This window comes from Bicyclus anynana, chromosome 11 (assembly GCF_947172395.1).
Source record: "Bicyclus anynana chromosome 11, ilBicAnyn1.1, whole genome shotgun sequence".
NCBI lineage: Eukaryota > Metazoa > Arthropoda > Insecta > Lepidoptera > Nymphalidae > Bicyclus > Bicyclus anynana.
This window is the reverse complement of record NC_069093.1, coordinates 6,022,689-6,093,562: the sequence shown is the minus strand read 5'-3', so window position 1 is coordinate 6,093,562 and position 70,874 is coordinate 6,022,689. Positions and strand designations below refer to the sequence as shown.

The 70,874-nt window shown below is 37.4% G+C and overlaps 2 protein-coding genes across 2 annotated transcripts; both read right to left on the bottom strand.

Annotated features, from left to right (window-relative positions):
* Positions 1 to 10,129: 10,129 nt before the first annotated feature.
* Positions 10,130 to 13,118, bottom strand: LOC128198488 (kunitz-type serine protease inhibitor 2-like). The gene is made up of 4 exons (XM_052884237.1): positions 12,983 to 13,118; positions 12,569 to 12,619; positions 11,523 to 11,595; positions 10,130 to 10,494 (listed from the first exon to the last, which is right to left on the bottom strand). The coding sequence occupies exons 1-4, from the start codon at positions 13,077 to 13,079 to the stop codon at positions 10,383 to 10,385; spliced, it is 333 nt and encodes a 110-aa protein (XP_052740197.1). The 5' UTR covers positions 13,080 to 13,118; the 3' UTR covers positions 10,130 to 10,382.
* Positions 13,119 to 14,057: 939 nt separating this feature from the next.
* LOC112056499 (pancreatic trypsin inhibitor-like) lies at positions 14,058 to 15,925 on the bottom strand. Its single transcript, XM_052884357.1, has 4 exons — positions 15,782 to 15,925; positions 15,186 to 15,224; positions 14,472 to 14,550; positions 14,058 to 14,244 (listed from the first exon to the last, which is right to left on the bottom strand). The coding sequence occupies exons 1-4, from the start codon at positions 15,891 to 15,893 to the stop codon at positions 14,121 to 14,123; spliced, it is 354 nt and encodes a 117-aa protein (XP_052740317.1). The 5' UTR covers positions 15,894 to 15,925; the 3' UTR covers positions 14,058 to 14,120.
* Between the last annotated feature and the right edge of the window lie 54,949 nt (positions 15,926 to 70,874).

The following is a 70,874-nucleotide window of genomic DNA, read 5'->3' as shown; positions in this document are numbered from 1 at the left end:
AGGAAAAAGTATCAAAATACTTGGACCATGTCACAGACCTTGCTCACGAGATTACTACTATGTGGAATGTTGAATCAACTGTTATTATTCCGATAGTTGTTTCAGTAAAAGCTTCGATCAACATCTTAAGAAGCTTTCACTTGTTAGACAACAAGTTAGCACGTTTCCATCTTAGATTGCATCATCATTAGGTGAGATTGTAGTCAAGGGCTAACTTGTAAAAGAATAATAAAAACTCACCTACCCTAGTTAAAAACTTTGTGCGCACCATACTACTGTCGCTAAGAATATTTGCTGAATAAACTTACCTTGACTATAATATTACGCTCCTAAATTATACTAGCGGAAGCCCCGAGGTTCCCGTTGTCGTAGGAATATGGGGATAATATTTATAGCCTATAGCCTTCTTCGATAAGTGGGCTATCTAACACTGAAAAAAATTTTCTAATCGGACCAGTAGTTCCTGAGATTAGCGCGTTGAAGCGTGAACAAACTCTTCAGTTTTATAATATTAGTATAGATTATAACTTCTTTTAAGATGAGAAAATTAAGGGTCAATTTGACAGTTAAATAGGATAAAAGAAAAGTATGAAACTGTAAATAAAAAGTATTTAAGAATAAAATAATAGTACTACTTACTTAGTAAACTAAAAGCTAACTAAGAATTAGATGAGTGTACTCACTTTAGTTAGCATTATAACGAGTTTTCGTGAGTAATCAAATTTCCCATTTAATTACGGCCCTTGTGTCCTGAAGCAGTTCAAAGATCCAAAATAAACATGTTTACGGACCGTTTCTGAAAACACTTTGAAACTTTAAGTCTCCCGGGAGAGATTGAATAGCGCAGTAATTAGCTGGCGATTACGTCACTTTAAGCAAATTTTGTTTAGTTTTTAAAGTGCATAAGGAATGTTTTAATATTTTGTATATGTTACCGGCCAGACCCAATTTCAGGACAAACTAGTTTTGCTTAAGCTGAATTAGTTCTTATTATACACTATAGGATAGTATTACTATAGCCTAGTCCAAACTAATCTGTCTCCGATAGGATAAATCAGTTTAGGCTAGTCCAAACTATTTTTTCCTAATATTCATACGCATACTCTAGGATTAACTGGTATGGCCTAGTCTAAACATTATAATATTCTAGAAAGTCAAAATCTATATATCTATATATCTGTAATAAAACTGGACTAATTCTATACATTTATTAGCAATTTGAGATTTTACTTGAACCGTTTGTAACAACATACATCACCGTGGCATAGAGTACTACTAGCGCCATCTAGAATCTATACTTATAATACGAATTCTGTACAATTTGTACATTCTGTACATTGAAGATATTTTGAAATTATTTGTTGGGGGTATTATTTAATCGATACTGAAGCCAAAAATATTTTTTTTTTGTTTTTTTGCCTGCCTGTTTTTAAGACCATAATACGGAGAAGGCTATAGGATACTTTTTATTGCGAAAATTAAATAAGAAGGGCTTGAAATAAGGGTTGAAAGTTTGTATGGAAAATCATTTTTAGAGTTACAGTATTAATTTCTTTTTTGCATAAATCATAAAAAAAATCCGAAATATAATGGGATTCAAAAATTTTTTAAATTCTAACTCTAAAGTGGTGAAATAGGGCTTGAGAATTTACATTGATTTCCGAGCGGACGAAGTCGCGGGCGTCCGCTAGTAAATAGATAAACTGAAATGAAATACTCGATATGTAGCCATGGCAGACGTCAGTTCTCTTTTTACAAACGCTGACGCTTCCAAAACTAAAAAAAATGTACGGGATCACTTAACCTGTCAATAACGAATCCCATGCCATGGGTACAGGGCCTGACTCTCTAGTGAGCCGTTAGATTGATACTCGTAATGATGATGGAATAATGTCCATGTTATGGACATTATTCCATCATCTATGTATATTATTATGTGTTGTACGTTATTGTTAGTTCCGATTCTAAAAGAATAGTAGTCTCTGTACATCCACTGCATGTACTTAAACAACGAATTACGACCACGTCCGAAAGCTTTATGTATAAGCTCCCAGGAATTGGCCGGAAATGTTCAGAATTTAGAAAGGGATATCTGGCTATTTTACATATCTAAGCGAGTTGCTGCTTACAACCGCACTATATTTTGGAATCGAGCGGAGGAGTCCTAATGTATAGCTCTCGGGGGAGGACGATAAATTGGACACATGAACACATTCGTTTGTTGCACTATATCTTATGTTTTGTTGTTTATCGCGCAAACAGACGTTTGCAAAATACAGCTGTAACTTTGTTCTATGTACTGACTGGCTGACACTTACTTTTGTAGCGATAACTTCCTGTATGAGTATTTAGTTGTATTCTTGTTTGATCCTTGACCTTTGCAGAACTGCATAAATCGTGGTTCGTTCGTATCGTTATCAACCCATATTTGACTCACTGCTGAGCTCAAGTCTCCACCACGCTGGCCCAATGCGGATTAGCAGACTTCACACACGCAGAGAATCAAGAAAACTCTCTGGTATGCAGGTTTCCTCACGGTGTTTTCCTTCACCGTGATATTTAATTTCTTAAAATGCACACTACTGAAAAGTTGGAGGTGCACGCCCCAGACCAGATTCGAACCCACATTCCCCGGAATCGGAGGCAGAGGATCCACTGAGCTATCACGGCTCAAAGTTAAATCATGGTTACAGTACATCAAATAATTATTTTTGACCTGGTGGCCAATCCTGGTACTTACGTCGCGGCGGTCGCCATTTTAAAAAAGATGCCATCCAAAACAACACTTGTGAAATATAGAAATTCTCGCAACTTTTATTTCCAAATCGGTACATCATTGCCTGTGTTACCCTCACCCATATAGGGATCGCTATTCGTTTCCAGTGACCTTGTGTATAAAAGAAAGTCGCACTTTACATAACTCAATAACGGCTGGACCGATTTGGCTGAAAATTGATGGAGTGGTAGCTTAGAACCAGGAGACGAACAAAAGATACTTAGGGAATGGGTAGGATAGGGTAGGGGTTAGGTTTCACGACGATGAAGTCGCGGGCGTCCGCTAGTAAATAATATAATTGGCAATATTAGTCATCCATTGTGTAAGCCACCAAATTAGTTTGGGCATATTATAGCGACATACTAAACGTATTCACGCATGAAAAGCCTTTGCGTATAGTCATTGTTCCATTCTAATGTAATAATTAAACATACATGATAACGCTACATACGTTTAATTATACAATATATTCGTACCTATGGATATAAAGTAGCCGGTAAACGATCAAATTTGTCAAACTCTGGACGTATGGCCTTATGACTTTCATCATTACAGCTTTATTTTTAATGGCATGACAGAGTCCTCTCTCTATAGAAGATAAGAAGAATAGGGAATATGAGATTCATAGAGACCTATCATTATCATCATCATCATCATCATCATCATATTAGCCGATGGACGTCCACTTCAGGACATAGGCCTTTTGTAGGGACTTCCAAACATCACGATACTAAGCCACCTACGTCATCAACCAATATTCGGCTCACTGCTGAGCTCGAGTCTCCTCTCAAAATGAGAGGGGTAAGGCCATTAGTCCACCACGCAGGCCCAATGCGGATTGGCAGACTTCACACACACAGAGAATTAAGATAATTCTCTGGTATGCAGGTTTCCTCACGATGTTTTCCTTCACCGATTGAGACACGTGATATTTAATTTCTTAAAATGCACACTACTGAAATGTTGGAGGAACCCGGACCGGATTCGAACCCACACTGACACACACACAGACACTGAGCCACCTGCATCCAGCGAATCCCTGCAACTCGCTTGATGTCGTCGGTCCACCTGGTGGGGGGTCGGCCAACACTGCCGGCATAGTACCTAATAATAAATATAATTTAAATTTATTATACTTCCTATTTTATATTTTTAATACGTAGTTTAAAATAGCTGTAAGTAGTTAATATAGATAGGTACGTAGTTTTAATATTATTGTATAACTACTGTATATATTATAAAAACCTCATTTAATTCATAATATATAATTATGAATTAAATGAGGTTTTTATTGTAAGTTTTGTTCCATAAATGATAAACTGTGAATCGTGATCGTGTACAGCGCTCATAAGAATTAATAATACAAATATGTGAGACCGGGCGAAAAGCTCCATCAAAGGCAAGTGATTTAATCAATCGTGATTGGACTTTAGTTTGATGTTTGGATATTGAATTCTACTAATGTTGCGAATCATTGGATGTTTAAATGACGAGATTTGACATACAACTGGTTAATTTTCTCTCATTTGTTTATTAAATATGTATTATTAGTTTAATAAGTCAAATGGATCAGTCAGTTTTAAAAGTAAAACTTAAATTTAAAATATAGGTGCAATACACTTTTCAAGTTCAAACAAAATTTTATTTTTATACTATTGAAGTGCCTTGGAAAAACGCTCTTTTTTAAACATTATATGAAATCTATAGTAATATATAAAACTGAAGAGTTTGCTTGTTTGTTTGAAAGCGCTAATCTCAGGAACTACTGGTCCGATTTGAAAAATTCTTTCAGTGATAGATAGCCCATTTATCGAGGAAGGCTATATTATCCCCGTATTCCTACGGGAACGGGAACCACTCGGGCGAAACGGCGTCTGCTAGTATTTTTGATAAAAGCTCAAAATATTAATTTGCTTGGTTTTCCACATAATTTTGTTATAAAACACAAATAGTTTAAAACTTAAAGGAAGCCTTACTTTTATAATTAAAAGCGTAAAATAATATGGTAAAACCATCATCGTAAGGCAGGTATTTCGAAATAAAAAATGATTTTATTCCCTCCAAGATATTTTCCTCTCCTTATACGCTTTTATATTCGTAAATACCAAGTGACTGTTATTAAATTGTCTGTCGACATTTCTGGAACGTTTATGTAATGTTGCGTAAATATACGCGACCAAATTAAAAATACTTCCTGACGTTTCATATTTTTGTTAGGGATGAGGCTGAGGTGATGAGGTCTCACTTGATGTTGAGTGTGGTTGCAGTTTACCTTTTAATTAATATTTTACTGTTGGTGTATTTTATAAAGACAGTTTCTATGCAGAATGTTACCAGAATATTACAGCTTTTTTCTCTCGGGAAGGAAAAGTTCCTAAACAAAAAACGCATCTAATTTTATCTTTTTCGCATTATAATATTAGTATAGATTTAGACAGGAATGGAAAGGCAGTGTAATAGAAGAACTATAAATTTAAATGCAGTTGAAAATGGATTTTAAGACAACCGATTTATACAACCAACATAGTGTTACAACTTATAATTTGTCGGATACAGTGATCCTAAACATAACACTTACTAGCAGGTACCAGACACAATACAAAACTGCAGAGGTGTTGCACTGTCCCAATGCAATGATTTTTTATAAAAACGCAATCTCAACGCCATTCAATTGTATTTATAGCCCATTCAAGGATCTAGTCTATATATACGCAAATTCTGTTTAAAATCGGTCCAGCCGTTTAGCAGAAGACGATAAACTCACGTACAGAAGACACGTAGGTACAGAATTATATTAAAGAAATTAATAGAAAAGATGATAACTAATTATATAATTTGTAACTTGATTTACTATTGGATAGAAGCAGGCGTTACTTTGCGGAAGTTCATCATGATTATATAATGATTTATTTATTTTGCTATCATCCGCGAAAATTCGGCGAACCCATGCGACAACGTCACCCAGGTCCGACAAAATACTCTCTACGTACGTTTCACCCCGAAACCGGAGCATCCTCAGGAGATGTTGACTCTACAACGTGCAATTGCAAAGTGTCGTTTTCGACGAGAGATCATCCACGCAGACCCTCACGGGTCTCGGGGTTACCGGCTCGGCGATGGCCTCTTACGGTGGTTGCAAACGCCGCCTGCGACTACAGGCGGGTCACTGGGTGGGACCACTGTCGCGGTCCATGGTGCCAGAATGGATGTGTCATATCCGGTGTGTTACGCCGCGCTGCGATCGAGCCTGCGCAGGTCGCCGGCGATCTGCGGAGCTGCGGCGTGATGGTCTTCTGTGTGGGGCTTCTCTCACTGCTCGGCGAGGTGGAGCCCACCAGATGTGTGCTGGAGTGCGCCCGTCAGCTAGCAGCGAGGGAGCGGTCGTGTGGGGGGGGTTCATGAGATCAGGTCTCGTGGCAGGCCTCGTACGTCCGGTGGTCGTCGATGGTATGGCGCGATCCCTCGCAGGTGCTGGGATTGCGCTCCGTCGGCGCGTGCGAACATTGAGGTGCTCAGGCGGCGAATGTGATCGTCCAGGCTCTCGATGTTCAGGTCTCTGGAGATGACCTGGTTGCGTACGTAGCGTGGGGCGGCTGTAATTGTGCGCAGCGCTAAAGATTGCTGCGCTCGCAGCGACTTGCGACCCGACTCGCAGACCAGCGCGTACCACGCCGGGGCAGCGTATGTGAGGCGCGTGCGGATGTACGCCTTGTAGACGCCCAGCTTCGCACGGAGAGGCAGATGAGACGCTAGCACAGGGTGCAGGAGGCTACGTGCGGCACGCGTCTGCGTGACCACGTTCTTCACGTGCTGTCGCATGGAGAGATTCCTGTCTATGGTCACCCCGAGGTATTTAGCCGTCGGGGACCATTCGACAGTCTCATCCATTAGCGACACCGGGGGCGGTAGATGAGATCGCCCTATGTAGGTCGCCTGAGTTTTTGCCACGTTGACCTTGAGTCTCCAGGTCTTCAGCCAGTGGGGAAGCGCATCCAGTGTTCGCTGCATTTTGATCGCTGCGTGTCGGCCAGACAGCGAGGTGGTAATGAATGCAGCGTCATCGGCGTACAGCGCAAGTAAGGCGCCGCCAGCAACTGGTATATCGTCCGTATATCTGCTATAGCAGACGGGCGACAGGCAGCTTCCCTGGGGCACACCGGCGCGGATGGGCCGTACCGTGGACAGGACGTCTTCAACCGCCACTTGAAAGCGTCTGTCTTGTAGGAAGGTGGCCACAGTCTTAACTACTCGGCGAGGAGTAGTAGACGTGGACAGCTTATACACTAATCCAGTGTGCCAGACGCGGTCGAACGCTTTCTCCATGTCGAGGAATACTGCGATGGAGTGCTCTCGCTTATTAAAGGCGGCAGCGAGGTGGTGCAGTACCCTCGTTACTTGGAGCGTCGTTGAGTGTTCGGCACGGAATCCAAACTGTTCGTCGCATGGCTGGAGATGAGGCGTGATGTGCAGCAGGAGCAGCTTTTCGAAAACCTTCGAGGTGGTTGACAGCAGTGTGATTGGACGATAGCTCCCAGGTAACAGGACGTTCTTCCCTTGTTTGGGGAGCAGGATGACTCGGCCGAGCTTCCACGTTGAGGGGAAGTGCCCGGTGCGGAGGATGCCATTGAAGAGCCGCGTCAGCGTCGCGATTGCTCGTGGAGGAAGGTGACGCAGGGCTTCGTTAGTGACTCTATCGGAGCCGGGTGCTTTGCGTAGTTTAGTTCGTCGAATCATCCTTAGGACTTGTCCAGGGGAAAACACGACGGGGTCCTCTGTCGATTCTATCGGCAACTCGAAGTAGTCCTTCAAATGCTGCTCGATGGTATCTTCTTGTTGCACATCTGTGGTCGGGTTCGGTGTAAACTGCGACTCCAGAAAATCCGCGAAAATCTCCGCTCGGTCCTCGGCTCGGTAACGGGGGGTACCGTCACTGGCCATGAGGGGCCTAATCGGAGGGGGTTTTCCGGAGAGACGGCGGCAGAGGCGGTGAATGCCTGACCAGTCGTCACCAGCTCGCTCAATGGTTAAGTGCCATGATTCGGTGGCATTCGTTTCGAGCGCTTCCGAGATTTTAGCTGCCAGAGCGTTGAGCTGCAACCTCATGGTCGGGCATCGTAGGGTTTGCCATTTCCTACGCAGCTTCTTCTTCTCCTCAATCATCGCCTTGATGCTAGCTTGGAGCTGAGGTGGTCTATGCGTGGACGCATTGTCGAGCCTGGACTCTTGAAGAGCGCTGGACATTGTCTCGCTGAAGTCCGAGGCGAGTCGGTCGACGTCTGCGGGTGTTTCCACTCTGTAGGACGGTGAATTCTTTGCCATGTGGTTGGCGAAGATGTGCCAGTCCTGGCGTTGCTTAGGAGAAGGTGTCCATTTCATCGGAGGATTTCCCAACGTTAAGAGGACAGCTTGATGGTCGGAGATGAGGTGATCATCCAAGACATCTAATGATGGTGCAGCTGAGAGCCCGCGAGCTGCAACTATGTCAATGACGTCTGGTGAGTGAGCTGCATAGTACGGGTAGTGTGTCGGGGCCTCTGGCCCAAACACCTCTTAGCCGTGCCGGTCTGCGTCGTCCAGGAGGCGTCTGCCATCCGGGTCTATGATATTGGAGTTCCACGCCGTATTTTTTGCATTAAAGTCTCCAGCAATGATCGTTGGCAGTGTGGAGTCCAGCAAATCGCGGATGTCAGTGACAGCGACTGTCGTTTTCGACCTTTGCTTCGTCTTTAATAGACCAAAAAGTAGGTGGGGCAAGAGGTGGGCGTTGCCAAGATACTCATAATATAAGCGATTTATCTCGCAACGCATTCAAACATTTTTATTAGTGGTGACTTCGATAACTCTATTTGTTCATTTAATAAGGTAATTCCTGACTTATTATGTTTTATTATTTCTAATTGTTCCAAAACGCATAGTCGTAGGCCTTTATTGCAAGTGTGTAAAATGTCATACATATGATTATCTGCCAGCTTATGGCCAGTATCTAGGAGATGCTTTGCAAAGTGCGACCTTTGTGGACGGTCATTTCGAACAGCGGATATGTGTTCCTTGTAACGTGTATCAAAATTCCGACCGGTTTGACCAATATATGTTGCATTACATTCAGAACATTGCAATTTATATACTCCCGATTTATGTTGCTTTTCTAGTTTATCTTTACCATTGCAAATATTTTTAAGAGAGTTATTTGTTCTGAAAGCCACATTTATATCATGCTTTCTAAGTGTTTTTGCAATACGTTCCGACACTGGACCAAAGTATGTTAGACTAGCTTTAAATTTTTTAGGTTTTTCTAATGGAATTCCATAAAATTCTTTTCTAATCAACACCAATTGTTTCTTATTGATTATTCTATTCACAATATTCGGGTTGTATCCATTCGAAATGGCCATGCGATATATTATATTTAATTCCTTGTTATACTGATCCCTAGTTAGAGGAATGGACATCAGTCTATGAACATAACTATGGAAAGCTGCTAATTTATGTTGCCATGGATGACAAGATGAAGCCGGTATGGTTATATCTGTATAAGTTGGCTTACGATAAATCCCAAAGTGATGTCTATTATTAACTCTAGTGATTGTTACATCAAGGAAATTTAAAGAATTATTCTGTTCTATTTCTAATTTAAATTTAATTTTTGGGTGCAAATTGTTTAATTTATCTACAAAGACATCCAATTGTCTGTCCGTTCCAGTCCAGCATATAATTATATCGTCTACATATCGATAGTAATATAAAATGTGATTATTTTTAACAATATTTTTATTTTCAAAGTCATCCATAAATATGTCAGCCATTAAGGGACTCAAAGGTGATCCCATAGCCCTTCATTTTGCTGGTAGTAATCATTATTAAATCTAAAATAATTTTGTTCCATACATATATGTGTTAACTCAATCAACTCTGCCATTTCAGAAGGATGCGTTTTATTTATTTCTAACAATTTATTTAAAATGTCCAGTGTTTCGTTTACTGGAACATTAGTAAATAAGCTATCGACATCTAATGATATTAATTTACAACAGTTAGGTAAATCTATATCCTTGATTTTGGTGACTAGTTCAACAGTGTTTTTAAGTGCAAATACTGGCCGAAAAGAGGTTTTTAGTTTAATTATATTATTTAATTGCTTTGCTAGTTCATATGCTGGCGCTCCAATATAGGAGACAACTGGACGCATTGGGATGTTATCCTTGTGAATTTTAGGTAAGCCATACAAAAGTGGGGCATGAGTGTTCATTACAATAGCCTTTTGTTTAGATGTACATTTGGGAAATATAAATTCTGATTTATTTATAGCTAGTCTAACTATTGCAGCAAACTTTTTTGCAGCAGCCCACCTCTTGCCCCACCTACTTTTTGGTCTATTAAAGACGAAGCAAAGGTCGAAAACGACACTTTGCAATTGCACGTTGTAGAGTCAACATCTCCTGAGGATGCTCCGGTTTCGGGGTGAAACGTACGTAGAGAGTATTTTGTCGGACCTGGGTGACGTTGTCGCATGGGTTCGCCGAATTTTCGCGGATGATAGCAAAATAAATAAATCATTATATAACTTGATTAACTGTTTACTGTGGCGTAGATGTAAAAGTTCGTGGTATTACTGACAAACTTCGATACACTGTGGTCGGGTCAAAAAGTTGTTAGTATTGCCACCGCAGCCAGAATATAGGAACACTCTGCATCTGTTGTGAGTGGAGTCGTAATAATATCTGAAACAATTTTCATGAGATCAAAATACTTAGGATAAGAGGAAGTCTGAAGGTGGCGCCAGTGACAGAAAAATTGAGGAGTAGGTTAGCTTGGTATGGACATGTAATGCGTAGGAAGGAAAATCATATTACTAGAAAAATGTTGAATGTGCAAGTGGAAGGACATAAGAGGAGAGGAAGGCCAAAGAAGAGATGGTTGGATTGTGTGAAAGAGGAGATGTGTGTAAAAGGAGTGGATGATAAGTTGACGAGTAATAGAGACAAATGGAAAAGATTGACATATTTTTCCGACCCCATTTAAGTGGGATAAGGGTAAGGAGATGATGATGATGATGTAAATACTTAGGATATTCCATAAGCTCCATCATTGTTTACCATCAGGTGTGATTGCAGCTCTGCGTTTTCTTATAGATAATAATAAAAAAGTCTCAGTAAACTGCTACATCCACATTTATATACATGCATAGTTGAAAGTTCTAGTAGTAGAAAGTTTTGGCTGGTGGGAGGCTTCGGCCGTGGCTAGTTACCACCCTACCGGCAAAGACGTACCGCCAAGCGGTTTAGCGTTCCGGTACGATGCCGTGTAGAAACCGAAAGGGATGTGGATTTTCATCCTCCTCCTAACAAGTTAGCCCGCTTCCATCTTAGACTGCATCATCACTTACCATCAGGTGAGATTGTAGTCAAGGGCTAACTTGTAAAGAATAAAAAAATAAAAAAAAAATAGTTCACATCGACTTTTACGCGGACGAAGTCGCGGGCGTCCGCTAGATAAAACTGTATAGTTACAATTCAACGTCAGTAGGGGGATTTAACTGATGCTAACATGCAACAAAGTGAAGAGAAATATACAAAATATCGTCCAATTGCGGCATTGTTCCAGTCCCATCTCTTTCGTCCTAACGCAATAAAAAAGATAGCGATATTTTTGATTGGACCGCCATTGGTTGAAATTTGTCTACTTCTCTTCACGAGGTTATCTCGTTTGTCACATGTTACCGCCACAGGTGGCATTTGTACTGACTTACCTCGGTAACTTTAAACTGCATTCACCTCTGACAGGCTTGTAGTAGCAAAAAGGTGGTCTCCGAAGGTCTACTTCTAAAATTTAAAAAAAATATTATTGTTTTACAATAGTAATTGTATTTTAAAGTAATCTTTAATTTAATAACTCATGATTTAAAATAACTGATAGGGCTCCCGAACACGGGCCACCGACCATAACCACAAAAAGCCGCTATCAGGTAAGATCGTGGTCAAGCGGAAGCTTATTCCGTATATTAAAAAAAACTAAAATTTACTAAATTTAGGTATAAAAAAGGTTAAGTCCAGATGATGGCAATAGACTTGATGATTTGATATTGGTTCACTCGGAAATGGTGCCAGCTCTAATGTGGTATGCTACTTGCGTTGACACATTGGCTCCGAATAAATATCAGGGAGACGGAACCATGGCCGCAAGCCGCATTAGAAAAGGCTGAATGAGTTTGTAAATATTAAAATATTTCACTGCGGCTGATAGTCCGGGATCTGTAGAACAATTTTTCAACTGATTACTATCAAGTTAATTTTTTGTGAGTAACTTCATCTCAATGAGACGATAAACTTTTTTATTTACGAAAATTCGTAATTCTGGTAGCTTACTGAGTTACCAGGAAATAAAAAATTCCCTCGTTATTGATACAAGTTGGATATTTTTTTAACTATTGCTTAATTAAAAGTTATACAACTTAACAGCCACAATGTCTTACAAATTAAGTGGTACATTATCTCGTTCCGACGCTCAGAAATTTTTATTTCCTGGAAACTGAGCAGAATCAATATTTTTCGTAAATAAAAAAGGTGATCGTCTCATCGAGATGAAGCTACTCACGAAAAATTAATTTGATAGTAATCATATAAAAAATCTACGGATACCTGACTATGACCTCGACTGGTGACAGAATATAGCTCATTTTTTGCGCAAAGCATTAGTCTAGCTGCTAGATGTAGACATAATTTGTGTAGCTTTTAGGGGATAAGTTTATTTTACTATTAAATTAGTAAAAACTAAACTAAACTAAAATTTCCTTACGTTTTCTTGCTGCTCTGTCTTCTGCCACAAATGTCGAAATATATTTGAGATCTAAATTTAAGAAAATAACAACATGTTAACATACTTATTGATTAAAGTTTTCAATTAAAAAAAAAAACAAAAATATAAGAAAAAATTAGAATAAAATAATTTTAATGCTTCTTTTTTGTCGTTCATCATTATGAACGCTTACTACAAGACTTCCCAACTCCGAGCTGAGAATTTTAACTGAAAAATTCTTAGCTGAGCTGTAGGGGGTATAAATTACAATTCAAAGCTCTTAAAGCCATGAAATCCCTATGACATACAATCTACAGAAATACAAAACTATTGAAACGAAAAACTAAATTTTAAGCAATTACATTTAATATAAATTATAAATTTTATTAAAAAAAAAATAAGAAAAAGACAAACCTCTAGATGTAGCTTCTTCATCTATGCCTTTAACTTGATAAACCAATACAATTAACATAAAACTAATACAAGTGCATTGGTGAAGTTGACCCGCCATCTTAGCTGCGATTTATATTGGAATATATTCGTATTTTATTTTTGCCGCAATTTATACTGAAACTGATAATTTTAATTGTTTCATGAACAGGTGTATAATAGAATTTGCTATGGTTTTTTGTTTTGGTAAACAATTAGCACACATACCTACTTACTTTTACCCGACTACAAAAGGAAGGGTAATGGTTTTGACAGTCTATGCGTGTTCCACGGTAGCGCCTAAACTACAGCATGGCTATTCTCTAGCGATGTTTTATATAACTCGCAAGTCCGAGTTTTTTAATTTACCGCTGTTTTTCTCTTTCTATAGTATCGTGTTAAACAGAGGGAGATAGTGGTGAATTCCACACTCGCACTTGCGAGTTATCAAAATATCGTTACGGAATAGCCTAGCAGAACCGATTTTATTGAACGGGGTTTCAAAAGATTCGTTATAATACCGATGACAAAGGGTATATAAATTTTATAAAAAAAATATATGACAGAATTTAAAGCTCATATTTTAATCTTGAAAAAAATTAAACCGCGATAATCACTATGAGTTTCTCCTATGAGGAGGCCTTACTCATGATATTATCACACTTAATATTATAAAGGCGAAAGTTTGTGTGTATATTTGTTCCTCCTTTACGCTAATTTTAAATATTTTAAAAATTTTCGCTAATTTTCAAAATTTTTAATGGCAATAGATTTGCTGTGTCATAGGTTTTTCTGGAAAAATTCATGGTTCCCGCGGGACTTGTAAAAAATTGAATTCCACGTGGACAAAGTCGCGGGCGTCCGCTAGTACCTACGTAATACATTCAGATGAAAAAGAGACCTCCCCCTCCTTTTTGAAATCGGTTATTAAAAGCAACGTACTAGCGCCCATTAGATGAAGTCTTCCAATTTGGGAATATTATTTATTATTTCATACATTCTTCAATTGTAGTACTTACTGGGAATCGGGTAATCTTATACAGTCAATAAAAATAATTGAAATTGCTAAACCCATTTATTTATTATTTAAATAAACACTATATTTATATAAATATACTCATAGTCATTGGTAGTAACTCTTACAAACCCTCATACATTGTGTTTGGGTAATGAAATTGTTTGGGTTTCCACCACAACCGCCATAGAAGAAAAACTTGCAGATGTTCTGTGTATAATCGTAGTAAAATCTGCAACAACAAATTTAATTGTTTGTTAATGTAATTCTTACATCATTTTTTTTTTCGTACTCTACTCAATAGCTTTTATTTAATACTAGCGGACGCCAGCGACTTCGACTTACAGTAGTATCGCTATAAAAATGAAGTAACTTCTGCCATTTTCCCAACATTTCCCTTCACCTTCACCTTCACCTTTTAATAACGCCGCTGAGCACGTCTTACTCATTAACACTTACCTCGGATATCTACCGTTACATGGGCCTTTGTCAGGGTCGTAGTAGCAAAAAGCTGGCCTTTGTTGACTTCTGAATGCACCTATAATTATGAAAAACATAACCATATAACATTAGCTTTAAATTAGTCTGAGAAAATTTGATATAGACAAACAATTCTATGTATTTCTATTTGCAATATGTATTTTATTAGTGTTCCAATAATCCTATCCTACTAATACTATAAACGCGAAAGTTTGTATGGATGTTTGTTACTCTTTAACGCCGCTACTACTGGAGCGATTGGGCTGAAATTTGGAATGGAAATAGATTTTACTCTGGGTTAACACAAAGGATACTTTTTAATCAGGAAAAATCCATGGCTCCTGAGGGATTTGTGAAAAACTAAATTTCACGCCGATGAACGCGAGTTCAGGCGTCCGCTTGTTTTAATATAATTATTAACAACGTTATTATGTTCTTCTGTATAAGGATAAATAAAATATAAATAGTCTTTTTAGTTAAAAATAGTAGTTAAGAATATAGAGTTGTACATTTTTGATGATGTAAAGGACACGATTAAAGGCGTGTCTGTTGTTGACTCCGACTGTGAAAAATAAACTCCAGAATCACACCTCAAAAATCGATTGCAGGTGAACTAATAAGAACTATCACACTACTATGATTTAATAATATAAATACATTTTTTTTATTATATAGAAATTAATATTTTCATACCAGATCTTGATGCTGCGTCGAATTCATTAGGAACGGCATCTGTTCATAAAAAGGATTCGTTAGTTTAATATTCCTATTACTTTGCAATATTATTACATACATTTATCTGTTGTAAAAATGGGGGTTCCTCAAGGATCTATACTAGGACCATTTCTTTTTCTTATTTATATTAATAACCGTCCTTAAGTTAATAAGGATAATCCTGAGTTACTTTTGTTTGTAGTTGACACATCACATATATTTAAAATGAATAGAGGAGAAATCAATTATGACGATGGAAACACCTCTCTTAAGAAAGTAGTACATTGGTTTGAAGCTATTAACTTAGTTTTAACTTAGTTAACAAACACTTCTAGATAAGTAGTATTTAACGACCTCTACGGTGCAGTTGTTCTCATCAGAGATGTCCTGGGTTCGATCTACGGGTCACTTTATCGTATAATAGTTTCAACAACTGTGGCTAGCTACTGTGGAATTACGCGTGAACGGAATCACGGGTGTTCGCTAGGACTTATAAAAAGACAATAAAATATATATTACGATTAAATTTAGAAACCATATTTTTTGAAGTCGAGTAAAAAATGAAAGTTACGTACCACTACTTTGTGCATCTACATCATCTATCCCTATAGGATCAGACTCTGCTTCAAAAGCATTTATTTGATACACCATAACGATGATTAAAACATATCGCAAAAGTTGACCCATTTTTTTGTTTCTACTATGAATTTCAAATAATACAATTCTTGAACTTTTTTTCTTATTCAATTTATAGTAAAGGCAATTAGGATAGATGACCGTATATTGTGTGGCTATTTGTTTTGGTGAATTATCAGTAAAATGCATGTCCACTTTTAATCACCAAGATAAGTTGGTGTGTATGGAGTAATTACTTTAATAAGCGTAAACCTCTAGGTCTTTACTACTGACTAGCAAACGCCCGCGACTTCGTCCGAGTGAACATCGATATATCGACTTTCAACCCCTATTTCGCCCCCTTTTATTTATATTTTCGCATGTTTTGTATATAATAAAAAGTCCACTAATCATTTTACAAAAATATAACTTAAAACATGAACGATATAAATAAAAATAACTTTGAACCCTATTTAGCCCTTTAGGGGTAAAATGAAGAACTTTTCATACAAACTTTCAACCCCTTATTCACTCACTTCTGATTTTATTTCCGCAAATAAACATACCCTATAGTTACCTAACCTTCTTCGTATTATGATCTTAAAGCCTACCACAAAACCTCAGCTAATTTAAGTTATATGATGATCGCCCCAAAAGCAACGAAAGAGAGAGCGATATTTCCGGTTCGGCGTTAGGTTGATACGTCTTTACGAGATAACGTCGTGGGATACTATTATTAACCGACTTCAAAAAAAGGAGGAGGTTATCATTTCATCGGAAACTTTTTTTCACGTAACATATATGTGCTAATAGATATTTGTATCATCACCTTGCAAGACAAAACGTCTCTGTGCTAAACCGCGGACGCACGGACGGACAGACAGACGGACATGGCGAAACTATAAGGGTTCCTTGTGGATTACAAAACCCTAAAGATAGTCGCTAATTCGCCTGTAACTAATTTACAGCAGAACATACAATTTTGGTATTCAATATGTAGGTCTAATACAGGCAGATTGTTCCCTTTAAGTGATCCAATGTAAGTATATTGAAACCAAACGGACTTACTGATTTATATATTCAATTAATTAATGTCTGAATAAGCGCCTAGCTTAATTTTCTTTTCATTATTCCTACATCTGTATGTAAGCCGTTATAATCAACGTGGATAAATAAATAATTTCTCATCTGTTCTATATACCTAAATCTTCGGGGGATTGGATTGGAAACGTCTTGAAAACTTAATTATATCACGCAATATACGTGTTCAGAAACCGTATTCGCAGTGGTAAATAAAAATATTATAGCATTATATTTATAGAATAGGTATCTTTCGTTACATATATGCCTGGAAGCTTTTTTTCAATCGTCTAGGCCTAGCATGTGACCCACGACAAAAGATTTTATACTATCAGATATGTCAATAGCCTGTCGTAACTAAGGTGAACAAACGTGGCTAATTGGCTTAAGTTCATTTCGAAACTACGAAAGTTATATAAACAAATAATACCTAACTATTCGTAAACTAAACTTTTAAGAGTGAAACGAACTGTCACCCGCACCATCCTACATGAAACGAACTGTAGCTTGTTGAAAATACTTCGAGGGCCTGTTATGTGTGAAACTGTTTCCATGACGTTATCGACTGGTTGGAAAACCATAGAGACTTAAGTCAGTAAGAGTCTGACATAGCCTGCTCATTTACTTGAGTAGAAGGTTTCCATGAGGATTTCCTTACGTAAAAAAAATGTAAGCCATCAGGGGACGCGGCAGATGTGAAACATCTCACTCTCTAAATTATCACGGTCAGACATTTTATTATCAGAAAAATTATATGTTTTCAAGTAAAACACAGGTTTTGTGTACTGTAGTAAACAACACTGTATACACTACGGAGTATACACTATAGGTATCCGAGCTCAGTGTAGCGAGAGAGATGGCTTAACACCGGATCGAGAGGGAGAGGATCGCACAGTAGATTGCGCGTGGCGACGCGTCGTCACACTCCTGCATATATGCTGTATATATATACCACTAGCTGACGCCGCGCGGTTTCACCCGCGTGGTTCCCGTTCCCGTAGGAATACGGGGAAAATTTAGCCTATAGTCTTCCTCGATAAATGGGCTATCTAACACTGAAAGATTTTTTTCAATCGGACCAGTAGTTCCTGAGATTAGCGCGTTCAACCAAACAAATATAGATAGTATAGATCATATAGCGTGGCGACGCGTCGCCACGGCATGCGTCGCCACGCCAGAAATTTACGTGCGGCTATAGATGTTTCACATCAAAAAGTATTTGTTGCATTACTAATTAAATTGGTTATGAGACAAAAACTACAAAGCAAACCTGAAAAAACTAAAAAGCCGGGTTGGCTCTTTTTCATTAACTAATTGAATTCTGTATAACATAATAAGTTATAAAAAAAAAGTTCTTTTATTCCAAGCTCTGAGTTGCGGCACAACTAATTGCTTTCAACTAAGCTTGTAATTAATTTTGTAAGATTGTATTTAACATTGTTCTCTCCACTTGTCCTCTGGTAATTGGTTTTATTCGTAAATAAATTGGACACAAAGTTCTTTACTTATATTAAATACTAGCGTATGCTCGTAACTTCGTCCGCCCTTAGACCTCTTTAATCCAGTCCTTACAGTAGTATCGCTGTAAAAATGGAGAAACTCCCAACATTACCCTTCACTGATCTGCTCCTATTGATCGTAGCGTGATGAAAAGTATAACACCTGCCCAGGAGTATGAAGAATATTTGTACCAAGTTTCGTTAAATTCCGTAGAGTAGTTTTTGCTTCTATAACGAACATACAGACAGACAGACAAAAATTTTACTGATTGCATTTTTGGCATCATTATCGATCACTAATCACCCCCTGATAGTTATCTTAATATATTAGCAATATATTTATGTGCAGAATTGACCTCTCTACAGATTTTTCAGTACAGATAACTATGTTCGTATCGCGTAATTATATGACGAATCCTAATGCAACATCATAAAGTCCTAGTCAATTAAAAACATAAAAATTAAAAAAATAAGTCAAGCATTCATCATGCTTATCCCCACTGCTGTACTTAGCCTCAAGTTAGCTTACCAGCAATTGAACTATACAGGCTGCTCGGGAGTATTTTCCATAACTTCAAGGCGTTGACAAATCTACTTATAGGACCCAAACTGTATGACTATTTTTTTTAAGTAATAAAGAAAACTTGGTATGTTTTCAGACAAAGTAATTTCGACTATCCATGTAACACGTAGTGGTAACGGTAAAACTATCGATTTCGACGAGATACTGCAACTGGCACTCCGCACTAGCAAGCTTTATTCGTGGCGTCAGCTAGTTCATTTATCAATGAACTAGCTGACGCCACGCTGTTTCACCTACGTGGTTCCCGTTCCCGTAGGTATACGGGGACAATATATAGCCTATTTATAGCCTTTCCCGATAAATGAGCTATCTAACACTGCAAGAATTTTTCAAATCGAACCAGTAGTTCCTGAGATTAGCGCGTTCAAACAAACAAACCCTTCAGCTTTATAATATTAGTATAGATAACTTTAACTAGGTCATAATATAACGGGATGCAGATAGAAATATCTTTTACTCCGAAAATATTCATTTTAGAACACAATATGTTCCTTAGACATTTATAATTAATTTTCCTTAAAGAATATAAAGAGTTATGGGAAATACTCCCGAGCACCCTGTATAATAGAAGTTACTCAACTCGAGTACATAAGCTGTATTGAGTCGAGTTCCTCACCATATAAATAAACATCACAATTACGATCTCAAATTGGTTGAACTTCAAGTTCGATATTGAGGCAAATTCCCCTTCTTTTCCTTTCTTTCATAATGACCTTCGGCTATAAAACAGTTAGATGATGATGACTATAATAGTGATCATGATGATGGCTTTACTTGCACACATATCAAAATCATGTTACCATGTAAAAAAGGTGTTTTATTTTTAAATTTCATTATTCGAATGAGAAAAGGCTCGTTTGACGACGTAACCCATATCAGTCAGGGCTTAATAACGTGTAACATGTGAAATGTTGCCAATAAAAAAGGTCAAAGGGATGGTGGGGAGAGGGCTTGATTTTCAATATTTCAGTATTAGACAGGTAGAGGGTACGGTGATGCCCGTCCAATGTATTCTCCGAAATTTATTTGGCAGTTTCAGAGCTGTTAAGGGTAGGTATATGTTAATATTAAGCAGGTTTTGTAACGATATTGTATGTATGTATAGGATACGTATTAGCAAGCATTTTAGTGGTTAACCCATTTTAGTTCAGAACTGAATTGTTACTATCAAGAAACAATTGATTGATGATGAAGTTGTGATGAGACAAATATTAAAAAAAAAAACGAATTGAGAACCGCCTCCTTTTTTTCAAAGTCGGTTAAAATCACAAAAACGTATAGCAAACGTATTACATTACTATTGTTATATATTTTTGCTTGTCTAATAACAAGCACGACCAAATTTAATATTTCCCTCCTTAATATCTGCGCGACGCTTTGGCGCCGCCGCTTACGTCACGGAAACTTGCACGTAAGCGCCGCGCGGCGCCTAAGCGCCTACTCCCCAATCGACTTAAAACCTTATTTTGAATGTAATAGAGACTACTTTAGAATGAACAAGTTTATTGAGTTACAGCCTTTGTTAAATTTCCAGAGGATTTTAATGAAGAACACGGTCAATCTTGTTCATTATGTTAGTGCAACTACGTCATCCGTAACAGTGATTTGTCACTGTGATTAAGAAATACCCGCTGTCAGTATTTGTGTAACGACTTTTTTTTAAACTGTGGTAATTAAGTGGATTGCTTAATTTAAGATTTAAAAAAAAATAGGTACACCTAGGTTAAAGTTGTTAAATATAGATGGCAGTAACGATGTATTATATCTTTGGATGATAGATCAACTTAGTTTATTAAAATGACCTTAGTGTAGACTATCTATACTAATATTATAAAGCTGAAGAGTTTGTTTGGTTGAACGCGCTAATCTCAGAAACTACTGGTCGGATTTGAAAAATTCTTTCAGTGTTAGATAGCCCATTTATTGAGGAAGGCTATTGGCTATATATTATCCCCGTATTCTTACGGGAACGGGAACCACGCGGGTGAAACCGCGCGGCGGCAGCTGGTACATTTATACAATGAAAATATTTTAGTACATTCTGACCTCAAACTGTGAGGTACTCGTAACATAATCAGTAAAACGATCCAAAGCCTGGATTTAGCTTTGTCTGGGCGAGCTTTGTTATGATATATGAATAAACACCGAATCTCAAATATTCATAATGTTTTGTGCAGAGGTTAAATAAACAAAGAATTTTGGAGTACATTTTTTAGACTTACTGGGGTAAAACATATTAATTGTTTTTAACATAGGAACACCATTACTAGACACATCATTCAACTTATTTTAAACACCCACAACTGGGCCAGACCTCGCTCTAGAAGACAAGATATGGTCCGCAGACCCACAACGCTACTCCAATAAGTGTTGGCGGGCTGAGCGTGATAATGTTTCTTTAACGACCACCCCCGTAAGAATATGGGGATGAAATATAGCAGAACTTACAAAACGTCGCTTTCTAGTGGTAAAAGAGGTTTCAAAATCGGTTTAGATCTGGAAATTATCACCTTCAATACCACAAAGTTTACCTCTTTATAATATTAGTATAGAGTACACTCGGGTATACCTACTTTCACCCACAGATAACCCTGTTGTGAAATATTGATGACCAATGCCGCCCTACGGTCAGCCTTTTGACCTTTTGTTACAACATTTTCCTTTTCAGATAGTTATGAAAATTTAATATCAGTTTTATACCTATTAAATCATCTTATTCATGCTTTATAAACTTGATGTTTTTATTTGTTTATTCATATCAGCCTAAGCATTAAATAATTTAGATAAGTAAATTAGATTGATAAATAAAAAAGTTATTTACCTAAATGTTAATTTGAAAATAAATCATTTCATCTGATTTTCATTTAATTTTTCAGCTACCTATCTATGGCCACCAATGTCAACCTTTGCTGTCTTCTGTCCTTGTTTTTAATAAAACAAATGTAATGTTAAACTATTTAGCTTTCCGGTATTATGCCGCATTATAATGGCTGTTAGGAGGCTTCGGCCGTGGCTAGTTAGCACCGTAAAAGCAAAGACGTAACTGCCAAGCGGTTTAGCGTTTCGGTAGTGTAGTAACCGAATAAAGTGTGGATTTCCATCCTCCTCCTACCAAGTTAGCCCGTTAGTTAGTTAGTATAATTGCTAGCGGATAACTAGCGGATGCCCGCGACTTCGTCCGCCCTGAAACCTCTTTAATCCAGCCCTTACAGTAGTATCGCTGTAAAAATGGAGTAACTTCTCCCGTTTTCCCAACGTTTCACTGCTCTGCTCCTATTGATCGTAGCGTTATGAAAAGTATACTATAACCTGTTCAGGAGTATGAAGAATAATTGTACCAAGTTTTGTTAAAATCCGTCGAGTAGTTTTTGATTCTATAACGAACATACAGACAGACAGCAAAAATTTTACTGATTGCATTTTTGGCATCAGTATCGATCATTAATCACCCCCTGATAGTTATTTTGGAAATATTTGATGTACAGAATTGACCTCTCTACAGATTTATTATAAGTATAGAATAGATGAGGCTACTTATTGAATCGCCCCACATATTGCCATGTGGAGTGCCCCGCATCGACCCCGATCCAAGTATTACATTGAAGTGTGTACAGATATCTCGAATTTGGCAATAACCGTTCCGCAACTGAATGCACTCTATGTAGATGATGGCTGTCGAATATAGTAGAGGAGCCGAAGAGCGGATTTTGGGATTTACTTAAGCGCGGCAGTTGAACGTAAGGATACCTTGCATTTTGTTGAGCCCCTTCTTTATATTAGTGTCAGGTGCTACCTAAGTATTTCTTTAATTGCTTTTATCTTACCTCTATCTAAATATGCTATGTTTGACGGCCTCCGTGGCGCAGTGGAACGTGCGGTGAATTTACTTGACGGAGGTCCTGGGTTCGATCCCCGACTGGGCCGATTGAGGTTTTCTTAATTGGTCCAGGTCTGGCTGGTGGGAGGCTTCGGCCGGGGCTAGTTACCACCCGACAAAGACGTACCGCCAAGCGATTTAGATTTAGTGTAGAAACCGAAAGGGACGTGGATTTTCATCCTCCTCCTAACAAGTTAGCCCGCCGTTTGTTTTTTTTTTTTACTACTTTACTTTAGAAATACTCCCCCAAAAAAAGAAAAGACAATAATATACCGATTTATCAAACCAAACTTAATAAGAATTATGTTGAAAAGCTGGAGTTTTTCCTCAATACACACTCCATAAATTATTTTCCCAACATCGACGCTGAAGTAAATCCACAGTCAGCATCATTGGCTCCCCTACCAATGTAGATGATAGCTATCGGTTGCAGCCTATTTACAAGCGCAATGCACCTATAATTACTATGTCTATGTCTATATTTGTACATATGTATACTGGACTTTGGTCTACTTTATTGCCTTCGAAAGTGGTGCTTATAGTCGTGGAGACGTAGGGTTTATGGCTCCGATAAAATTAATGACCTGATGTTTTGTTGACCTTTAAGTATAACAAAATATTAAAATAACTTGTTACATAATTTTTTTATCTAACTGAATTTAAGTTAATGTTGATAAACATCCATTTACTTTTTTATCTAACTGTATTTAAGTTCGTGATAAACATCCATCCATACTAATATTGAACTCAATGCAACGGTAAGGACGGTCGGAATCATCACCGAGGGGTGGTGGTTCGATCCCCGAACTATTGGACTATTTGAACTATTGACTATTGACGGCCTCCGTGGCGTAGTGATGTGCACGGTGGATTTATAAGACGGAGGTCCTGGGTTCGATCCCCAGCTGGGCCCATTGAGGTTTTCTTAATTGGTCCAAGTCTGGCTGGTGGGAGGCTTTGGCCGTGGCTAGTTACCACCCTACCGACAAAAAAGTACCGCCAAGCGATTAAGCGTTCCGGTACTATGCCGTGTAGAAACCGAAAGGGGTGTGGATTTTCAAATTAGCCCGCTTCCATCTTAGATAGCATCATCACTTAACATCAGGTGAGATTGTAATCAAGGGCTGACTTGTAAAGAAAAAAAAAAACCAACTCCTAATACAGTTTTTTCCGATCAGTTGGAGGGGAATAGGAATATTGGTCATAAAAGATATGGCAAATATTCTTCTTAAAAAAATTTAATATTTTGGTTGGCTGTTGGTCACTCAATATCGGCTCAACGGCTTAACCGATTTGGATAGAATGTGCAAAAGAATAGGGTGCTTTTATCCCGTTATTTTTTCATAAACAGGATCTAGCTGCGAGGTGCGGCTAGTGTTTTAAATTGTATACAGGCGTAACTTTGTTAAATTAACTAGCTGACGTCGCGCGGTTTCACCCGCGTGGTTCTCGATCCAGTAGTGATAAATGAGCTGTCTAACACACAAATATTTTTTTAAATCGGACCAGTAGTTCCAGAGATTAACGCGTTCAACCAAACAAACAAACAGTACGGTTATGGTTTATAATATCAGTCTAAATTTTGTAATTATGTAAGATAGATGTTTTTATCTATTCATCACAAAAAACTCTACAAATCAGTGCAACAACGATATAAAAAACTTCAGCGTTCGTTTCATTCTGAAACAAGTTTATAATTCATTATGTATACAGAATAATAATTTTAAGGCATCAAATTCATAAAGGCATACGCGTCACGAATCACGAAACAAAAGTTATCAACTCCCCCTAATCGCTTTTGTTATGTAAGTACATGGACTAAAGGCCTGCTGTAGCCAGACCTACTCGTATCTCATTGTATGATGGCTGAAAATGCGATATTATCATATATTCGGCTCACTGCTGATCTCGAGTCTCCATCGGGAGGGATTAGGCCAAAAGTCCACCACACTGGCCCAATGTGGATTGGCAGACTTCACATACGCAGAGTAATAAAAAAATATCTGGTATGCAGGTTTCCTCACGTTTTTCACCGTTTGAGACACGTGATATTTATTTCAAAAGCACACAAATTAAAAGTTGGATTTGCATGCCCCGGACCGGATTCGAACCCACACCCTCCGGGATCGAAAGCAGAGGTCACATCTACTGGGCTAAAAGCACGGCTTCGGCTGAAAGTGTTTATGCCCATGTCATAAAAAAATTGTCAGTGTGATTGACTCATATGAAATTTAATATAGATAATATTAATTTTGCATAGTACATGGAATAAGGGTCCGAAGTTCAGGAAACACAGACGTGTTTCTTGACACGTAGGTACAATTTGTGCACCTTCAAGGCTAGAGTGAATAGGCATCTTCTAGGCAAGCGCTTCATCTTAGATCTCATCATTAGTTTCCATCAGGCATGTTTTAGTCAAGCGCAAGCGAGACAATGAGAAAAAAATATGTGAATTGCACGCTACTGGTAGGAGAATGTGCTGACATATTTCTGCCTCCATAAAAAAGAGATCTGACTACTTCAGGCATCTGTTCGAACAAGTAATATGACGAAAATTGTCGAGATTCAATCGACTTAATCCGACGGCTCGTGTAAAATTACGACACAAAACGAGATACATTGACATTGGAGTATGGCGCGCGGGTGCGTGTAATTCATCATTGTCTCGGTAACAGGTTTCGCACATTAATCGGATTTCTCATTATACAACATACATCAAGATTTTCCGGCGGAAGACGTCAGTAACTTCCCCTGTTAAGCATATTGCGTGTTTATGAGACTTTTGGTGAAACTTCAATAGCTTGTAATCAATTTGCAAGGCAATTACTTTGATATTGTTGTTTGACAGCATCTGTGGCGCAGTGGTATGCGTGGTGCATTTACAAGACGGAGGTCCTGGGTTCGATCCCCGGCTAGGCCGACTGACGTTTTCTTAATTGGTCCAGGTCTGGCTGGTGGGAGGATTCGGCTGATACCATCCTACCGGCAAAGACGTACTGCCAAGCCATTTAGCGTTCCGGTACGATGTCATGTAGAAACCGAAAGAGCCCGGTTAGATTCTTCCATCTTAGATTGCATCATCACTTTCTATCAGGTGAGATTGTAGTGAAGGGCTAATATGTAAATAATAATTTAAAAAAATGTTTGAATTATCATGTTTTTAAGTTACGAGTACCTTTGTAGTCTGCACTACTATAACTCACGATTATAGTAGCTATAGTCTAGCAAGATCGTTGATAACTCTCCCGTGATATGCGGGCGACGGGCGGAAAACTCCGCGGGTCGTAGTATAGGGCGTAATTTTTAGTACCCCATAAGGTAGCGTAAAAAAGGTAACGTAGGGTGTTAAATTTAGAAAATTAAAAACATCAAAAATATTACTTTGATTTTATATTTACCAAACTTATGATTTGTGATTAAATACAAACACTTAAATCTTGGCATTAACTTTTAAGTAAATATGCAAATGGAACTACAAATAAGGCGGTCAGGCAGTTGTAATCACAGAGTAGCATTGTACTGCGACACCCCTAATTGCTTCCCACGAACGAAATGCTAATGGGCGACATTTATACCGACCACTTTGTTAACTTGTCAATCCTACGCTTTTTCGAGCCTTTATCTGAAAACGAATTGCAGAAAATACTGGTTGCCAGTTTTAAAAGACACAATCACCCAACTTCGATCCCAACTTACAAACTTTCCAATTTAGTTTAATATGTGAACAGTGTCATTGATGCAGGAGTTATGAAGAGCTGGTTTTATAGTTCTGTATTGGTTACATTGAGTTTTTCTTTCTTTCAGGAAATTTTAAATCTTTATTAATATTATAAAGCTGAAGAGTTTGTTTGGTTGAACGCGCTAATCTCAGGAACTACTAGTCCTATTTGGAAAATTCTTTAAGTGTTCTATAGCCCATTTATCGAGGGAGCGGAGGCCCGTTATTATCCCCGTATTCCTACGGGAACGGGAACCACGCGGGTGAAACCGCGCGGCTTCAGCTAGTTATAGCATAAAATTAGCAAGTTGGTGTCAAACATTTACATGATAACTCATTTCTGATCTTGTCTAAATGTACTGAATAGCACAACGGACTATATTATATAATTAAATTATATATGGTCTATATTTAAATATTTTACAACAGGTCAAAACTCATGATTTCCTCTCCGGTAATAGTAACAAGAGGGTAATTATGATGAGTATAACAGATTTAAATCGATGACAGATAGACCCAACTTAGTTTCCAATTTACTTTCGAACCTATTTAGTAAATTTGAACTACTCGAAAGTTTAGGTCAGAACGCAAGGTGGACACAAGTAAACAAAGTTTAGTCGGAAGTTGGGTGACTCTCGTTAGAACTTTTTGTTAGTGACAGTTGTTACACAAAGAAGTATTTCAGTTGTTCTGTGGTAAAGCTTGAAGCAATTTGTGCTCATTGTGAAATTTGTGAGTTTTTTTTGATACAAATTACTGCTTGTTAGTTGTTAGTGCTTAGCTTACGTTTAATATACTAAATTTAAGAAAATAAATATCACGTGCCTCAAACGGTGAAGGAAAACATCCTGAGGAAACCTGCATACCAGAGAATTTTCTTGATTCTCTGAGTGTGTGAAGTCTGCCAATCCGCATTGGGCCAGCGTGGTGTACTATTGGCCCAACCCATCTCATTCTGAGAGGAGACTCGAGCTCAGCAGTGAGCCGAATATGGGTTGATAACAACAATATACTAAAGAATTTCATGGTCGAAGGTTTCTACGCGGGCGAAGTCCAGGGTGTCCACGATATATGATAAAAGAATAAAAAAAAAAATTTTTTTTATTCTTTACTAGTTAGCCTTTGACTACAGTCACCTAATCGTAAATGATGATGCAATCTAAGATGGAAGCGGGCTAACTTTTTATTAGGAGGATGAAAATCTACACCCCTTTTTTCTTCTTCTATCTACACGACAGCGTACCGGAACGCTAAATAGCTTGTAACTAGCCACGGCTGAAAGCCCCCACCAGCCAGACCAATTATAAAAACCTCAATCGGCCCAGCCGGGAATCGAACCCAGGACCTCCGTCTTGTAAATCCACCGCGCATACCACTGCGCCACTGAGGCCGTTAAAATCTAAATGAAATATGGCACAGATATTGATAAAACTCTGAACCAGCAAATATTTAACTTATATTCAATTGTTCAAACAGGAACCCGATTTAGGTGGGTGAAACCACGAGGCACATTTAGTCAAGCCTACGACCATGGCGCCATGACATAATATGAAATTTTCAGTACCTAATTTTTGATTTTTAGCTACTGCTATCAATAGAAGACAGAACTCTTTCGTAGTTATTAAATTAGTACCACAGCGCATAGCGTTGCATTACAGGTGTCGTCAACCTTTTCATTGAAATAAAATAAAATATAATTCCGAAATATAAAAATTCAAACTAACCATGTCAACAGCGCGCGCAGTCGAAACTTGTTAAAAGAAAGAAGGAAATTCAAAAGGGAATTTCTCTGCGAATGGCAAACAGACTGCAGTATGTACACATCAAGTGACTGCAATCTACTAACGGCAAAAAAGATGTCCGAGTACCTGCTTGACACGGAATTACAAAGTTTCAATAGATGGATAAAAAGAGGAAGAATTGCATCTACATATTCTGTCTGGTTGGAAATTATTGGTATTGTGTGTCACGTGAAAACTCTTGTCTCTACAAAGGTTATCTGTAGGGAGGTACATATAGTTTTTGTTTGCTTCCTTGTTTGTTTGTTTGAACGCGCTCAGGAACTACTGGTCCGATTTGAAAAATGATTTTAGTGTTACATAGCCCATTCATCGAGGAAGGCTATAGGCTATATGTTATGCCCGTATTCCTACAGGAACGGAAACTACGCCGGTAAAACCGCACGGCGTCAGCTAGTATAATTATATATTTTTAAATAGATGTGTAAACCTAGTGGTTTTGACCTCTGCCTTCGATTCGAAAGGCGTAGTTTCGAATCTGGTCCGGGGCATCCACTTCATAACTGTTTAGATAACATTGTAATAAGTTAAATATCACTTGTCTCAAACGGTGAAAGAAAAACATCGTGAGAAAACGTGCATACCTGAGAATATTCTCAATTCTCTACGTGTGTGAAGTCTGCCAATCCGCATAGACGGACAAGCGTGGTGGACTATTAGCCTAAGCTCACTCATTCCAAGAGGAGACTCGTTTACAGTTAGCCGGAAATCGGTTGTGATTGTTGAAATGATTTTCAATTGACTACCAAACAGATTTCAAGCGAGTTAGAGATTTATTAAGGCTTAGCCAAATAACTTCATCTTTGTAATACATAGGCAATATTAGTTTCGAAGTTGGAAAATCAATTTTTCGAAAAAAAAAACAAATTGGTCACAAGCGTCATAGTCGTTGTATCAATTTTGTCTTTGTATTTCTTAGTTATACGCTTGTTTAAACAGTTTAGAATATACTGTAACAACATCTCTAATAGAACACTAGATAAACACACTCAATTCAAAGCGAACTTGCGTTTTCATTTCTTAACAATGTGTCTATTAAACATAAATTATGTTCGCATAAAATGAAATACTATCGTTAGATATTCAAGACGACGGGTGGATATCTCCATTATAAATGATATATTTTCAAGTATTTGAGAACAAAAATAAATCTACCATTCAATTAATTTTGTGGATGTAAAGGTGACTTTCCATTGTGCGTAGGTAGGTTTTGTTGATTGAGTCTATACGACTTCAACATGTAGATCGTGATCATCATCATCATTTTAAATTTTTGAAAGGCCTACAGGATCAGACTTCCCTCAATATCTCGAGCCGCTAGCAACACTGCGCTTTCCGGTGCGGGGTCGCCATTCCAGCACCTTGGGACTGGGACCAACGTCCATTGGCTCTTCAAACTACGTGCCCTGCCTATTGCCACTTCAGCTTTCCTCAATATAGGAGAAGGAAAATGTAGCTTAGCATCTGTAAACGCTCCATTGCAGGTTGCCAAGGTTAGGGTCATCATCATTAACAACCCACTTTTGGCTCACTGTTCAGCACGAGTCTCCTTTCAGAATGAGAGAGGCCATGCTAGAATAGTCCACCTTGGCGGCCCATGCGGAGTTTAGAAGATTTTCAAGTTTAGGCAGGTTTCCTTACGATGTGTTTATCCGTGAGAATTGCCCTACGTAAAAAAAAGGACTCTGACCTCGTAATCTGTCTCTCTGACTTACCTTACTGATATTTAAAATCTTTTTTCTCTTCATCACTTCTGTTATACGTTTCAAATCATTTCAATACTGTATTATTTTTCCTGCACAATGCATATTCGTTCGAGGTTTTGAAATGACGTGCCGTGGAAAACCAGCATAATAAGAATCGTCGAAAATAAATTTTTATGGTTTTATTTCAGCTCATTATATTTGAACACCGCTGTATATAGGCGCGCCGAAACAAGCCTGCGTAATTGCTTTATGTATTGAAATTGCTCAACTAATTTTGGGTGGAAGGAATATTTTATGGCTTCAATAATAAAACAATTAAAATGCGAGTGTAAAAGTTTTATTTTTGTCTTTTGATGATAACAATAAAAACCCGAAAAAACAAAAAGATCGGGTGAAACCGCGGGGCGTCTGCTAGTAATTTATAAACTGTGGTAACTGTTATAGATATGTTTGGTATAGATATAGTCAAAGGGGACTGAACTCATGACCTCTCAGTGTGAAGTCCAAAAGCTGAGTTTTTTATAACTAGTAGATACCGCGCGGTTTCACCCGCGTAGTTCACGTTGCCGTCGGAATACGCGGATAAAATATAGCCTATAACATTCCTCGATAAATGGGCTATCTAACACTGAAAGAACTTTTCAAATCTGACCAGTAGTTCCTAAGATTAGCACGTACAAACAAACAAACAATCTTTTCAGCTTTATAATATTAATATAGATTTTTAAACGGTCTATACACCCATCTTATATAATTATTTTAGACAATTGGCTGGCTGGCTGACAATTATTGATTTAACTGTTTATATGACAGTTAATTTTCAATTTCCAATGATCCAAATACTTAATCTACAAGCTATCTATTATTCCTTTTTATATTGTACATATTCGTATGTTTTGCTGTGTATTATATTAGGTATATTAACATTCTTTACGTACTTATTGGTATGTAAATTATTTGTACCTATGTATAATTATTGTTATTTTTGCTTTGCACTACCTGCTGTCCTTCTTTTTGTAAACCAATGTTTGCCTGGAAGAAATCACTATTTAGCGATAAGGCCGCCTTTTTAACTTACTTCAAAAAAAGGAACACGTTCTCAATGCGACTCTCGATCTGGTTTAGCATCCCCTTCAAACTGATCAGCAGGTAGAATATAATAAAATGTTATTTTTCGCTTTTTAGTTTTGTGAGTACGTTTTTGAAGTTGGTTGATTTTTCAAAATATTTTTTGTATTTATTCTGATCTCTTCATTTTCTATTGTTATTGTCATTGTAATGTGAAGAAATAATATATAATTAAATAAATAAATAAATAAGATAAATCAACGAATATACAATAGCTATGTAGGTATATCCACTCGAAAAGGACTAAGTATTATGGCTTGGTAACTTAACTACTTGCTATATACTACTTTATGTTAGCCTCATAGTCCCTTTGGCGTCTGGAATATGGGTTTCTAGAGCAATGTCGAGTACATTACAGCCGCTAAAAGTGTGGTACATTCACTATACAGTCTGTCCAACTTAACAACTACAGTTTATTGGACCGAGAGCTTGCAACAGCTAGACTTACCTCATTGTAAGTAGGCTGAAAGTTCGTCAGTCAATGCTCCTACTATAATAATTAAGTACGGTATCCAATTATGAACTTTGGACAATGGAGGGTTTAGAAGGTTTCAAGGGTCCAGACCCTCAATCGTTTAAGCGTAAAGCTTGTTTTTTTTATTTTTAACTAGCGGAAGCCTGCGACTTCGTCCGCGTAAACCCTACCCCTACTTCTACCCTATGTATCCCATGTTTGCCTCTTGGTTCTAAGCTACACCAATTTTCAGCCAAATCAGGCCAGCCGTTCTTGGATTGTGTAACTAACACTATATAAATAGTATAAATAACACTAAGATATTTGCTTCAACTTAATGTGAGAAATAATGTTTAGTCACTTACTTTCGCGGCAACCTTTCGAAATAAAGCATTAAAGATTTTTTTAAAGATAGCTTTAAGGGTATCTAGCTAAAAGTTGCAACGAAGTTAAGTGTCAGGAGAAATAATTCCTCATGATATACTGTACAAAATATTAAATAATTACGTTCTATACTTGGACAATTGATGATCTGCTACCTTCCAAAGCTTTCACCAGTTCCATAATTGACTACCAGTCATCATCATCATCATCATCATCATCAACCCATATTCGAACAACTCGAATCTCCACTCAGAATGAGAGAGGTGAGACCAATAGTCCACCACGCTGGCCCAATACGGATTGGCAGACGTCACACACGCAGAGAATCAAGAAAATTCTCTGGTATGCAGGTTTCCTCACGATGTTTTTCCTTCACCGTTTGAGACACGTGATATTTAATTTCTTAAAATGCACATAACAGAAAAGTTGGAGATGCATGCCACGGTCATATCCACTGGGCTATTACCCCTCTGCTACCAGTACCAGTAGGAGCATGTGCTGACCTGTTTTCAACTTTCATAGAAAGAGGTATGTCTGGCTATTGCAGGCTTTCACTTTATATACTATTGCCGCCATTTCGGAGACAATTTAGACGAAGCACTAGTTTGTTGCGTATTCCTACCGCGCTGATTAGATCTTTAATAAAAACAAAGGTATCGTAAAAAAGCGACGTTTTCGGAAACAAAGGCCCCCAATGCCCATAAAAAGTTATTCTTCGTCTTGTAAAAGCACGTTGAATGTTATTTACAATTTAATTTCCCATTATTATACGGGCGAACGTTTGCTAAAATATAAATACTGGCCAAGTGCGTGTCGGGCTATACGCAGTGGTTCCCTAATTGTATGTCACCAATGCCGACTTACAATGGTTTTTGGTTGTACGACTCATCATCATCGTCATCATAATAATCAGACGACGTCCACAGCTGGACATATGTCTCTTGCATCCACCCTGCATTTATTTGATTGTGATTGGCCGACTATATATTTTTCTTTATTATAATTTCAGCTGAGCTGTGACAACTTTTTCTTTGCAAAAGATGCAAAAAGAGGGGTGTTATAAGTCTATGTTTGAAGTGTCTGTCTTTCTGTCTATTTGTCTGTCTGTGACACCATAGTGCCCGAACGGATGAAGCCATTTGTACCGAATCGTAAATCTATAGATGAAGCGATTTCAATTTAGTTTTTTTTTTTTATGAAAGATAACTTATGGCCGAGTGTTCTTAGATATGTTTGATGAAAATCGGTTTGAAAAGTTTAAAGTTCTAGGCGTTGAAAGCAGGGAAGAATAACCGAATGTCTGCAAACATACTCGAGTGGGGTCTCAAATGAAAGCGCAATGAAAGAGAATATTGATGACTTGATCGAGACTGCCGCTAAACAACATTTCTGTGTTCTGGTCTGAAGCTAATTTCATGACCTTCGGGGGTTTTTCAAAATTTTTAATTTTATGATATTAATGTCATTACATCATACACATTACTTTTCTGAATTTATTCATGTATCTTTAAATAAAACGTAACTTTAATTTTAATTTTTTTACTAAATTATCACCGTTATGTAATACTCGTAGCACTAAGTACTGGATGTTTCAGAATTGCTTGTAAAGACTTTATCCCAACGACATTATATTGTACCTACGTCGTTGTTTTATCCATAAATAACCGTTTATAAGAAAGAAGGACAAGCGGACATGGATAAATCAGAAGGGTTCCTTGTTGACTGACGGAACCCTAAAAATACGTTAATTGATCTCAACATAACATTTCTGTTCGGATTTGTTACGCGATTCGTTTTTATTGTGCGTATATTTTTAGATTTTATTATGCGACCCTTAAAATATTGTTACGAGCTAAACGGTTAAAAAAAATCTAAATATACACTTTAGTGTCATTCTCTCTTGTTTCTACTAGTTAAAATATGTTGCTACTCATCATTATCAACCCATATTCGGCTCACTTCTGAGCTTGAGTCCCCTCTCAGAATGAGAGAGGTAAGGCCACCACGCTGGCCCAATGCGGATTGGCTTACTGATGTTGCTAATACTGTGTTGGATATGTACTATGTACTATGTTTATTCTACGAAGTTTCTTCATACTTTAGGTACTGTTTTTATTAACTGTACCCTCGCGTACATACTTGTACATAATGGGCATATGATATTTAAATTCAAATAGTCATTGTCTAGTACTTTTAGGGGTAAACATGATCAGGTTGTGATTTTGTGGTCCAGGGCTGAAGGAATGGGTCGTGCTGTGAAATATTCTTTCTGGCTTTCAATTTCTTCAAATCATTTCTATCACTTAGTTAGTTAGTTTAGTTTTAAATAAGTTTGTAAAATGGTGGTAAACAAAAAAAAACCTTGGCTGAGTTTGTTGTGGGCTCTTCTCGGTCCAAGGCGCGTTTGGAACCCTCGTAACTTTAGTTTTAAGTTTTCGACTATTATTACCACCATTAAATTAAATTCAATTATGACATAATCTTGACCTTTCAAAAGTGCTTGTAAACTAAGCCTAATTGAAATAAATGAATTTTGACTTTTGACTTTTGACATTATCATAGCAGGCAGGATATAGGCCTTTTGTAGGAACTTCCGAACATCGATCCTCAGCCGCATGCATCCAGCGAATCCCTGCGATTCGCTTGATGTCGTCAGTCCACCTGGTGGGGGGTCGACCAACACTTCATTTTCTAATGCGGGGTCACCATTCTAGCACCAACCAACCAAAAGCACCAACGTTTAACATTACAATTTTTATATAACTTTGAAATAAATTTTTCAATGTAATTTAACTACGACATGAACATACATAACTATACAACATTATCTTTAAATTCAGAAATCAAGCCTTAAATTGAATAATATTTCAATAATCGAAGTTAATTAAACACATCGCGTGTGTTTTCATAAAGTGGGTGATCGAAAATAGTCGAAAGGGAAACGAATTTCCCCGAACGTGGCACCTTGAGCAATGATTTGCAGACCCGAACCCAAAAACCCTTTTCCGCGTAAATTCCGCGTACATCGGAGCCGTTTCCGATTGCATTATAATAATATTATTTATGGGCTCAGGACACTGAAACGGTCGGTAATATTTGAATACAAGCTACTTACCCATGTCACATGGGGACCGATAGTTGATTTCATTACCTCATTTTTTTTAACTAGTGTTATATTATTGCTGGATCATAGCAATAATCGAATCGAATAAAATCGAATCCAACTCGGCTGGGCTGCATTTGGGAAACTTCGCGACATCTTTTCGTCCGAAATTTCTCAGTGCTTGAAGACAAAAGTCTTCGAACAGTGCGTGTTGCCAGTGATGATCTATGGTTCCGAGACTTGGTCGCTAACTATGGGCCTCATAAGAAGGCTCAGAGTCACACAGCGGGCGATGGAACGAGAAAATCAGAAAATCATAAATGAGGAGATCCGCAGAAGAACCAAAGTCACCGACATAGCTCAACGAGTTGCGAAGCTGAAGTAGCAATGGGCGGGGCACATAGTTCGAAGAGCCGATGGACGTTGGGGTCCCAAAGTGTTGGAATGGCGACCTCGCACTAGTAAGCGCAGTGTAATGTTGGTCGACCCCCACCAGGTGGACGGACGACATCAAGCGAGTCGCAGGGATTCGCTGGCTCAGTATCGTGATGTTTGGAAGTCCCTACAAAAGGCCTATGTCACGCAGTGGACGTCCATTGGCTGATATGATGATGATGATATTATTGCTGAGTTTAGGTATGGATTTAATAAATTTTAACAAACAATAATTTAATTAATTTTACGTAAAAAGCGGATTTTTAGGTCATTCATACATAAAAAATATTTTTAAACTTAATATATAAATGGAGGATAAATAAATTAGTTCGTAACACTCCGATGGTTCGCGCGAGCCGGGAGGGGTTGCTCCGTGCGCACGACTTCATACCGGCGCAGTCTCACCCCCCCCGTCGCCCGCATATCATGGGAGTGTCATCAACGAACTTGCCAAGCTATAAAACAAGAATTAAATAAATAAAAAAATTCAAATTTAACGTATAAAATTACATTATATTGGAAAAAGCTTAATTCTTACTGACAGGCGGCAGCCTATAATTTCCAGATGCCAATTAAATTTAATTCAATAATCATATAATACGGAATAACTGGGGTAATTATTAAGTCTTAATAATTCACATTTTAAATTGCAATTATAATTTTCAATATATATAATAAACACACTATCACAAAAACTAGAGAAAAATATACGCAAGTTTTGTACACTTTGAACCACTTATAAAAAAATTTCATTTAGTTACATAGTTTTTGTTTTAACTTTCATGTTATTTCCCGTTTATTCATTTTAGGTTACAGCAGTTACGTACCTATTACTATAACCCACTCCTAACACTTTTTCTAACTAATTTGAAGGTACTGAGAACATTATTATTTTTTTTTATTATCTCAAGTTAGCCCTTGACTATAATCTCACCTGATGGTAAGTGATGATGCAATCTAAGATGGAAGCGGGCTAACTAGGTTGAAATCCATACTCCTTTCGGTTTTTTATTTATTTATTTTAATACTCTTTATTTTTTCTACACGACATCGTACCGGAACGCTGAGTAGCTTGGCGGTACGTCTTTTCTCGATAGGGTGGTAACTAGCCACGGCCGAAGCCTCCCACCAGTCAGACATGGACCAATTAAGTAAACCTAAATGGGCCCAGCTAAGGATCGAAGGACCTCCGTCTTGTAAATCCACCACGAATACCACTGCGCCACGGAGGCCGTAAAAAAATATTATTTTAAAACAAGTCAAATATTCTATTATAAGTATCATAACAGTTGTTTGTGTTTATATATTATGTGTGTTTTAGTCGTATTAAGACAATAGGTTGTTCAACGCGACTCATGTTTAATTAAATCTGCTTTGAATCGTTAAGACTTCGCATTTCCTCCTTATTCTTTGACGATGTTAGGCGACACCGCAAAGGTAAGCTGGTAATAAGGCTCCTCGCGACATCCTGTGTCCTGAATTTATAATGTTAGCACAATCCTGCCAGTATTCATTAACATTTAATTATTTTCTCACGTCTGCTTGCAATGTTTAAGGATTAACGTTGTTTATGTTTCGAATATATTGAATCATTAAATTTAATTACGAGATAAACATACACTCGTATCAAGATTACCGATTTCCTGAGTCGTTGGATCTATGTGTTATGTTAAATTTATGTTGACTTATTTAGATCTATTTAGATTTTAGATAGAATGTAATAGAAAACTTAAGTTAACTTATCCATGCTCACGTGGAATAGTGGCAAGAATACTGGCTGCGTTTGAACCTTGCAATACTGGTCCAACTAGGCAATTATACTCAAGCCATGCACGATGTGCAATGTTTATCAACAAACAAATTAGAAATGAAGGTTAAAATGCATGTCATATCGGTTCTTATTTATTTTAATGAATGTATTATTTCTTAATAATAAAATGACATTCTAAATTAATTAACTATATGGCAGGAGACCGGACGACATGTCATTGATGCGTCGTCGGTGACGTCTTTGTCGGTAGCGTGGTAACTAGCCACGGCCGAAGCCTCCCACCAGAAAATTGATGTGCAAAAAACTAGCGATTTATAGCCTTTATTTTGAATTTGTTTAATTTGTTTGGGTGCACATCGAGTATGGCTTAAGTATAATTGCCTCCAGTACCAACAAAGCAATTAACTGTCAAGGTCTTATAAATAGGACAAGGGGTACTAAAAATCAAAAATCCAATAACCATGCTACAATGGTTCATTCTGCGGACGTCAGAAATTCAATATTGGATAGGTTAGCAACGTTTTCCAATAATCCTATATTTTTTAGGAAAGTTTTGTACACTATGAATAACAATAAAATGAAATTGACTGCTGCAACTGGCAAACGTTTACGGAAATATTTCGGAGCGCGAAACTATCCGGAAACAACAGACTCCGTGCTAAACTCATCGATATTACAAATTTTAGCTGCAAAGTCTCGACAACCATTAGAATCAATATCTACCATTCGGTTAGGTTGAAAACAAAGAACAGTTTAAATGTTTTTAGAACTATATCCATTAATATAAAACAAAGTTAGGTTGGCAACTCCAGCATAGCTGATGAACTGAATTTATTTTTCGGATGTTTTTTGACGAGTGTTCCGTAAATAGTACAACATACTTTGATGGATGATAGCTGACATCAAGACTTATTAATGAAACATTTATGTTAGCCCAAATTTTACGGTTTTAAGTTGTATTATTAAAGACCTTGCTTAAAGACCTTGGCCTCTCTAGAAGTGCAGCTAGTTCTATATTAGAACGAATATCCAAAGCTCTAATAGGAATTTACCAAATTTAGATAGGTAGGGAGAACAACACGAGCAGAGAAGGGGAGTGTTGATCGATCGTCAAGGAATTCCTTAACCCTACATCCAGTAGTCACAAGTCCTGGACTTTGCTTGGTGTTTTTCTCTCTACCACGCGATGGACCCGGCACCTGCACGGTGAATCCATGGAATGCTAAGATATTCGTCTCTCTTTACCTTCAGTGCAAACACGTACCATGTGCTGAATAACTACTTTTGAAGAGTTGTTCAAGTAATGAAAATAATGATAATGATGATAGATTAAATTTTGTCACAAAATTAAAAGGTAAAATCTGAAATCATAAAAGACGTAGAATATATTTTATGAATTCTGAATTATTACAATATCTTGTAACAATTTACATAATTCATTATTCCGCTACATTTACCATTTGATTGTACATTCATCACACAAATTGCAGACACATTCATTAAAGTTGAGTTTAGGGGCTTTGCGTTGACAATGATGGATACGGAGACGCATTGAATGAATACGTTAAACTTTACATTTGGGACATCTTAGTATGTGAGACTCGTAATTCCACCCTTGCAAGTTGGATCACGTTCAACAAATATTTAGTGGGAGCACACAAGGACATGATGCTAATTTATCACAAACACATTTGTAAATGAGACATGTCATTAATTTTTCACTACTTTTGCTCAAAAACACTGTCATATTACCACTCCACAGCGGGGCTAAACAAGCATTTCAGCCTCTAGGGGCTAAAGTAATTTTTCACTACTCTTGCTCAAAAACACTGTCATATTACCACTCCACAGCGGGGCTAAACAAGCATATTAGCCTCTAGGGGCTAAAGTAATTTTGTTTTTTTAATTCTTGTCTGTTACGCGTACTAGCCAAGTACTAGCCTACTATAAAACGGAGGAGGTTTTATTCGAAAATAGAATCATTATAGGTAAGGCCCTGATTGTTTTGAAAAATAAATAAAAAACTTTAAATTGTAATGAATTCTTGTCTGTGGAATGCGTTTATTTTTTTAATTAATTTTTATTGAGTTGCGAATAGAGCAAGATTTGAAGACATGGGACATCCTTTACGGTGTAATATTCCTTGCCTTTTTCTCATGTGAAAAAATAAAATTAAAAAGCGAGAATTTAAAAAACAATTGGCGTGAATAATACACACTTGATTTTTTTTCGAAATTCATTGTAAATTTGTGACCGTAACTTACATATTTTTCAACAATAATTGTTATTGTTGTCTTCGTCTAGTGAGAATGGTGATCCTAATTTGGAGATGGATGAAATTTTCAATCTGTTACCATCAAAGTCGAGACGCATTTACTTAAATACTTACCTACGATACCTACGAAAAATTTAATAAGTGAAGAAAACAACAACGAATGGATTCACTTACGAAAGGAGTTTTTTAAACTATTATCTCCCACGTTTACCTCATATATTCATTATTCATCTTCAAAGTAGTCGGAAATTATGTTACCGGGTAAAAGCATCTCCCTTAATATCCAAAATTGTAGACTTTGTACATTTAATTTTCAATTAAAATAAATCATTGAATATTGTACTAAACTATTTTATTTTCTCGCAATCGTAGTGAAAAGCAGAGTGTAACACGTGGGGCTAAACCCATTATAAACTCGATTTCTATTTAGGCGGCCCTCGCCTTCGTCTCGGGCCCTAAAAATACCTCGGTCTTTTTAGCCCCTTGTATAACAATCTACTATTGTTTTTTTAATTTTTGTCTGTTACAAGCCTACTATGAAACTAAAAGGTTTAATTGGAGCATCATGTAATCGATACTGAAGTTAAAAATATTTTTTTTCGATTTTTTGTCTGTCTGTCTATCCGTGTTTTTTGTTATTCGGGCATCACGCTGAAACTACTGAATGAATTCAAATAAAACTTTTGCTTTGTTTGAAACCATAATATGGAAAAGGTTATAGGATACTTTTTATTTCGAAAATAAAATAAGAAGGGGGTGAAATAGGGGTTGAAAGTTTGTATGGAAAGTCGTTCATTTTTAGAGTTACAGTTTTAAAAATTTGTTTATAAATTATAAAAAAATTACGAAATATATGATGTGATTCAAAAATTTTTATAATTCAACCCCTAAAGTGGTGAAATAGGGCTTGAAAGTTTATATTGTTTTACATCATACATCGCGGGCGTCCGCTAGTTTGCAATATAATAATTTCCAAGTTCCTTACGTAAGTAGCTCATATGAGTAGCTTATATTTTTACTTGTGTATGCGATCTTTTACTCGAAAGATAAGCCGCAACGAAAGTCTTCCAAATTAGAAGCAAGAACACAGGCTGTGGAACTAAGATATACAAATGTTCTGAATATTGAATAGACGCAAGCGTTACTTGGCGGAAGAACACTGAACAAACCTAATTTGATATTCTCTGAATAACCAGACAAATCTGCGTGGTGGTTGCATGTCGCATGCTACACCAAACAAATTTAGTTTTCGTGAGGAATAGCAAATTAAGTTTGTTGTTTATTGTAACTATTAAGAATTTTCGTATTTGATGAAAAAATTCAAAAAGGTCAGCTTTTATCAATGTCCCACCACAACGCGTACGTAACATTATGAAACGAGATCTGGAGCCTTAACTCATCATGCTGCTCTTTAATTGATAACGCCAAGGGGGATATTGTTAGACTGTGTAACACTTTTACAGTGGAATTCATAGACGTTGTAGGGGCGCCCCTAGGGGGTTAATCAGCCGCTTAGTATCGAATTAAACATCTAGGTAATTGTTTGAGAGTTTGTAGACGACCAGAACTATAACGTTGTTTTTCCCGAGGCATTGTGGTTCCCAAGTTCGGGATGAAACTGAGAAAAATTGGAAGAAAGAAAAGCTTCTTTAATAAGCCGTGGACTTGAACCAACTTTATGATCCGAAGCCATAGTCTAACCGCTGGACCAACGAGAAAAAAGGCTTATCCATATCTACATTACGAATATTTGGTTTATAACAGCGACATTAAAATTATAGAATAATCAGTGTTAGAAAATAAAAAGCGATCAAATCAATCGAAGGCAACGAACCGTAAAAAGATACCTAACTACTGGGCACGCTACAGTTTTAATTTACGGATTGTCTGTAACAGTGAGATGTTATGCGCTAGATAACTATTGTCTTGTAAAAATGTTTCATCATATCTATAAAGTTTAACGATTGACTGATGGTCTGCTCTGAATTGTCTAGGATGCTAGTTTTGACCCTGAGGGTATTAGAATTTTTACGTTCAATTAAAATATGTAATTAACAAGCGCAAAGTAGTGTTTAGTATCTAGTATAGCCAACATTATAAAATCAGTTAAACGAGAGTTAATTTGATAATACCAGGTGCGGGTTTTTTTGCTTTATAATATCAAAAAAGTGGTATTGGAGTGAAGAAAAAACTTTACCCATATACTCAGAGTACATCCGTGACTGGTAAATTATCCAGAAGTGGCCTAGAGTGTACTTAAACAAATTTTCAAGATCAATTGATCCTACTTTTCTCGACTGTGTAGGGATACCACACGTGACGTTTTGTTGACGTTACTATTTAATTCCCAGTTGCTTTGGTCATTTCATATTGTGTATGATCAGTTGGGTACATAATTATAAGGTTAACCAACTTAAACATAATATTGTCGTTCTTGGACACAGAAGATAGATGCCAAAATTTGCCATCAGTGATTTATTGAAGTCTCTTGATAGTGACACACAGTATATCCCTAGCAAATGGTGTACCTGTAATGTAGTACCTGTTTTTATCACGCAGTATAAAAAGGATTTCTAGTCAATAACACATCACTGTTCTAGTGCCTTTTTTTCGCGCTGTGAATTTCCCGTTCGCTCCATTCATCAGTCGAGTGCCGTTGCTTCCAGAGCAATTACCGATCTCTCGTTACATTGCATTTGCTGTGAAGGCGACGCGGACGTCAGAGCATGCGCAAACAGCAATCACTGATTAATACATTATGGCGCTCAAAAAAATCTCTCTGTATCGTATTAGATTCAGAGATAAAGATAAATATTTTAATTCACACTGATGAGTTATAAAAACATCGTCGCCTATTGAAATACGTAGATTCTCGTAGTTACAATTCCGTCACAATGAACAATTATATTCACTCTATAGTCGGAAATATTGTGTTAGTATTGGGCATGACCACAGCTAATAGATAAACTGCTAAAGTTAGATAATCTGTGGGATATTGAGGGGGATATTGAGTCCGGTCTGTTATACCTGAACCTATTAATACCGTTTTTTATTTACGCGTCTGACTATTAGTTGATTTGCTTATACTACCTACAATAAATAATTTTAATAAATAATGCTGTTTTATAGAAAACTTATTATCTATAGAATATATTGATTAATTATCGATTAATGTTCTTTACAATAGAGTATTGCGGAATCAATCCAGTCTCTAGGGATGATCTGGCATTGAATTGAAACGAGAGTGAGTGTACCTCGAAGATTTATGATTTTGGAAGTAAATTGAATTTGTTTGTTGAGATTTAAAAGAAATTATAGAATTTGCCATTACATCTCAAAAGTGGCTTTTGTTTATACATGAGAAGACATTCAAAACCTCGTACACGTACAATTAGTTAGATGATACATAGATAGATATAGTTATACCAGAGCCTCCATAGCTCAACGGTAAATGCTGTTGAACTCATCACTGAGGAGTGGTGGTTCGATCCCCGCCCCATTGGTTTATTGTCGTACCCACTCCTAATACAGTCTTTCCCGACTAGTTGGAGGGGAATGGGAATATTGGTCATATTTAAAAGATATGGCAAATATTCTTAAAAAAATATATATTTGAATGATTATCTCTCTTTATTTGCCAGATATGCGTATTTTCTTTAAGATTGTCCAGAACCAAACCCGTTTATTCGAATTAGAGATAATTTTGAATACTCAATTAAAATTTTTTTTGTTATATTTTTTTTTAAATATACCTATAGTATGTCAAAATTCATTTATTTCAATAAGGCTTAGTTTGCAAGCACACTTTAAAACAGCAGGTAATGTTAAAAAGTAATGGTGATTGTCGAGTACGTCGGGCTGCTTCAGACTAAAACTAAATGGACGGCATCAAAGGGAGACCTTAACCTCGGAGCACTTGTGCTCATCAAGGACAAGGCACTGCCGCCCTTACTCTGGCGCCTGGGTAGAATAACACAGCTATACCCAGGCACCAGAGTAAGGGCGGCAGTGCCTTGTCCTTGATGAGTCTCCAAAACAAACTCCAGATCCACTTACCGATGTACTGATTTTGAATTACACGTTTAATCTTTACTATACAGTCTAATCATTTACATATATAAACGTCCCAGTACCAACAGTGATAATTAAAATCATAAACTTAAAATTTAAGTTACGAGTGTTATAAATGCGCAAAATAATACTATGATCTGAACTTAGGTGACAATGGTAACGCATGACTTGTAACAAATTAGGTGAAACGCCCTCTAATCGTTGGGGGGACCCAGCCCTGAGCCCAACCAAAGTTAAGCCGGGGTTCACAAAAAATAAATTGGGTGGGCGGAAAGATCAGACCCGATTTAGGATAACAAATTACGTTGCATGAGTAAATTTGACGAACTCTGCTGTACTTTGGTTACCATAGTGCGTTTATCTTTGTTTGTGAACGCATATTATGATAGTTATACCAATCCATATTCAGCTTACTGCTGAGCTCGAGTCTCCCCTCACAATGAGAGGGGTTAGGCAAATAGTCCACCACGCGCACAACTGGAAAGTTGGAAGTGCATGCCCGGTCCGGATTCGAACCTACGCCCTTCGGAATCGGAGGCAGAGGTAATATCCACTGGGCTATCACGGCTATTATGATAGTACCTACAATCAAAAGTAACTTCAGAAGGAACAATCTTGGAATTATTGGAATTACAATCAATGTCGGCCCATTTCAAGGCACCATTACAGGACCAGGGCCTGTAGCCATGTGGCACGTCGATTCTCTTTCTACAACACTAACGCTTCGAAAATGAGAATTTTGCTATCGACAGGTCACGTGATCAAGTTGTCGATCGGATCTGTCATTCCCATACATTTTTTTAGTTTTCGAAACGTTAGCGTTTGTGGAAAGATAATGGACGTGCCACTTGGCTATAGCCCCTGGCCTTTCTTCTTAAAGGAGAGGGCAAATGAATAGATCGCTAGTCCTATAATGTTTTACTCTCGACGACTATCAGATGTTAATGATAAAATCAGAACCGACGGCTTAACTGTAATTGCTCTTTAATAAAATAGAGAGCAATTACATTGGGTGGTTTAACACCAACTTCCCAACTCCAATATTTTATTGCATGCCAGAAATGGTAGGATATATTCTAAGTAGTTTTATAATTGTATTCAGTTCAGCTATTCTCAAACGATGTTTTGTCTAATTCGAATTCACCGCTTTCTTTCTCATTCTATAGTATTGTGTTAAACAGAGAGAGATAAAACGAAAATACGATGAAAAACGATGTAGTAACTACTTGAATGGTACACCGAGTTACATAATAACCCTGCAGGTCGGTTGACGAATAGCTTTAATGAGTTGAGACCTTAAATAACAAAGTCGTTAACATCAACTAGTAATGGATAGTCAAAGAAGAAAAGTAAAAACTTTTTCCTTTTATGAAGTCGTGAAAAATAGCGTCATAAGATTCTGTTCTTTTATAGTTACGTAACTAATTAACGCTTCAAGCTAAAATGCTTTCAGAGATAGAGTGTTTCAAAAATAACCAAGAAAAACATCTTGAGCGATCTTTCAAACATCTTTTTTATGCAACTTGTTAAATGCGACACTGAAAACGTGGGATAAAATGGAGATGTTTTTAGTTAAAAGTAATCTTTAATTTAAAAATAATATTACTTTGAGAATATTTTATAGGCAAAATATCCTGTTCGTTGTTTGTTTACTTGTACCTAATAGGCTCTGAAAAAAATATGCAATTACAGCTGTCTTATTGGTATATCAATAATAATAATCGGTGATTTTCGACTAAGAACCATAATATACTCTGTTACATAAAAGGTTGAGTTTGCGGCTATGTTGCTAGGTCTATATTATTTAGTCGAGTAGTAAATATTTTTTTTAAGTATAGTAGTGTTTATACAATTGATATTGAGTTGTGTATGCCAAGCTATAAGTAGGTTAATAAAAGTTATTTTAATTATTATCACTCTCTATCAATAATAAAAGAAAGAAAAGAAAGAAAAATGCGTTTGTTTCAAAATTATGCTACACATCAAAATATCTCCAGTACACCATGACATCCAGGACAATACCCTGCGATGTGTGGCATAACCCAGAAAATGCCCCAGCTCAGCATAATGCTACGTGACCATTTGAATTTGGACACGTAGCGCTGATTTTCAGTTGGAACCACAGATTGGGTAACGCTACGAACACAGCCAACACAACCTTATAATCTAAAGTAATACCTACAATGACATTAAACTGAAAAATAAACTTAATAATAAATAACCAAAAAGAACTAAAATGATTAAACTATAGACTTAATAAAACATATTATACTATTATTTAAATACATAATCTATATATATAACAGAAAGTCGTGTTAGTTACTCCACTTATAACTCAAGAACGGCTAAACCGATTTAGCTGAAAATTGGCAGGGTAGTTACGAGCCAGGAGAAGGACATAGGATACTTTTACTTTTTTTTTTTTTTGGGTAGGTTAAAGGTAGGGTAGGGGTAGGGTAGAATGTTGTCTAGAGTAAAAAATGTATGACTACTTATTCTACTTCAAAATCAATTTATATAAACATGCTAAAAACAAAGTAGCGATTAATATTTGATACATTTTGCTTAGCCTTATGGTGCAGCTTACGAATAATTTATACAACGTATTATAATTTATACAGGAATAATTTTAGCCGTTCACCCGTGGAAGTTTATTTTGATGTGTTTTTTTATGTACCTTCATAATAATTACAATACGGAGACGTAATAAGCAATTTACAATTATTATGTTCTCATAAACCGAAGTTTCAGTTTTTTTTTTTATTTTTTATATCAAGCACTTCTATTTTTTAAGGCAAGTCTGATAGTGAGAAGCATCGACAAGAAACTTTACTGCTTTTGTAAATTGTTATCAACACTCTATACTACGAGTAATAAAAAGGCAGAGTTTGTGAGATAAGGGGTTAATCTAGGGAACTTTAAATACAAATAACACATTTAGGTACAGTTTATTTATTGCTATGTATTCATAATCATATTTAGATGTTTTCCTTCACCGTGTCTGAAACGGTGAAGGAAAACATTGTGAGGAAACCTGCACACCAGAGAATATTCTTAATTCTCTGTGTGTGTGAAGTCTGCCAATCCGCATTGGGTTAGCGTGGTGGACTATTGGCCTAACCCCTCTTATTTTGAGAGGAGACTCGAGCTCAGCAGTTAGCCGAATATGGGTTGATAACGTATCATAGTTCTGTTTTCAGCTTTGTGCTTTCATTCCTTTCTTTCTTTTTATTTGCGTGTATCTACGGGGATAAAAACTACGCAGGTGAAACCGCGGAGGGTCTGCTTTAGCTTGGCAACTTCGTTCGTACCTCCCGATGTTCCGCGCAGGCCGGGGGGCGTGTAGCGATGAATGAAAAACCAGAATCAGAATACGACATCCGTTATAAAATAACTATATATTGATATATAAGGTGTGTTTTACCCACATTGTTCCCATTCCCATGAAATAAAGATTTAAAATATAGCATTTATAACTCGCCGATAATGTAGCTTTCAAACAAACAAACAAATTTATATTTTTTTACATTTTAAAAACTGTTATATTTTTTGTTATACACCATTTCTCGTTACATGGCATTTTATAGTGCAGCAGTGGATTTGTGGTTGAGATATATCTTACCACCACAGAGAATACCTTTGTCTTACAGATATGAACATCTGTCTGTGTCGCAAAACCGTTTAGAAATGATGCACAACAGTCGCTTACATACGCTGCAATTTGCTCTCTGTCTTGTCCCAGAAATTCATTCCACTTTCCGTGAATTTGATGCAATTTGCCACGCTGCCGAGGATTGTGATTCTCTGAGACAGCGATATGACGGCTAGGTTATACCGCTCACTATTGTCTGAAATACCTTTATGCCATGTCTTGGACAATGCTGGCGAAAGTCATTGCAGAATATGCGCGTGAAGTTTTCTATACAAATTACATTTTACGAAGAGAATTGTGATTGTCTGAGACAGCGATATGACGGCTAGGTTATGCCGCTCACTATTGTCTGAAATACCTATAAGCCATGTCTTGAACAATGCTGGCGAAAGTCATTGCAGAATATGCGCGTGAAGTTTTCTATACAAATTACATTTTACGAAGAGAATTGTGATTGTCTGAGACAGCGATATGACGGCTAGTTTATGCCGCTCACTATTGTCTGAAATACCTATAAGCCATGTCTTGAACAATGCTGGCGAAAGCCATTGCAGAATATGCGCGCGAAGTTTTTTATACAAACTACATATTACGAAGAGGATTGTGATTCTCTGAGACAGCGATATGACGGCTAGGTTATACCGTTTACTATTGTCTGAAATACCTTTATAACATACCTTAGACAATTCTGGCGAAAGCCATTGCAGAATATGCGCGCGAAGTTTTTTATACAAACTACATATTACGAAGAGGATTGTGATTCTCTGAGACAGCGATATGACGGCTAGGTTATACCGTTTACTATTGTCTGAAATACCTTTATAACATACCTTAGACAATTCTGGCGAAAGCCATTGCAGAATATGCGCGCGAAGTTTTTTATACGTCATCAACCCATATTCAGCTCACTGCTGAGCTCGGGTCTCCTCTCAGAATGAGAGGGGGGGTAAGGCCATTAGTCCACCACGCTGGCCCAATGCGGATTGGCAGACTTCACACATGCAGAGAATTAAGATAATTCTCTGGTATGCAGGTTTCCTCACGATGTTTTCCTTCACCGATTGATACACGTGATATTTAATTTCTTAAAATGCACACAACTGAAAAGTTGGAGGTGCATGCCCCGGACCGGATTCGAACCGACACCCTCCAGAATCGGAGGCAGAGGTCATATCCACTGGGCTATCACGGCTCTGAAACACGTGTCTGAAACACCTAACATATCTTGGACAATGCTGACAAAAGACATAACAGAATATGCGTGCGAAGTTTTCTATACAAAATACACATTACGAAGATAATTGTCATTGTCTGAGACAGCAATATGATGTCTAGGTACTTGTACTCATGCCTTGGACAATACCCTAAAGGCCAAAGCACACCGCAGTAGCGCAAAATATGCGCACAGAGATGAATTACACATTACGCGAATAAATGATACGAGCACCATGCTTGAACCTTTGCTTACTCGTATCTGGCCTACCTTTAGTTCCACTGTGTTATAGTAAAGTGGATATACAAAGATATACTTGACAGGTCCTCTATGCTCTTCCCAACCCCTTAAAGATCTTCTCCAGTCTAGTTAAGAAGCATTCAGCAAATAACTAAATCATTGGCTTTACTTTACGCGTTACTTGCTATTCGGGGTCTACAAAGAAAACTTAGCAGTTGAAAGATTGGTGGATTAGCTAGTATTTTTTAATATATTATAATAGGATTCGCGAAAAATTCTTTGCATGGAATATGGTTGGAAGCTACTAATCGGACTAAATGTGTATCCATATAACAGAACTGGAACCTAAAGGCTGTTTTAAACCCTCTCACCCTCCAGTAACCAGTTAGTCCTCTCATGAATATTAAAGCGGCTTGACGCTTTCACTGCGCTCTACAACTTGCAACTATTTCAACAAAGGCTTTGCTCGGAATTAAAACAGATTTGTTATTCTTGCTTAAAACGTTTCTTATTTTATTATGAGTTTATTCTCATTCGTATTTCATTTAGATGGAAAGCAGATGTTAGTTTTTAAACATTCATAATATACATTTAAATCTCATAATGTACACGGATACACATGTACATGCTATATTTAGAGGACGCCGTCGTCATCAACCCATATTCGGCTCATTGCCGAGTTCGAGTCTCCTCTCAGAATGAGAGGGGTTAGGCCAATAGTCCACAACGCTGGCCCAATGCGGATTGGCAGACTTCAAACACGTAGAGAATTAAGATAATTCTCTAGTATGCAGGTTCCTTCACCGATTGAGATACGTGATATTTAATTTCTTAAAATGCAGACAACTGAAAAGTTAGAGGTGCATGCCCCGGACCGGATTCCAACCCACACCCTCCGTAATCGGAGGCAGAGGTCATATCCACTAGGCTTTCACAGCTTTAGAGGACGACTTAACTGAAAATCATGTACAGAGATATAATATCTCCTGCTACATTTACCATAGTCGTCGTCGTCATCAACCCATATTCGGCTCACTGCTGAGCTCGAGTCTCCTATCAGAATGAGAGGGGTTAGGCCAATAGTCCACCACGCTGGCCCAATGCGGATTGGCAGACTTCACACACGCAGAGAATGAAGATAATTCTCTGGTATGCAGGTTTCCTCACGATGTTTTCCTTCACCGATTGAGACACGTGATATTTAATTTCTTAAAATGCACACAACTGAAAAGTTGGAGGTGCATGCCCGGGACCGGATTCGAACCCACACCCTCCGGAATCGGAGGCAGAGGTCATATCCACTAGGCTATCACTTTACCATAGTACATAATTATATTATATTTTATCCCATACATTGCCACCGGAGTCGGATCAACGTAGGTGAAACCTCGGAGCACAGGCGTATATAATTTTTCGTAGACACGATTACGCTGATATTAGTTGATATATTTTGTCTTAATCTCTTCTCAAGATAAATCATTTTCTAAATATAGCGTTGTTACGGAACAAAAGACCACTCTTGACTTTTATCCTACGATTATGAGTCCGATACCGCATGCTGCACACCGCACCTGTATGCGGCACGATCAAAGGACCATAGCTTTAGGCTTACAGAAGTTCAAGTAACAGATAAGGGCAACAAAATCAAGTTATTATAGTCTTCCATTCAAGAAACGAAAACTCAAGATTTTGATGTTGAGATTTTTTGGCTCTCGTGACCGAAATTCGGCCGAGAGTTTTGTAATAGTATTTTTTTAAAATGATTATACTAACTTATCAGAAACATAAAGCTAAGTATAAAGTAGCCCAGAAATCGGAAAGGAATGCAACAAGAAACAAAATAAAATAAGTAGATACTAGGAAACAAAGGACGAGCGAAGTAAAGATTATGTTAATACATTTTCCTTCTATCAGTGTCTGGACATTTTTGTTTCGTTTATTTTTTTACAAAGATCACATTTCTCTATATTCGTGTTATCTTCATAAATAAAGCTTTGTCTTTTTACTTACGAGTTTGATTTATTAATTCAATGGACATTGATTTTGAATTATTATTAATTAATAAGAATTTCAATTAATATTGTATTCACAATTTAGAAAAGCTTTTTCTACTTGAAATATTATTCATCATTTGCATTTCATTTAATGCATTTCTTGGTTAATAAGCTATGTCATTCTAAAACCAAGATAAAGATCAGATAACTTAGAACATTTTTTATCTATACTCTATATCTTAATATGTATAAATGCGAATTCATCACGAAATCTCGAAAACCGCTTGATGTACAAAGCTGAAATTTGGCAGGGAGGTAGTTTATAGTTAATAGGTATTCTATAATAACGGATTTACTTATTTTTAACGGACATTAAAGAGGTCTAAGGGCGTCTGCTAGTTGATGTTATAAAAAGATAAAGTTTGTTAGTTTGTGGTTTTGGTGGTAGGGTGTAATCTCTGGATGTGCTAAACTGATTTCAAAAAATATTTTACTACGCAAATAGAAGGCTACGTTATTTGTGAATATCATAGGCCATTTTTCATCCCCGTCTTCTCATAAAGACGGAACTACGCGAGTGAAATCGGGGGGCATCTGGTAGTACGCGATAAGTAAACTTTGACGTAGTATGCATAAAACATTGAAATAATTTACTTGTTAGAATCGCTGTCAAAAATATTTCCCCCAGAAAGAGTACTTTATATTAAAAATGTTCCATAGAAGTAAAAATTATAGCAAACACAATTGAAATATAAATCCTGGCATTGTCACAGCGTCGGTTTATAATCGCCGGACTCCCGAAGAGCCCTCGAAAGTACTTGATTTATGAACCACGGCGAATGCTGGTGTATTAAAAAATATGCTCTGCTTTCTACCAGTCAGTGCACTCAGTCAGGTGATCTGCATTTTCAGCATACTTTTTATTTACTGCAATTTATTATGGCTATGTTTTATATGAATGTTGAATTCAGACTTTCAAAGTCGGTCACTCATGCTGTTAGCGAGTGGCAATGTTGCTATTGATAAACTCGCTGGCGCATTTAGTAGTGATGTTCTTCAATAGAGAGGACTTAGGTTCGATTTCCAGCTCGGATTTTTTTTTAATTGGCTCAGGTAAGGTTTGCAGGCCTTATATGCGACCAAACGATGTATTGTGAAGAGAAATAGATAATTATCAACCAATAGTAAAACAACCGGAAATATCGCTCTCTTTCGTTGCGTTGAGACGAAACAGGTGGAACTAGGACTACTCTGCCGTTATTGGTTGACATTTTGTTTATTGCTTTTCATTAGATACTAGCTGACGCCGCGCGCACCCGCGTGGTTCCCGTTCCCGTAGAAATACGGGGATGATAAATAGCCTTTAGCCTTCTTTGCTAGATGGGCTATCTAACACTGAAAGAATTTTTCAAATGGAACCAGTAGTTCCTGGGATTAATCAAACAAACAAACTCTTCAGCTTTATAATATTAGTATAGATTAAATCGTTGGTCGCATGCTAGTCTGACTTGACTGGTACTGGAGATAGTCATTGGTCGAGGCTAGTTAATACCATACCGCCTAAAACATACAGGCAATCATCGAAAACCGTCGAAGAATAGGTAGAATATAAATTACCAAGTGATAATGCAGTTCGGGATAGTAGGTACAGTAACTTGGAATTAAAGTTTACCAAGCCAATATCATTATAGGCCGTGATAGCCCAGTGGATATGACCTCTGCCTCCAATTCCGAAGGTTGTGGGTTCGATTCCGGTTCGGGGCATGCACCTCCAACTTTTCAATTGTGTGCATTTTAAGAAATTCGTGAGGAAACCTGCATGCCAGAGAATTATTATCTTAATGCTCTGCGTGTGTGAAGTCTGCCAATCCACATTGGGCCAACGTGGTGGACTATAACCTCCCCTCTCATTCTGAGAGGAGACCCGAGCTCAGCAATGAGCCGAATATGGGTTGATAACGAAGCCAATATCCATATCTAGTTTCTCCGCGGCATTATACCGAAACGCTTTCACCATCAAGCGGAAGGGTAGTATATTTTTTATTTAAATTGCCTCTATTTTGTCTATCAGTAGGCTTCAACCATTGCTAGTACCACCATCTCAAACCAAGTGTCAACATATAAAAAGAACCTATACAAATATAAAGAGGATCTCTGGATTTTATAAACCGATTTTAAATTTTTTGTACCATTAAAGAGCTACATAATTTGTGACTTATGTACATATGGGCTTTATTTTATCGCCATATTACTACACGAGTAAAATCGCGCTAGTTTATTATAAAGACAACTTTAACTTAACGATAACCAAGGAAAATAAAACTTCGCTCTAGCTGAAATCTTATTGAAAGAAATTCTGCACAAACTTTCAATGTGCCACTAAAGAATCTCAACACGTATATAAAAGGGAATATAGCGAGAAAGGGGCACATTCTTCGAGTACTATTACCCTAAGTGTTACGGAAATGATTGAGGAAAGACATGAACATCAACAAGGCAAAATGTTTGAGTGTCCGGGAAAGGAATCTTGATCTCATAATTTATTTGTCTTTCGCATTACATTAAAGAGTCATTTTAATTTTGGAGTAACATCTTTTTACCCGAATGCAACAAGGGTTATGTTTTTCGCGCGTAGGTATCTTGTATGTATGGATATTCTTTATTACCTCATATCTCTCAAACCGCTGAACGGATTTACGTAAGTAAGATTCTTCTTAATAACTCAAGTGTTCTTAGATTTTTTTTTTAATTCTTAGAAGTTTGCTCTTGACTGCAATCTCACCTGGTGTTAAGCGATGATGCAGTCTAAGATGGAAGCGGGCTAACTTGTTAGGAGTAGGATGAAAATCCACACCCCTTTCGGTTTCTACACGGTATCGTACTGGAACGCTAAATCGCTTGGCGGTACGTCTTTGCCGGTAGGGTGGTAACTAGCCACAGCCGAAGCCTTCCATTAGCCAAAATCATCATCATCAAGATCATCATTATCAACCCATATTCGACTCACTGCTGAGCTCGAATCTCTTCTCAGAATGTGAGGGGTTAGGTCAATAGTCCACCACGCTGGCCCAATGCGGATTGGCAGACTTCACACACGCAGACAATTAAGAAAATTATCTTATGTGCAGGTTTCCTCACGATGTTTTCCTTCACCGTTTGAGACACGTGATATTTAATTTCTTATATAGGTGAAGTTAAAAAAACCAACACGACAACTGTGAGACCCTATAGACTCGAAGTGATTTTTTTTTTCGAATATTGTGATAAGGGTATCAAATTCAAGGGTTCATCAAGAGGATTTCAAAATGATATATCATGACCATATTAAAAAAACCTACAATTAGAAAAACGTTATTTATTAATCGCTATACAAAACACGCGAGGCTTAATTATTACCTTGTTACATTATATCTCAAGTGAATAGACCGTAAGAAATTCGGTTTTTATGGATATTTTCCTGCAAAGCTAAATGTTACAGTAAGCTAAGTTTAATTAAAACCACATTAACTCTTTTTTGAGTGCTGGAATGGCGACCCCGCACTAGAAAGCGCAGTGTTGGTCGACCACCACCAGGTGGATTGACGACATCAAGCGAGTCGCAGGGATCCGCTGGATACAGGTGGCTCAGTATCGTGATGTTTGGATGTCCCTACAAAAGGCCTATGTCCTGCAGTGGACGTCCATCGGCTGATATGATGATGATGATGATGATGAACTCTTTCAGTACCTTTACAGTTAGTTTAGAGTTTAGCGTGAATATACAGACATAATTTTAATTTAACTTATCCATTTTCCAATTTTCCTCTGGACTATAATAATTATCTTAGTACTATGTACAGATATTTTAAAATTTTTCTTTACAACGATAGGATTTCAATTACATTTTAGTTGTTGCTATTATGTGATCTGTTTTGTGTTCTCCGAGGTACGGGAGTGTAACACCATCAACTCCGGTCTGCAAATCTATGCTAAAAATATCACGAAAGAAAGAAAAACTTTCATGGCCTGACTCAGTACTTAAATCCAGGACTATATAACTTTGAACCATTTGGTGTAATTGGTTTGTTTGTTAAGAAACATTCCAAGTATATTAACGCACAATATAAGTAGAATACTTCGTTCAATCAAGCAATGAGTTGCTAAGTAATCCTGCCACGTACATAAAAAAGAGGATATTCCCAGAAAAGGGCCAGGCCTGTGTCATTACCCTTAGCGTTACGGAAATGACCAATAACGGAAAGTCATAAGCGGCAACGAGGCGAAAGCCAGTCATTTGGTAACAATTTACTGTAGGATCACGTTCCACTAACGCTTGGAGTGTTCAGTGCTGGACGAACTTAAGCGTTTACAATGATATTTATCGTAAATATTGACGGGGACATTAAAATGAATTTGTTTTGCTCAACACCGTTAGAGTGGTATTATGTTTTGTGATGACTATTATAATTATGTCGTCTTATTATGAACTTGTCTTATCTTATCACACGGGCAGGTGATGGCCCATAATTAGTGAACAAGTCTCGGAACTATGTCATTACTGGCAACACGCACTGTTCGAAGACTTTTCTTTTCAGGCACTGATGCTCGAGATTAGAAAGGATCATCGAATTAGAAATGAGGAGATCCATAGAAGAACCAAAGTCACCGACATATTATCTCAAAACTGAAATGGCAATAGGTGGGGCACCTGGGCAAGGTGCTGGAAATAGGACTCCACATTAGAAAACGCAGTGTTGGTCGACTCCCCACCGGGTGGACTGACGACATGAAGCGATTCGCAGAGATTTGCTGATATGATGATGTTGATGAGTTTCTCGTGTAAATAAATAATTGCAAATGAAACAAATCCTGGCGGCGCTTGCGATGGTGATAGCCTAATAAAACTTCCACTTCGTTTAGAAGGACGAGAGACTTGACCACTCATTTTTGACTTCGCAACTTTAGGGGGTTCACCCAGACGTGCTAGACCACGGTCACTCAGCCCACAAACCTCATCAATATGAACGTTTCTCTAAACAAAGATCCCAGTTTCACAAGAATGGTTGAAGAACGTGCAAGAGTGGTACGACAAGCAAAAGAGTTGTCCCGTTCTTTTATGATCTTCTAGTTCATTGACTCGACTTTGATATCACTTCTATAATCTCCCTTTTACTCTGATTATTTACTTGGATCCTACACAATGTACAATAACACTTTGCTACGAAATGAACTCTATCGTACACAGCGCTACGGATGCTACGAAATATACTTTATTGTAATATCTCGCTACGAATGCTACGAAATTAGCTGTACTGTTGATACCCTCATGCAACTTCATTAAAAACATCGTTACCAGTCAATTAGAACTAGTAAGTGAGAAAATTTATTAAAAATATTATGGTACCGACCTCAAAAAAAATTGTTTTTTTTTTTTTCATTTCTCCCTTTTTGAAGTTTTGAAGTCGGTTTAACTTTTAAAATTATTTTAAATTATTTTTTCTGACACGTTTTTCTAGTAGTAAACTCAAAAACTACAGAACAGACTTTCATTAAACTTGCACTGTTCCCTAAGTTGTAGTGTCTATGACTAGATCAACTTTTGACGGCGTTCGAGGCGCAGTATATGCGCAGTGGATCAACAAGACGGAGGTCCTGGATTTGATCCCCGGCTGGGCCGATTGAGGTTTTCTTAATTAGCCCAGGTCTGGCTGGTGGGAGGCCTCGGCCGTGGCTAGTTACCACCCTACCGACAAAGACGTACCGCCAAGCGATTTATCGTTCCAGTACGATGTGGTGTGTGGGCATAACAAGTTTGCCCGATTCCATCTTAGATTGAATCATCACAAGTAGCCATTGACTACAATCTCACTTGACTCGGCAAACTCGGCTTCAAAAAATCCGTTTTTGAGGTTTGCACATACAAACATATAAACATCCAATTGTTTATAACAAAATTTGGCACACATATTTATAAGCTGGAAAATAATAACAGAATGTACAAAAAAGGTACATATAAACTGTCAATACACGAGTCGAATTTATAACCAACTTTTATGAAGTCGGTTAATAATGTATCCGAGTCCTGTAATAATAATGAGAGCACGTCAGCAAGTGTATTCGACCGTAATGAACGAGATTTAAAACGAACATTGAAATTCAATTAAAATAATTATCCGTTCATACCCTCACCATTAAGTTATTTTGAGTGCCTCAACACGTATTCACCTTTCATTTTATATTACAAAGGCCGTTATAAAGCTATTATGAGGACGTGATACAGGTACCAAGTCATTTGCGTTATATGTTAATTATTTTAAACCTTTACACACACAGAGCGGCAATGGCGATGATGAATAGGTTTGAATATATTGATTTTTATGATACATTCCGGTAAATAACGTCAATTTTAACTAATTTATGCATAAAAAGCTTAGATTTTAGCAAAATAAATAAGATTATAAAATTTCAAAATCTATTAAATTTTTTTTATCGTAATTATATGAAAATTCATACAGTTTTAGCTTCCTCACATTAAATGTGACATTTTTTACGAGCAAACAAATAACAAAGATATTAGTAATTTTGTTTCTACTCGCATATAAATATAATGATTATCATCTACCTACGACGTCATTAATTCGTTCCATTTTGTATGCGTTTTTCAGGGATCCGCGGCAGCGCCGCAAATCTGACCCTATAAATCCCTGTAGCTCCGAAACTAATGATCGCAGATACCCTGTTACTTTGACAAAATGGCTTTACTATTAGCATACTCTTAATTTACATACAATTTAAAAAAAAACTGTCATCATCCCTATTCCCAATGGGATTGGTTGTCCCCGCGGTCTCCAATTTTTGTCCACCATTAGTGTTTCTGTAAAAATGGTCACGAAGTCTAGAATGCAGCACCTCATACAACCACCACGTCTCCATCCTATTCCTTGAATAGGCATCTTCTAGGTTAGCGCTTTCCAATTTAGACCGCATTAATGCTTTCCATCAGGCTTCATTGTAGTCATGCGCAAGCCTGTATTGCATATAAAAGTGGTTGTTAAGGTGTGTAAGTGACACACACATAAACAGTTAGTCCAAGAACCCAAGAACCCAAGAACAAAATATTAATTCATGACTACAGCTTGGAAAATTCGTTTGTCACACGCGCGATGGTACGCGTGGGCCGGGGGGTAGCTATGCCTCGCGCGCACGACTTCATACCACGCAGTCCTTACCTCTTCCTCGCGCGCACGACCTCACACCTGCGCAGTCCTTTCCCCCGTCGCCCGCATATCATGGGAGTGTCAGCAACGAACTTACCAAGCTATACACTGCTCATACAGTATGTGACATCAGACTTAACTATGAACGAGGAGAATTATAGTGGTGAGGCGTTTTTCGTCCAAACCATCACAAATCCTATGACAAAATATTATACTTACCCCATGAAAATTGTCCGACAAGGTTACCGTTATAAATATCTTTTTTTTCGTTTGAAAACATTGTTTAATCTATACTTAATATGAAGAGGTAATCTATATATATAAAAATGAATTGCTGTTCGTTAGTCTCGCTAAAACTCGAGAACGGCTGAACGGATTTATCTTATCTTGGTCTTCAAATGTTCGTGGAGATATAGGGAAGGTTTAAAAGGTGAGAAAAATTAGAATAATTGCCGGGAAAACCATAAAAACAACCCTTTTCTATTTCCCATACAAACGTTTAAGAGTCAAGGGGTAGGGTATGGTAGGGGTAGAGTAGTGTAGAGTAGAGATAGGGAAGAAGTGCACATAAGTCAAAGCGAAGCTTGACCGGGTCCACTAGTATTTTATAAAATAAAAACCTCTACCTGAAATATCTGACCTTACCTGAATATCATTAGCAGATTGTACGAATATAGAAACAAATTTTATGCACTGAAAGAGAATCTGCCAAAATAATATTCCAAGAATCGGGCATATGATATTACATTTGTATACGTGGCGAAGTAATTAGGCAGTAATGAACACTAGCGGAATTATACAGTCATTATTAATTCACTAGCGCAGGGCAAAGTAACAAAGAGTCGTATATTAAGCCCACCTCGAGACTGCTTTCAAGTGTCGTCTGACATTCGTAAAGGATGAAAACATGAAACAGAATTCACGCAATGCAAACAGACTTAATCCCGCATAATGGAACATAGTAAGTAAAATGTGCGAGGTGCCGCATAAAGGGGCGTGGGTAAGGGAAGAATCACACTAACAACAGGCGACGCTTTTTAATTAATTAATCATTAAAGTAAAAGAGAGTTCAGTTTCCGGTTCTCCCCAGGGGCCATAGCCATGTTGCACGCTTCGAAAACTAACAAAATGTATGGGTATGACATTTACTATCGACAGATCACGTGATCAAGTTATCAATCGGATCAGTGATCACATACATTTTTTTAGTTTTCGAAGCGTGCAACATGGCTATGGCCCCTGGGGAGAACCGGAAATAAAATAGCGTTTATAGTAAGAGAATCGACATGGTTACAGGCCCTGATTTCTATCAACATGTTTTAACTACCTATATGATGCAATTTCAAAAACTCTGGTAGGGAAGTCTGTATATATATTATTGGACTATTCGTTAATTAAGTCGTTTTCACAAAACCAAACACAGTGAACTCTGTTGGCATTTACTAGTTTTCTATAGAAGATATTTTACAATTTAACTAAGTAGGTTTTTTTCGGAGGAATCAATTTGACTTTCTACGTTTCATTGCAACATAGTGTGTTACAAAAAAAAAATCATTTCACAATATCAGTCGTAGCTTCTTCTGTGGACAGCGTTTAACAAAATTGAAAATGATGAAAATGTGAAGGTGAAATTAATCCTCTAAGTTTCTTTTATGCGTTTTGAATTTGGGAATATAGTTACTGTACATTTATGTGGAGATATACCTACAGACATTTCAAGTAAATGTCCGTCGAAAAACGCGTGTTTAAAGTCTGATGTTGTCTTAAAACTACACTCGTAATACATATGATCTGCCTCTAAGGCTTTTAGATTTACTTACCCGAGCATAATATATTTTACTTTGTATTCCTGCAAGCACGTAGGGCTCTGGCAAGCTACTTAATCAGTTTCGACTATTAGATGCCAGCAAATTCGCCACTAAGTCAACGGGCAAATAAACTTGATATAGCCTTATTAATATCCGTGCAGTACTTACGATGCTTAGCTGTTAGATATACACAGTTTGTGGAACTTTAGCAGAAAGCAAAGCAATGTCTACTAAGCAACTTAGCTTTTGGTAACTCTGCATTCGGAGGATTTGATCTGAAATCCTTGACTCTATTTTAGAAAAGGATTATAATAATAACTAGTGGACCCTAGCTAGCTTCGCTTTGACTTATTAATTTATTTATTTGCACTTCTTCCCTATCCCTACCTTACACTACCCTACCTCTACTCTACCCCTACCCTACCCTACCCTACAACTACCCTACCGCTACCCTACCCCTACCCTATCCCTATACCATAAACCTACCCTACCACTACCCTACCCTACCCCTACCCTACCCCTACCCTACCCATACCCTACCCTTACCCTACCGCTACCCTACCCCTAACCTATCCCTATACTATACCTCTACCCTACAACAACCCTACCGCTACCCTACCCCTACCCTACCCATACCCTACCCTAACCCTACCGCTACCCTACTCCTACCCTATCCCTATACTATACCTCTACCCTACCCTACCCTACAACTACCCTACCGCTACCCTACCCCTACCCTATCCCTATACCATAAACCTACCCTACCACTACCCTACCCTACCCCTACCCTACCCCTACCCTACCCCTACCCTACCCCTACCCTACCCATACCCTACCCTTACCCTACCGCTACCCTACCCCTACCTTATCCCTATACTATACCTCTACCCTACAACTACCCTACCGCTACCCTACCCCTACCCTATCCCTATACCATAAACCTACCCTACCACTACCCTACACTACCCCTACCCTAGCCCTACCCTACCCATACCCTACCCTTACCCTACCGCTACCCTACCCCTACCCTATCCCTATACTATACCTCTACCCTACCACTACTCTACCCTAGGATTTAGGGGTTTGAAAAATAGATGTTGGCCGATTCTGAATATGCACAAAAAATTTCATCAAAATCGGTCTAGCCGTTTCGGAGAAGTATGGCAACGAAAACTGTGACACGAGAATTTTATATATTAGATAAAGTCGTAAAATATAATCTGGTTAAAGCTGAAAAGGAAAAAGTAGAAAAATCTTGGACCTTGCTCACGAGATTACCGCCATGTGGAATGTTGAGCCAACTGTTATTGTTCCGATAGTCGTATTATGATCTTATAGCAAAAAGCTTCGACCAACACCTTAAGAAGCTTTCGTTAAACCGCTGGATCAAGGGTCGGATACGAAACGCAGTTATTCTTTAGACGGCGCGTATTGTGAGGAGGTTCCTTACTCTGGAACCCTGACCCTGGTTGCTTGGGCACTCAAATGTCCCGCAGCGGCAGGGTTGATTTTTTTTTTAAATTCTTTATACCGATTTATATTACCAACCGATCTATATTACCGAGCAATTGTGATGCGATTATTCATTTATATTATATTTTGTATTTTACCAACATTGTTAAAAATTAATAAAATTGGTAAATAAATAAGAGAATAAAAAAGTTGCATTGATTAAACACAAAAAGAATAGTTGAAATAGATTAACATTTAATGTAATAATTAATTCTGTTTTATGTGTTTCGTTTCGTATGAAAGCTTTCGCTGGATTATTTAAATTTAAAGAGATTAATAATATTTTACATCTTTCGTTAAAAATGTGTTGAAATAAAAGTTAAAATAATACTCTGTATGTTTTGTATGAAAGTTTCTCGTACCTAGAATATTTGTAGTTTTAGCATTTAAAATCTTCGTAAAAGATCTTATCCAGGAAATGTTTATTACCAAGCTTATTTCTGCTCCAAAGCAGCTTCTCTGTGTCCCGATTTGAAGAGTATTGTTATATGTAGCACTAGAGGTGCTCAGATTATCTTATAGCATTGCATTGTGAGGCATGTATTCCTTGGAATCCCAGCAAAGTAATGCTCTGTTATTGGCGCTATTTTTATAAATTCTACACACAACGAGATATATTTTGAAGAATGCGCCAGGCATCGCAGAGATCTATCTTAATATATTAAATGCGGAAGGTCGTTCACAAATCTCGAAAACCTCTTCACATACAAAGATGAAATTTAACAGAGAGATAGTTTATAGTTCGTAGGTATCCGCTAAGAACGGACTTTGCGATAGGGCCGGATTAAGGAGGTCTAAGGGCGGACGAAGTCACGGGCGTCAGCTAGTAGTACGGTTCTCCCCAGGGGCCATAGCCATGTTGCACGCTCCGAAAACTAACAAAATGTATGGGTATGACATTTACTATCGACAGATCACGTTATCAAGTTATCAATCGGATCAGTGATCACATACATTTTTTTAGTTTTCGAAGCGTTAGCGTTTATAGTAAGAGAATCGACATGGTTACAGGCCCTGATTTCTATCAACATGTTTTAACTACCTATGTGATGCAATTTCGAAAACTCTGGTAGGGAAGTCTGCATATACAGTGTTGGGGTATTCGTTAGTTTAGTCGTTTTCACAAAACCAAACACAGTGAACTCTGTTGGCATTTACTAGTTTTCTATAGAAGATATTTTACAATTTAACTAAGTAGGTTTTTTTCGGAGGAATCAATTTGACTTTCTACGTTTCATTGCAACATTGTGTGTTACAAAAAAAAAATCATTTCACAATATCAGTCGTAGCTTCTTCTGTGGACAGCGTTTAACAAAATTGAAAATGATGAAAATGTGAAGGTGAAATTAATCCTCTAAGTTTCTTTTATGCGTTTTGAATTTGGGAATATAGTTACTGTACATTTATGTGGAGATATACCTACAGACATTTCAAGTAAATGTCCGTCGAAAAACGCGTGTTTAAAGTCTGATGTTGTCTTAAAACTACACTCGTAATACATATGATCTGCCTCTAAGGCTTTTAGATTTACTTACCCGAGCATAATATATTTTACTTTGTATTCCTGCAAGCACGTAGGGCTCTGGCAAGCTGCTTAATCAGTTTCGACTATTAGATGCCAGCAAATTCGCCACTAAGTCAACGGGCAAATAAACTTGATATAGCCTTATTAATATCCGTGCAGTACTTACGATGCTTAGCTTAGATATACACAGTTTGTGGAACTTTAGCAGAAAGCAAAGCAATGTCTACTAAGCAACTTAGCTTTTGGTAACTCTGCATTCGGAGGATTTGATCTGAAATCCTTGACCCTATTTTAGAAAGGATTATAATAATAACTAGCGGACCAGCTCAAGCTTCGCTTTGACTTATTAATTTATTTATTTGCACTTCTTCCCTATCCCTACCTTACACTACCCTACTCCTACCACTACCCCTACCCTACCACTACCCTACCCCTACCCTACCCTTACCCTACCCTATCCTACAACTACCCTACCGCTACCCTACCCCTACCCCTACCCTACCCCTACCCTACCTCTACTCTACCCCTACCCTACCCTACCCTATAACTACCCTACCGCTACCCTACCCCTACCCTATCCCTACACCATAAACCTACCCTACCACTACCCTACCCTACCCCTACCCTACTCCTACCCTACCCCACCCCTACCCTACCCCTACCCTTCCGCTACCCTACCCCTACCCTATCCCTATACCATACCCCTACCCTACCACTATCCTACCCTAGGATTTAGGGGTTTAAAAAATAGATGTTGGCCGTTTCTCAGACCTACTGAATATGCACAAAAAATTTAATTAAAATCGGTCAAGCCGTTTCGGAGGAGTATGGCAACGAAAACTGTGACACGAGAATTTTATATATTAGATAAATTCGTAAAATATAGTCTGGTTAAAGCTGAAAAGGAAAAAGTAGAAAAATACTTGGACCTTGCTCACGAGATTACCGCCATGTGGAATGTTGAGTCAACTGTTATTGTTCCGATAGTCGTATTATGATCTTATAGCAAAAAGCTTCGACCAACACCTTAAGAAGCTTTCGTTAAACTGCTGGATCAAGGGTCGGATAAGGAACGCAGTTATTCTTTAGACGGCGCGTATTGTGAGGAGGTTCCTTAATCTGGAACCCTGACCACGGTTGCTTGGGCACTCAAATGTCCCGCAGCGGGAGGGTTGATTTTTTTTTTAATTCTTTATACCGATTTATATTACCAACCGATCTATATTACCGAGCAATTGTGATGCGATTATTCATTTATATTATATTTTGTATTTTACCAACATTGTTAAAAATTAATAAAATTGGTAAATAGATAAGTAAATAAATAAGAGAATAAAAAAGTTGCATTGATTAAACACAAAAAGAATAGTTGAAATAGATTAACATTTAATGTAATAATTAATTCTGTTTTATGTGTTTCGTTTCGTATGAAAGCTTTCGCTGGATTATTTAAATTTAAAGAGATTAATAATATTTTACATCTTTCGTTAAAAATTTATTGAAATAAAAGTTAAAATAATACTCTGTATGTTTTGTATGAAAGTTTCTCGTATCTAGAATATTTGTAGTTTTAGCATTTAAAATCTTAGTAAAAGACCTTATCCAGGAAATGTTTATTACCAAGCTTATTTCTGCTCCAATGCAGCTTCTCTAGTGTCCCGATTTGAAGAGTATTGTTATATGTAGCACTAGAGGTGCTCAGATTATCTTATAGCATTGCATTGTGAGGCATGTATTCCTTGGAATCTCAGCAAAGTAATGCTCTGTTATTGGCGCTATTTTTATAAATTCTACACACAACACGATATATTTTGAAGAATGCGCCAGGCATCGCAGAGATCTATCTTAATATATTAAATGCGGAAGGTCGTTCACAAATCTCGAAAACCTCTTCACATACAAAGATGAAATTTAACAGAGAGATAGTTTATAGTTCGTAGGTATCCGCTAAGAACGGACTTTGCGATAGGGCCGGATTAAGGAGGTCTAAGGGCGGACGAAGTCACGGGCGTCAGCTAGTAGTACTATATTGTCCGAATCTCTACGTCACATACTAAGCGGTTTGGTTATTTATTACTCATACGCTCGACAAAGATATGGAATATCTTCAAACTGCCATTTTCCCTAATAATTACAATGCGGATCTTCAAGTCAAAAGTGAATAGAACTTCTTGAGTAGCACCTTTTATTATATTCTGCCTTTTTATAGCGTCCTTGTGACACAGCTCGGTCTACAAAATACTACTTTATATTACTGCTGCCAAGTACCTAACGCCACTGTGTGAGGTTTTGACAGCCTCCGTGGCGCAGTGGTATGCGTAGTGGATTAATAAGACGGAGGTCCTGGGTTGTCATAAGTCAAGTATCTTGAAAATAGCATGAATAATTTATTAAACACCTAAAAAATACGCTTGAAACCCATGTCATGAGGGTGCATTTCAAATAGCCTGTCCGCCATCTTGTACGACCGCCGTATTGGATTTAAGTCACGTAACTACTTTTTTCGTAATTCTGACAGCAAATCCTTTCATTTGATATCCATATCATGGGGGTGGATTTCAAACAGCCAGTGCGCCACCTTGGGGAGGCCGCCATATTGGATTTGTAATGACGTCTCTTAGCTAGTCATGTATTGTCTTCATGCATAATTTCATCCTAATCGAAGACCAGGAAGTGGGTCAAATTAAGACTCCAAGATTTACTTACATATGTTAGGATTAAGCAAACTAGCTTCATAATTGTATTACATTTTTATTTTCATGCTGGCAACTTTGTTTTTAAATGATCTCTCAGTTGTCATTCTGTGATTGGTTGACGCCGGTTGAAGTAAAATGGCGGGAACCAATCAGATTTATTATATCTTAGCTTGAAAGCTACAACTTGATAGGAGACATTATTATTTTCATGTTGGCGGTCGATTATTCTCTGTTGAGCGAATCACTCTTGACTCTTCACTTCTTCACTCTTCTCTGTTGAGTTAAGTCGAGTAGAATTGAAACAGTTTTATAACCAACATTTTTTTGAAAAAAGCTACTGCAGAGTTTCTTATCGATTCTTCTCTGCAATGTCTGCAATTCCGAATCGAGAGTAGTTTCACCACCAATAGAAATATCATAAAAGTAATTGAAATAAAAGAAGGTATTCAAACAATCAAGAAGTTATTATTACCTGAATCATGAGAACGCCTACACATACATAGTTACAAGCGAAGCTAATATATGCGTGCTAAAAAGATGGCAGCTAAAAATGTGTAAAAGAGCTAAAACAAAAACTCATACCACTTTAAAGCTTATAAAATGCAAACATAATACGCTTACCTACATCCTAACTGAAATAATATCCGACGTGAATATTTTCGTACTTTATTGGCAACATTTATCCGAACGAAGCCCGCGGGCGGCTATAAAAGAATCCCGGTCTCGCCTTGTTTCAATCTACCGCATCCAAGTCTCTTTTATACCAAGCGCAAGATCGTACTCGAGTCTTTTTGTTATAAAATTCTTTTGTAAAACTAGTTATGAATTTGTTTTGCACCTTTTCATTTAATGTTTATTTCGCGAATTAAGAAAATAGGGGTTTGTTAGTTTGCAATGTTTGTGTGTGTGTCTGTTTTTCGTAGCTTCTAAAAGGAACGAAGTGATGCGATTTGTATGTTTGAAAGATGATGTGATCGTGATGGTTCTAACTCGTAAATATTGTATACAATTGTACAAAAATACAGACATTATGAATATCAAACAATTACATGCCGTGATAGCCCAGTGGATAGGATCTCAGTCTCCGATTCCGGAGGGCGTGGGCTCGAATCCGGTCCGGGGCATGCACCTCCAACTTTTCAGTTGTGTGCATTTTAAGAAATTAAATATCACGTGTCTCAAACGGTGAAGGAAAACATCGTGAGGAAACCTGCATACTGAGTCTTCTCTCATTCTAAGAGGAGACTCGCGCTCAACAGTGAGCTGAATGTGGATTGTTAATGATGGTCTATGAAGCTAGACTTAGTTATTTATTTCCTAAAAAACAAATAAACAGAATTAATCTTTTGACGTGACAACTACTTATAATTTGATGGAGACGGCTGGCTGCACACTCGAAAAAAGATGACGTCATCCGTCGTTCCCTCGCTCTAGGGTTGCCAACTTTTTTTACAAGAAACGAAGTGTATTCTGGTCTATGAAGATTATTAAATAGTATTTTACAAAACGAACATTTTATTTTGAAAAATGCAACCATTCCATCAGTATTTTCATGACGTTGTCACGTACAACTATTGTTTACTGACGGTAAACCGACTTTACAGGCAACAAATTTTTTTAATTAAAAATGGAACTGACTTTGAGGACGTATTTCAGTTATTTTGATTTTAACATAAAATTACTAAACCGACTTTCATGAAAATGAAATGGGACCAGGAAAACCGGAGAATTATGTTCTTTCAAACAAAAAAAAGTTATGAGGTAAGAAACTTAAAAAAAAAATACACGTTGAATTTAGAACCTCCTCCTTACTTTTGAAAATATTAGTTTAGGGTCATACCATAGGTAAGTAGTTGACAAGTAGGAGTTTTAACTGCGGTGGGGTTTATAGGTAGCAGATTTCAGGGGTTCAATCCTCCAAGTATACGGATTTTTTTTCATTGGTTTCCCTTATAATGTACTGGCTGACGTACCCGCGTGGTTCTTGTTCCTGTAGGGATACGGGCATAATATATAGCCTATAGCCGTCCTCGATAAATAGGCTATCCAACACTGAAAGAATTTTTCAAATCGGATCAGTAGTTCCTGAGATTAGCGCATTCAATAAAACAAACAAACTCTACAGCTTTGTAGTATTAGTAGAGAATTCATAATAGTTTTGTAAATACAACATTTACAACATACTTTATGTTTTTGATGGAATTTATTAAACATGTTCCGCATTCGAATTTATTCGTTAACTCACTAGTGTTAAAGCGATCACGGCTAGCCGGGCTCCAATTGCAACTGTATAGATCTCCTGCACTTCATTCAACCGCACCGAATTGGACAGGTTAAAAATGGGTTTCGATATTTTCGATGAATTGTAGGTATCGCGAGGATGAAAATATCTACATATTATTTCATATAGTAACCTTTAAATGTAAGTAAAATAAATTATAATAAATTCTGTATTTTGGCTTTGTTTCTGGCTTGCTATATTAACATATTTAATGATCATTAATTACTAAATCTCGTTTATATTAAAACTAGCGGATGCCCGCCGTCCGCGTGAAAATCAATGTAAGTTTTCAACCCCTATTTCACTGAAGTAGGGGCTAGAATCTAAAAGTCTTGAATCTTATTTTATTTGGTATATTTTTTATGATTTATAAACAAATTTTTAAAACTGTAACTATAAAAATGACGGACTTTCCATCCAAACTTTCAACCCCTATTTCGCACCCTTTTTTATTTTTGGGTCAAAAAGCACCCTATATTTTTTTCCAAGTTCCCATTTACCGTTTTTACTTTTACCAAAATTAATTTTGATCGGTTCAACCTTTTAGCAGTGAAAAGGTAACAGACAGACAGACTAACTTTCGCAATTATTATCCCTACCATACACTACCCTACTCCTACCCCCACCCTACACATACCCTACCCCTATCATACCCCTACCCTACTTCTGAATTCATTTGTTACAAAAAATGTGATAAATGACAACCGATTTTGTGCAAACTTCACATAAGCTTTATACTAAATAGTCCGAACTACGCCTAAACATTTAGATAGGTGAGCCCATTCTTGAGTTCTAAAATTACGCCTAAATATTAATAATTTGTCAGTTTTTCTGAACGCACGTATAAATGTCAATTATTACCAGCATTTGACAGGATGGACAAATGTTTGACAGGTACTAAACACATTTATGGAAAAACACATTTACTAAACATTTATGGAAAATTATTATTCATCTTTCATAATTATTTATTTGTCGAGTTTTCATTGTTTTTAAGATGCTATTTTTGGCAAAGACAAATCCAACGCATCAAAAACGATGAAAATCGGACCAGCAGATCTCGAGTTATAAGTGTTGTAACAAACCCGACTTTCTTTTATATATATATAGATAATAATATCAATAATTATAATATTATATAATTATTATATTTTTTGTCCGTCCTAAAACATACAACATACACTATTGTACAGTGTACTCGTTGTAAATCCCGGGATTAGCAAAATAACTAGCCGATTTACAACTAAAACTTTTTAAATCACCAACAATTTACAAGAGAAGCCGTATTAGCTCTAAGTCCACTTTATCTAGCCTTGTGTTATCTACCCGCAATGCACAGTCGCATAGTCTGAATCCAACGAACTGAAATAATCTCATTTTCAACTGGCAACGATGTGCCGACAATGGATTCCTAGAATGTTATAGACTAAACTTTTATAAGTAGTTTTGGAACATTTTCAAAAACAACTGTGAATATTGAATTGTTCGCAGTTTTCAAGCTCTTTTGTCTTTTGTCTTTACTATGGAGAGGTTGAAAGTTTGTCAATCTATATGAAAATTTGTTCGTTTTTCTTTGTAAAAGAATTATTGGCTGCTATAAGTATTATAAAAAGGTGATTACAAATACATAAGAAAACTAATGTCGAACAAAGGTTATGATTCACAACACTTGTCAGGACAACTTGATTAACAGATCAAACTGTAACTAAAATAAGACCCTAGAATGGCAGAGAATGACCTTGAGTGAAGTCACGTACTTGTGAATGATGTGTATAGGGTTAAAGGTACCTTTTACTGATATCAAACACTCCCCTTTTCCACTCAAGTACCACTCCCCGCCTATCCCATGTAACCCATAAAGAATTACACAACAAGAGATGTGGACGGCTCGAACGCCACGAGCACACTGAAGCCAACACGAGATCGAGCGATGTCATATCCGTCACAGACTACTATTTCCAACACTAAACGGCGATAACATAAGCGTTGCAGTTACAACTTATATGCAACTCTTTTACTATATAGTCGAAATAATCAGTATATTATAAAGAGGTAAAGTTTGTGGTGCAATAGGGGGTAATCTATGGATCTACTGGACCCATTTTGTATGTTTCTTTATAAAACCACGTTATTTGTAAGTATCGTAGGCCATATTTTATCACCTTATTACCGTTTCCGTTTCCTTAAAAAGGAACGGGAACTAGGCGTATCATTAACAAATTGTAATCGGCTCACTGCTGAGCACGAGTCTAGTCTCAGAATTAGAGGTGTTAGGCCTTAGAGAACGGGTCAAACCGCGGGGCGTCTGCGAGTGATAAATATATTGGAAATTAGTAATATTTCAAAACTTTACATAAAGATGTCGCCCTTTATTACAAGATGGTATCAGAATTCCATCTAAATCATCCTTTAGCGCTGATAGCTGCAGCTAAATTGAAACTGGAAGCTAGTGTCGGGTATAAAATTTAGCCAGCCAGTTCCTAAAATTTTCCATTTTAAAATCTTGCAAAATTAACAAAGCTATACCTAAATATAAAATCAATATGCACATTTTGGTACACACGAAGGAAATGTCGTACTTATCGATTATTATTATTATCGTGTGGAATTCAGTTTTTCACAAATCCCGCGGCAACCATGGCTTTTTCCGGGATGAAAAATAGCATACTCATATGTGCTTATTCACAGTAAAATCTATTTAAATTTCAAATTTCAGCCAAATCGCTTCAGTAGCCGCAGCGTAAAAAAGGAACAAACATACATACTTACACACACACATTTACACACAAACGTTCTCCTTTATATTATTAGTGTGGTTAGGAGAGGGGATTATAGAGCTTTGACGCACCACGCTGCTAAAATGCTGGTTGGCGGGCATTTGGCATTTCCCCCTTTTACGGAAGAAGGCCTCGCCGTGTAGTGGACCGTTAAAAAGGCTGGTAATGATAAAATTATCGATTATTATCTTATTAACCCAGTGAACTTATTAGCCCAGTGGATAACCTCTGCCTCCGATTCCGAGAAATTAAATATTACCTGTCTCAAAAGGTGAA

Bases quoted from the DNA above. Each gene is read 5' to 3' on its own strand.
- LOC128198488 (XM_052884237.1), bottom strand. From the start codon at position 13,079: ATGGCGGGTCAACTTCACCAATGCACTTGTATTAGTTTTATGTTAATT. The intron at 12,620-12,982 runs GTTTGTCTTTTT...TCTTAAATTTAG, and splicing joins TGAAGAAGCTACATCTAGAG to ATCTCAAATATATTTCGACA. The intron at 11,596-12,568 runs GTAAGGAAATTT...TTTAAATTTTAG, and splicing joins AGACAGAGCAGCAAGAAAAC to AAGTAGACCTTCGGAGACCA.
- LOC112056499 (XM_052884357.1), bottom strand. From the start codon at position 15,893: ATGGGTCAACTTTTGCGATATGTTTTAATCATCGTTATGGTGTATCAA. The intron at 15,225-15,781 runs GTACGTAACTTT...TTTTATGAACAG, and splicing joins TGTAGATGCACAAAGTAGTG to ATGCCGTTCCTAATGAATTC. The intron at 14,245-14,471 runs GTAAGTGTTAAT...TTGTTGTTGCAG, and splicing joins TGTAACGGTAGATATCCGAG to ATTTTACTACGATTATACAC.